General features: G+C 53.2%; 1 protein-coding gene across 1 annotated transcript; it reads right to left on the reverse strand.

Moving 5' to 3' along the window:
• Positions 1 to 594: 594 nt before the first annotated feature.
• On the reverse strand, positions 595 to 36,831 carry SMPD3 (sphingomyelin phosphodiesterase 3). The gene is given in 11 exon segments (XM_032325208.1): positions 595 to 1,051; positions 1,318 to 1,480; positions 3,376 to 3,439; positions 3,717 to 3,806; positions 5,383 to 5,538; positions 5,639 to 5,714; positions 10,398 to 10,970; positions 10,972 to 11,934; positions 20,466 to 20,639; positions 25,580 to 25,642; positions 36,502 to 36,831. Coding segments are annotated over 8 exon segments (1,977 nt in total). The 5' UTR covers positions 11,725 to 11,934; positions 20,466 to 20,639; positions 25,580 to 25,642; positions 36,502 to 36,831; the 3' UTR covers positions 595 to 949.
• Positions 36,832 to 70,498: the final 33,667 nt, after the last annotated feature.

A 70,498-nucleotide genomic window follows, 5' to 3' on the forward strand; every position in this document is an offset into this window, starting at 1 on the left:
CCAGAGAGGTGTCCAGAAGGGAAATGGGATCAGGCAGAAGAAGGTTGTGTTGGTTTTGACAGAAGAGAAGCCATAAATTGATCATTTGGAATACTTGAAGCCCCCACCCCCACCCTTTTATAGCATGAGTTCCCCTTTTCCCTGTGAAAAAGTGATACTGTCTCAGATTCCCTTTGCCCACTTTGAAGTCTCTTGGCGAGCCTCTGGGGCCCTGGCTGGCTGGGAGGGGGAGCCCAAGCAGGGTTCTCCCTCATGGTTTGCAGACCCTCTAAAGTGAAGGGTGGTTTTCTTTTTCTGTTTTTCTTTTTAAAATGTAATCGCCCTTGAATGCAAGACCCTGGGAAGAGCTGGGGCTTGCTGGTAACTGGACACATCCTCATGGTCCCGGCTTACTGGCCGTCCAAGCTGGAGGCGGGCGCTGGCGGCCCTGTGCCCAGGAATGCTTCTTTGGCTGGTTCTGATTGTGTTTGGAGTTCGGCCTTGGGTGAGGCCCGAGTTAGGGGTCTGTGTGGCTACGGTGTGGCACGTGACATGCGGGCAGTGTGCATGCGAGGGTGCAGGCATGCGAGACGATATGGCAGCGGACAAAAATAATGAACCCTGGACGAAGCTTGAGAAGAGATACAAAGAGTACAGAAACCCGGTTCTCATACTAACCCCCGGGTTACAAACTAGGTTGTGCTGTAGATTTGTAGAAAATCATGTTTTGAAAGAATGGCACTGTTGGGCAGCTGCGGCTCCCAAGGCCGGCCTGACTCTGTCCACAGTCAGTGCCCAGAGGTGCAGGGCGGCGCTGGTTCCAGCTCACCTGGGACAGACTGAGGCTACCCCCGGGTCCCTGCCCTCCTCCCCCAGCACCAGGGGTGCTGGCTGAAGGGGACACGGCCAGAGAGGTGCTGCGGCTCAAAGGGCTGGCAGAGGCCCTGCTGCTCGGAATGACGTGGCTGGTCTATGCCTCCTCCTCCCCTGCAGACACCATCAGCCGCATGGCCACTGGAAGGTGGTCAGTCAGGCCGGACAGCTGGGTGATAAAACTGAATTCTTCCACCTCCTGTTGGGGAAAAGCATTCCTTTTAGATCCAGAGGATAGTCTACAAAGGAGGGGCCCAGAGGGCAGGAGTGGGGCTGCGGGGTAGGGGCTGGAACTGGCCAGGATCTTCCTGGAGACTGAGGGGTGGGAGCCTTACATGGAGCCCCAGGGTCTTTGGGATTGACCAGTTTGGTTTTCAGAGGAGAGCTCTGTGCTGTTGAGGGGTGCAGGGCAAGGGTCCCCTATCTACAGGCGTGGCCTGGCTGCCCAGCCTGCCCCCGACTCACGGCCTTCCAGTCCGGGCACAGCCCCTCTTCCGCGTACAGCATGTAGTCGATGCGTCTGCCATTGCCCTTCAGCAGGTCCTTGCGTCCCTTCTGGCCTGCCCCAGGGCTCTTGCTGGTGGGGAAGGCCAGGTACTCCCTGCGGCCTTCCTCGCTCTCCAAGACCCTGCTCGACACACAAGAAGGCACAGGACGTGAGGTGAGCCCCTTTGCCCCCTTCCCCAGGCCCCAGATCCTGAGTATAGAGCCACATTCTCTCCCCCAAGTGAGAGAGAAGCAGGTCAGACCAAACCCTGTGTTTAAGATCTGTCTTCCCGTGGAGCCAGAAGGGGCCTGGGTGGAGGGACACTCAGTGTGAGCATATGAATTCCTGGCTGAGCCGTGCTGCTCCAGAGTCCGTCCGGGAACGTCCTGTGTCCACTTTGGGCATGGCTGTGGCTGAAGTTTGGACACAGCATCGCCCAGAACCTGGGGCCGAGACGGAAACAGGAGCAGAACAGGGCTTTGCTTGGAGCCAGTGGGGGGGCCTGTTTCAGCAAAGGGTCTTTGCAGGGAACCTAAGGGACTCGTCTCTCCTAGAATCCCCAGACTTCCTGGGACTGTTGTTTCAGATCAGCAGGGGGCTGGAGGAGCCAGGAGGTCACCCAGGCCCTATTCTGGGACTGGACTCCTGGGTCTGTCTATCTCTGAGCAGCCGTGCCATATGAGCTCTCTTCTGACACCGGGATGATCACTGTGGGCCCCAGGATGTTTTGGGGACCAGGCATGCTGAGAAAGGAACTGTGTAGGGGAGCATCTATAGAAGAGCTTGTGACTCTTGATACTGAGATGGTGAGTTTGGGCCCCACATTGGGTGTTGAGATGACTTAGATCAATAAAACTTGGGGGGAAAAAAAAACATGGGGTGTGTCTGCCATCCCATTTCTTGGAGGAAAGAAGCTGACACTGGTGCGTAAGTGTGGGTCTACAGAGTGTATGAAGTGCTCGGGTGGGGTGTAAACACCCTGAATCCAGGCCTTCTGACTTCCTGTCTACTGTTCCCTTCCAGCCAGGTTTTCTCTGGAGCCCGAGCCCCCGCTGTGGAGAGCCTTCACGAGAGACTGGCAGAGGGCAGGCACCTACAGACACCGCACAGGCCCTGTGGGCTGGCTGATGCCTGGACACATGGAAGGGGCGCCTGGACGTGCACAGCCAGCAAACATGGGTTTCTACAAGGTTTTTATCAGCCCTGAGTAAAATACACTAATGACATGCAGAACATCACTACATCTCAGAAATATAATCTATTACTGTCCTTTGCCTTTGATAATTAATTCTAGCATCAGTGATCTAAGAGTTACTGATAGTCATTTTTTAATCATCAGCTCATAAAAAGATAATTTTCTCAGCATAGGATGATGTTTCAAATTTAGTCTGTAATCTAATTAATTGGCTCAAATTAGCTGTGAGGAGCCACCGCCCTGACTGTGCAGTCTGAGGCTGTGAGTTATAAATTGGTTCTGCTGCTGGCCTCTCAAATGTCCCTTTATGGAAGCCTCATCAGGTTCAAGTATGAAGTTCGGCTGGGATGGAACTGTCTCTACTTTGAGAACACTGGTTTGTGTTAGCTCCCCTCATATTTTAATTTGCCTAATTGGTGGCTACCAGCTGCCAGGATCCTGCAACACAGGCCATCTCCCTAGGCCTTCCACAAGGGTTGCGGCAACCCTTGCCCTTGCCTGGAGAGATCCCTTCCCGGAAGGGCCTCAACAGGATGGCAGGCTGAGCTCTTCCAAAGTGAGCCTGGACTCTGGTGCTGATGCAGGAAATGCCACCTCGAGACCCTCATCCTGGTGGGAGGCTTCTTTGTGGGCACACAACTCCCCCCCCAACGCGAGTCTCCACCCACCTCACCTTCAGTCCCTGAGGCCCTCACAGGCTTCCTTCCCACGGAACTGTGTGCTCCACCTGCCCGGCACAACCGGCTCCCCACACCAGAGTCGGGGCTCAGTGCTTTTCCCGGCCCTGGGAACCACCCTCCCCTGCATGACCGTGGCAGTAAGGCTGCCGACTGCTGCTTACTTCTGCAGATTGTCAGGGGTGCACACTTCCTCGTCGTAGAGGTTGTCTGTGTCCAGCATGGTACCTGGGAACAAGGAGGCAAGAGTGGTCACTGCAGGCAGGGCCCAGCCAGCCTCTAGGAGGGCTGCCTCCCTGGGGCAGGAGGTCTGAGTGAGGGCTTTGCACCTGGGCAGTTGACTGGCCCTGCCCCTTGCAGTGGGGTTTTGGGGGCAGGGCCTGAAGTCTTCCTGAGAAGCCTGTGGAGAGCCCAATCTTGGTGTAGAGTCGGGCCTTGGCAGTACCCTCCCCCTGTCCTCCCTTGGTGCCCCCACCCTCAACCTTCTGGCCCAGCCCCAGCTCACCGATGGCCCAGGACTTCTCCTCTCCGGGCCCCAGGCGGCAGGGGTCCTTGTAGTGTGTAAACAGGGAGTGCTGCTGCTCCAGCTTGTCATCTGTGCGGGGAGAGAGGGAGGCAGTGCTGTGGGGCACAGGGTGTCTGTCCTCGAGGGCTGCCTGTCTCTGCTTCTAGTCACCCTGACCAGATAGCACCAAGTCCCTTGGCTAACTGCCACTGGGTGTGCTCTGTGGTCCGTTTGTCACTGGTTTTCTGTGTCCTTGAGAATGCCCCTCCACCCCCGACCCCCAGCGCTGGGTTGAGCTATCTTCTGAGAACAGTGGTCACTGTTCCTCCTGGCCTCCCTCCAGGTGGTGCCCAGATGTGGTGGCAAACCCTGTAGGGGGCCAGCTGATGCTGCCCTGGCCGGCGGTCCTGCCCTCATGGACCTGGGTGCCCAGGTTGAGTGAGGAGTAACCATACGAGGCGGAGAGAGAGACAGGTGACCTGCCCTGGATTCCAGTTTGTCCGGCCAACTCATGGAGCCAGAAAGTGCCTGGGAGGAAAGACAGGTACCATGTGGGGCCTGAGCAGGTGGAACCCTCCGGCAGCCTCTTCCTTTGTATGCTGCATTCCCTCCCTGATGCAGGAAGATCCCAGGAGCACCGGCTTTTGAAGCTGGACCCAGGCATGTGACCAGGCACGTGACTTAGAGGGAACCGTGGGCTAGGATCAGGGGCTGTGCCTTCCGTGGCAGACACTGTCCTCCCTACTCACCATTGTCAGAGGTCGATTTCTGGGTCATGTACCAACAGAAACAGCGGCCACCAGGTAAGGGCACCGCACTGTGCTCCAGGTGGGACCTTCAGGTCTCCTGCCTTCCCTGAGGGCTAAGCCTGAGCTCACAGACCCCATGTCCCTCATGGGGTGAAACTCTGTAGTTTCTCCTGGGCTGGGGCTGGTGTGGAAGGAGCCCAGGAGCCAGTGGGTGGGCGGGGGGTAGGGTGGGAGTTGGTGTTGCTCCCATCAGCTCCTCTGGCAGGGAGAAGCTCAGAGCTGCACAAACTCCCAGGAGGTCCCTGAGATCCACATGATCACCAGATTAGTTATTGAAGTCAATTTTTTAAAAGATTGCCCATGATTAGTTTTTAGTTTTTTAACCTAAGGTTAAAGGCATAATGACCAGGGTTCAAATCCCAGTTCAACCACTTCCTGCCTCTGTGACCTTGGACTAGTTACTGGGCCTGTCTGGGTCTCTGCTTCCTCTCCCACCCTTGTAGATCAACACCATGCTCACCGTCAGGGTAGTTCTGAGATTTAAATGAAACAGCCGTTAGAGGTTAGAATCGTGCCCGGTGCAAAGCAAGAGATGACTGAGGACCTGGTGGGTAGTGTTAGCTGACTCGCCCATAGTCTGAGTTTCAGAGGCCCCGAGGCTTTTTTGTCAGAGTTCATTTTTAGGGCATCTCTTTGTCTCCTGTAAGGAGGCCTCTGCGCTTTCTAGGCAGAGCGTGGGCTCTTCTCATTTTAGGATTTCTAGGGGGCAGAGAAATCACAGTCTTGCTAATATCTCACCCACATGCTCCCGAGGAGCAGGAAGTTCTTCAAGCTGAAAAACCCAAGCCTTTCCCGCTGTGCCTGGAGCCCGTGCCCTCCCCAGGAGCTGACCCAACTGGGGAGGACCACCACCTCACCTGAGGAGCAGTTGTCAAAATTAAAATCTCCACAGATGACATCAAACACCACCAGCTCCTCGGGGTTGGCTGTGCTGGACGAGGAGGTAGATTTTCGGAAATCAGCCAGCCAGTCCTGAAGCAGGTCCAGCTGCTCACACCGGATGGCACTGTCCTCTGTGGGGCAGAGCCGGAGAGATTAGATGGCGGAGCTGCAGTGAAACCCTCTCCAGGCTGATGCCCCACCCCCTGGAAAGCCCGGGCCGCCAGATCCTACCTGGCAGGGCATGCAGGTGTGTGCAGGAAATGTACCCGACAATTCTTTGGTCCTGAGGTGTGCTTCCCACCTGCACCTGTTGGGGAGGGAGGGAGGTGTTGACAATGAAGTCGACATTATCCTGAGTACAAGCCCATTTCTGTCAGCTCCTGGCTACACTAGGGCCCAGGTAGGAACAGCAAGGTCATGCTTCCAGGAGCTTTTGGTCTAGTATGGGAGGCAGACATATCAAGAAATACCAGCTTCTGGCATGCTAAGTGCCACTAGTAAATCATGCAAGCATTATAGGAGGAAAAATGCAGAAATCCCTGCTGATTTCCTCCTTATAACCTGGCCATCTCCTGGTGACGAGTGTCCATGTGGATGACCCTCACATGCCAGCCCCTCAGTTCCTTGCCCAGTCCTGTCTGATGGCTGTTCTCCCTTCCCTTAGCCACAGCCTAGGCCTCATCCCAACCTGGAGCCCATTCCTCCGAAGTCTAAGCCAGGCTCCCCTTTGGGAACAGCCCAGCCTCAGAGCCTGACACCCTTCCTGACACGGAGAGGGCCCTGCCCTCTGCTCTCTCCCCAGCCTCTGCCCCTGTGGCTCCACGAGAAGCCACTTCATCTGCTTCTGGGCAGTGGTTTCCTGTTGGTTTCCTGATCTGAGATGACAGCTATGGCCTCCATCTCCTTGGCACCTGTCATGCGGTGACCTCATGGGTGGGCAGTGTGTGTGTGTGGGGGGTTCTCTGAGACTCTGTGCCCAAGTGCTAATGATCCTGGTGGGGTGTCTCCACAGGCTGGTGTAATGACATCACAGACCACCCGAAACACCCCCCAGTGGTGACCCCCCTGCAAGCCTGAGCCAGTGGGGCTGTGGTTGTGGAGTTAAGTGATGCTGCCCAGCCCGCTGTTCTCCAGGCCTCTGATCCCGGCAGAGCTGCTAGAGGCTGCAATGGGAGATCCCCCCTGCTCCCTGCCAGGGGTGTCCCTTAGATCATCTGTGGCTGCCATTCCCCAGAGGTCTCTCTCTCTCTCTCTCTGGGCTTTCCTCCCACCTGAACCTCAGCAGTCTTCCCCAAACTTCTTTAATCCATTCCAGAATGGGTTTTCTATGATAATGAGATCCTGGACCCTGGGAACTGTCCAGGGAAGGGGACTGTAGAGGCCAGTTTATAGCTAAGGGATATCTATCTGCTGAACATGACTCTGCTCATCCCCCAGCTAAAAGTGGTCTGGACTCGCCAACCCTGCCACATCATGGGCCCTCCAATCTGAGAGCCTGGGGAGGCTTCCATCTTTCTTTGTGCTGCCGAAGTCAGGTAGGCATTATTCTCCTCCATATGGGTTTCCACATCATTAGGCATTCTTAGCTCTTCAGCTCCTCTCCCAGCCTGGATGGATGCATATCTCTCCTTCTCCAATGCCCAGCAGGATGAACATCTGGTTACTTGAAAATGGGCAGTACAGCCTGAATTGGGGGCTGTTTATATATAAAGTCCCATGTTTGCCAGTCATTTCTGGCCCACAATCTAGACCCAAACCTCAAACCTCGGCCTTTCAGTACCACCACCACCACCCCCCCGCCCCGCCCCACAGTGTCTTGCGAAATCACATACCATTCATGTGCACCGTTGCAAAAACACAACACGATCTTTTAAGAAAACCACTGTGCTCCCACTGGCCACACGATGGCACTCTTGCCCCTTGTATTCTTGGGGCAATGCATCTGTTCGCCCGAAATAATATGCTGTGAGCACTAGGGCTTGGAGCTTCATGGACCCTGCCTTGCTAGAGCCTTACAACAGGTCGGAGGGTTATGCTACAATTATACTAGAATTGGCTCGGGGTTATGAGGCTCTTTTGGCCGAGGCCGGCTCACATCAGATGTTTGCTGCCCCAAGCCCAGCTCTCACCCTACTCTGCTGCTTTCTCAACTCCTGGCGACTTGCCAGGCTTTTCACCCACTCTAGGGTCTTAGTGCGTCAGCCCCTCACTCACTCAGCACTTAGTGTCACCTGCCTGTGCTGAGACCTGCACAAGGACAGGTGAGGTGCACCACTCAACACCGCCCCCACCCCCGGCCCCACCGCCTTCAGGAGTACAGCAGGAGGGAGGGAAGACACAGCCACAAGGACCCAGCTACCAGCTGCCTGTCCCTCAGCCGCATCCAGCCCATGTCTCGGCCACTCTGGCGACTTCCCTGCTCTCCGTCATCCCCGTCAGCCTTGTGAGCTGCCAGGACCTACTTCCCTACGTGCTTGAACTGATTGATTCTGCTCTGGCTCGGGTCTTTGGGAGTTGCAGAGGTTTGTGTTTCTCTTGGAAAAACAATCACACTGAGAGGCTGTGCCTTGTAGTCATGGTGGGCAAAGACTGTCAACAGAGAAGGGGCCCAGAATCAGGCTTTCCCACACGTAAGGAGCACCCAGGGGTTCCAGTCCCTTCTCAGGGTGCCACGGTATTAGGAAAGCACGCTGTCCTCAGGCACAGACCTGCCGCAGAGTGGGGGGGGTGGAGAAGGGATGCAGATGAAGGAGCACTGGTCTCCACCTGCAGCCTTCCAGCCCCCAGCCCCCGGCCTGTCTCCTGAATTCTCATTTATTTCACTCCTCCAGGCAGGAGAAACGGGCACGCTTTCCCCAGCAGATGGGCTGGGTCTGCCGTGTACAGGGCTCAAATGGCGCATTCTCCTTTCTGTCTGATGGAGAAGCAGGCAGCGGGAGGGCTGGGGAGCAGGGCTGAGGGTCCCACAGAGGGAAAACTGGCTCTTGCTGGCCGTGCTGTGAAAGCTTCACAGAGGCGGCGTGGCCAAGCCAGGGTGGGACCGGGACACAGGGAGCCAGGCACGGAGGCTCCTGGGAGAATGGGACGCTGGAGCAGAGCCCCCCAGCACTGAAGGCTAGGCTTCTCCCTGAGGCAGCAGGAAGTGGGCAGCAGGAGTCAGACCCAGGAGAGCACTGGAGGGGAATGGAGTTGGGAGGGGAAGGACAGCCCCAAACAAAGGCAGATGCAGAGGAATGGTGGCCTGGGCCATGACAGTGCAGCTGGGGGTGAGGGGTGGACCTAGACGATTTGAAAAGTGAAATTAGGAGCCTGGATGGAGGAGAGGGGCTCAGGGCACAGGGAGGAGTCAAAGCGGGCATGGTGGAACCTGGCTGATGGAGATGGGTAGATAGTAAGTGAAAGAGGATGGTGTCCAGGAGGCACCCGGACATGGGGTTGGGGACTCAGGGGAGAGATGGGGGCTGGGACAAATGCAAGAGCCCTCAAGCAGGTGTGGAAATGGAGTCTGTGGAGTGACTTCCCCAGGCAGGTGCAGGGAGGGGGGTGCTGGCATGGTGACCACTTGGAAATGAAGAGGCCTACCCAAGTGAGGTCGGGTCGCCCTGCTGTGGGGGCTGCCGACCCTCAGCTTGGGCTGAGAGCCGGACAGGTGGGAGGAGGCCTGCCAGATGCTGTCAGATCTGCAAGGTCGGACAGAAATTGCAAACTAGATTTTAGGTGGAATATCTTGATTTTTAAATGTCGGCCAACTCAGGAAACTTGTTAATGCTGTGGACCGAATCAAACATAGCTGCAGACCAGTTTTAAGCGAAGGAGCAGAGGGAGCATCAGCGGTTCGAGGCTGGATAGGGGACCAGGAGCCTGGAAGGAATGGCCAGAGAGGTGAGAAGAATGTCAGCAGCAGAGAGGCCATCCCAGGAAGACTGTCATCACCCTGGTGGGCAAGGTGGTCGGGGGAGCCAGACCAAGGAGGGAGACGAGGGTGTGGGCTGGGGGCAGGGCCAAGGGGGTCCCCAGCTTCTGAACCATCTGTGGCAGAGCAGGTGGGAGGGAGAGGGTACGCTCTTCTCTTGAGCTTGACAACACGTCCCCTCCTTCCCCCAGAAAGTCACTCCAGCTGCTGAGACAAAAATATATCCGAGGAACAGAACATTGATGAACCATATGCCAAAATGGGGAGGTAAGAGGAGTTCATTCAATTTCAGCATCTCAGGCTATGAGAGAAGAGTCAAGGACCCTGAACTGTGGGCCTACAGAGCTGCGTAAGAACCACTGAGCACTCTGATGTGGGGTCTGGGTCCTGTAGCATCTGGCCAAATGGTGCTTCCCAAAACTCTGGAAACGCCGAGAATGGCTTTTGCGTAGGGAACAAAAAAGTCAACACTCGGAGCGTGTCAGGCTCAGTAGAAGATAACGGGTAATGACCAAATTACCATGGTCTAAAAACTCCTGCAATTGCATCCAAATTAGCAGAAATAATTATGATTCACTTTAATTAGTGACTATGGAAGCGAAGCCTTGGGCTGGTGGGCAGAGGGCCTGGCATGGCAGCTGCTCGAGAACCGGGAGGGAGGGGGCACCCAGCCAGTGAGGCTGTGGGCCTAAGTGAGCAGGCGTTTGCCCCTTTGTGGGCAGAGGCCCCCTGCCGCTGCCTCCTCCCTTGACCGCTGTCATCTTCACTGCTGGCACAAGGACCTCCCAGGCCTCAAGCTCACTCCCTGCCCCATGAATAGGCACTAGGTTTCTTACAAATGAGGAGATAATGGCTCAGAGACCTGAGGAACTTGCCCAAGAGCACCTGGCCAGGCCTGTCTGAGCCTGAACCCCAAGCTGGGCGCCCACTGGCTCAGCTCCAGGAGAGGCCTGGCCTGTCCCCAGCCCTCCCAGAGTGGAAGGACCCCCTGACTGCAGCCCACTGTCCTCCCCGCCCCCCGACCAAGGCTCTGCCACAGGCTGTTGTGTGCCCCGGGGCATGGCCACAGCTTCCTACCTTGAGAAACAGCGCCCCTTTCGAGGCCAGGCCATCGGAGCGCCGCCCATTGGGGTAACAGTGATAGGCCACGTCCATGATAGGGTAGCGGCTGGCAAAGAAGAGGCCGCTGTTGAGATACTTGAAGCTGCAGCAGCCTTGGCAGCCATAGACCCCGACATCGTACAGAATGTACTCGAAGTAGCCGTGCAGCTGGTCTTTCAACTTGGCGGCTGCCCGCTTGTCAAACACCTCCTGCAGACACAGGAAGTCCAGGTTGGCGGGGAAGAAAGCGGACACCTCGTGGTCAAAGGCCTCGTCCGGGTGCCGCCTCTTGCGCGCAGCCGCCTTCTTCACTCCAGAGGCCTTGTAGGGGAACTTGCTGTTGGTGGCGCCCGGCTCCCCACTGCCGCCGCCGTCTGCCGCGGCCCGCACCTTCACCAGGGACTCCCTAGAGGCCGATGGGCTGCCCAGGCTCCCCGAGTCCCCGTCCCGCTGACTGTGGTTGGGTGTCTGGCCCTGGGGGGCCCCACCAGCCCCATTCCTGGCTTGGCCCCCAGCAGCGCTGTCGTCGGCTTCAGGGGGCCGGCCCCCCCTCCTCGCCTCCGATGCGCACGATGCAGGCGTCCTCCAGGCTACCCTCCGCCGGCTCCCCGGAGGCCGGGCCATTGGCAGCCTCGTCACTGGGGTGACGCCCGCTGCCGTCACCCTTGTATTCCACAGAGGCCGTCCTCTTAATGCTCCCGGGGACAGCCTTGGCCACACCATCGCTGCCCTGCGGTGACACCAGGCTGCTGAAGCTGGCCGCACTGATGGAGGTGTTGGTGGGCGAATCAATGTAGATTTTAATCTGGGGCCGACTGGCCCCATTGCGGATTCTCTGCCCAATCTCTTTGGCCCGCGCTTGGGTGTTAAAAACATTGTTGAGCCTGGCCAGCGAGTCAGGGAGGAGGCAGACGTTGGCAGTGGCAAAGCAGAAGCTTTTGCCGGGACCTGTACCCTTCCATTCACTGAGCAGGGCCGCCCCACCAGCCAGGCCCTTGTCCTCTAGCCGGGAGTAGATGTAGGGTCGGCGGGCGGACTGCAGTGGGGACCAGAGGAGGAACCCGACAAAGGCGAAGGGCAGCGAGGCAACCAGGAGGGCCAGGTAGACGGGCGTGAAGAGCACAGTGCAGAGCAGCTGGAGGTAGCACGGGTCGTCCGCCCGCTGGCGCTTCTCGTAGGTGGTGGGGATGAAGGAGGCCACGAGCCGGTCTGCCAGCCAGTAGCATGGGAAGATGAGCGCCCAGGACACGGCATGCAGGGCGGACAGACAGCTGTTGGGAAAGGGGGCCGTGTACAAAACCATCGCAGCTCACTGGGCGCCGCGGCCGGCCCTACTACATGGTGTCCGTGGCAGCGCGGGCACTTTCTTGCGAGGGGTGGGGTGGGGGAGCAGGTGGAGGAGGGGTCACCTCCTGGTGAGATGCGTCTCTGGGTGGTCAGTGGTGAGTGCTGGCCAGCCGGGCATGATTCACCTCAGTGCGCCATACTGGGCCACCAAGGCCTGCCAGGGAGCCTGTAAGACAGAAAATAAGGGGCTTTACTCATCCTTAGGGGCGCAGGTCAGACGTTGGGGTCACTCGCTCCCTCACCCTGTTCCCGCTTCCTCCATCAGAAGCAGGAGTATTCTGTTTGTCTGAGTGTGTTTGGTTTCCTTGGAGTAAACAGCTTGGTGACGTGACCACATCTGTCTTGATCTTGTAGCCTAACGGCTCAGAAATGAACCCCAGATTTTGGAGGGGCCTAGCTCTGTGGGCATCTGGGAGGCAGCCTGGGGATCCTGGAGGGTGCCTGGGCCTGACGCTGGCCTGGAGCAGCCAGAAGACCACCAGGAGCCAGGGGTGTGCCTGATTCAGAGGAGCCTCAAATACACCTGCTTGTCACTGAGTGTCCTTCAGGTCAGAACAGAGGGGGAGCAAACAGCAGAGACATGGGGTCAGAGAGTCCTGGGGTGCAGGGCAGTGTCGCTGGCAGGAGGACCCCTGAGAGGAGGGCTCCACCCACAACCAGGCTCTCACAGTGCCCATCCTGCAGCATCAGCCCACTCTTGCCCTCCCACCCCTGCTGACCCCCCACCCCACCCCCGGAAATCTCTGACCAGCCAGGATCCTGGCACTGCCCGGGCCTTAACCCACATCCAGAATGATGTTCCCTCTGACTTTTGGAGAAGCATCCTGGAGCTGTGAGGATCTGGCCCAAGCTTCTCCCCTAAGCCTGAGATGCAGCCTGGGGCCCAGCTGAGGCCCGTGGCTGGAGGAATGAGTCCACCCTGGGTTCCTGTCCCAGCCAGGGCACAAGCCTCAGACCAGGACTTAGGGCCCTGCCTAGCAGAGGCTGCCAGCGAATTACTGTGCTGAACGTAGAATTAAGAAAGGCCAAGAGTCTGGAGTGTTGGCCCAGTCTCCAGGGACCATGGGAGATCATTGTGTGATGAAGCTGGTATAACCAACATCTTGAGTCTTCATTACCCAGTCTGTTGGGGGGTTCACTTCCTATTCACGGTCTCCCCGACCCAGTCCAGCCTCTGCCCTGGTGCCATGGAGGGTGGGGGTCTGTGCCCACGTTCCATCCATCCTGGCCCACCGCTTGTCTACCCCCTGCCTCCCTGGGCACTGCAGCTAGGACCTGGGTGCCATTTGGGTTTTGCCTCCCCCTCAGTCCCCACATCGCATCTGTCCCTCTCCTGGAACTCCTGTGCTGGTCCATGAATGCATGATGCTTCAAGTACTGTCTTGGCTGCGTCTCTTTCAGGCCAAGTTCCACACAGTGGCTAGGGGGATTCTGTCTAGTCTGACCATCCCTCAGATACCCCAAACCCACAGAACCCTCTGTGGGCCCTTTTTTGGCTGTCTTGTGTCCTAGCCAGGCCTGCCATGTCTGCAGCCCCGTCTCCCTTGTGCCCGGATCGCACTTGGTGCAATGTGGTTTCCTGTCCCTGCCCTGCCCCTCACCGAGCTCACCCCTTTTCTTCTGGACTCAGCTCAGAATTCACCTCCTCAGAGAGGCCCTTTTGCCCCCTTTGCCTCTCCTTGCCAGCTGGCTTAGGTAGCTCCCTGGGGGGCTCCTGTCTGCATTGTGCATGGCCTGTTCTCTGCAGTTCCAGGTCATAAAGCTCATGGGTCATAGCCACCTCCCAGCAGACTGGGAGCTTCCTGGAAGAAGGGGCTGCATTGAGGGGCCTGGCGGGTCCTGGGGCCACACCAGCAGGAGCTCAGGAAGTGGGTGGGTGACTGGAGGTCAATCTGCACTGCCTCCAGGCCTGAGGTGCAAGGAGGGGGTGGGGTGGGGTCTCCGAGATGCACCTGTCACTTCAGTGCACTCCTGTGGCCACATCTCCAGGGCTGATTTAGTGGGGACAGGGTACTTGCTAACATCTAAAGATGAACTTTAGCTGGTGTCTGTGTCTGATTCTGGAGAATACATTTCACAAGAATTTTACTTTCTTTAGGGGAAATTGCTTTGAAGGAAACCCTGTAAGTTTAGTTTGGGGAAGCAGGTGTGTCTATTCAGACCACAGCTCTCTGGCCAGGAGCCATGGGAAACTGTTCCTTTGTAGAGAGCTCACACTGCGCCTCGGTTGAATCTGGAAAAAGCGTGTCGTCCGCCTGTGGGCAGTGGGACCACGTTCATCTGGTGCTGTAGTCACAAGGCCTCTCACTCAGGTGTGGGCAATGAGGCTTGCGTTCAAGGATGGTGGTGAGGCCAGAGGGCCAGCCCTCCATTCCTCTCCCCGGCCCCCTGGGGCAGGAGTTGGGGAAGCTGTTTCAGAGGTTGGGAGGAGACCCCTGACATCCTGCCCTGGAGTCCCAGACCAGACAGTGGCCTTCACCACCCTCTCCAAACTGGACCCGAGTCCTGGTTTACAAAGGCCAGGCTCCATGAGGGGAGGCGGGTGCCCTAACCTTGACGGCCTTTACTGTGGGGTCTGCCGATTCAGAGGTCCTATGAACTGAGGCCCCGAGACCAACGTTATGATGACAGTGGCTGACACTGGAGGGTTTGTTCTAGGCCTGCTGACCCTCTGTGCGCATGACTTCTAACCCCCCAGAAGAGCTGCAGCAACTCTGTGGCCCAGAGCTTGTTTGTGGCTCAGTACTTAGAGGGGCTGTGGCTGTCCAGAGCTCTACCGTGCCTGCCACCTGACAGACTTACTTATTCTTTCTTTAAAATCCCAGCCATGTCATTTGAGTGTAACGCGAAGCTGGGGCAGCAGCCCGCTGGCTCCCTTGGAGCTGGTGGGTCTGGCTGCTGTCGGCCCAGCTTGCACGCACCATGTTTGTATTCAGAGCAGGCAGCTTCAGACTGGCCAGGCTGAGAGCCAGGGGAGAGGGCGCAGGTCCACCTCCACTAGCCGGACCTGGAGGAGGCGGCAGGTCCCGTCCCTGGGATGGCGTCTCCCAAGCCTCCAGCAGCCACTGCAGTGGGCACCAAGGTGCTAGGGGTAGGGGTCTAGGCCAGACTTCTGGGGACACCCAGATGCCACCCCCAAGTGCATGGAGGTGGTTCACTCCCAGCTCTTCTTAGCTCCTTCCTCCTCTTCTCTGTGGCTGGAGGTGGCCCAGCCCAGCCCACACCATCTTCACCTGAGTGCCCACCCCTGCCTTCTGTCTCAGGCTCCGGCCACAATGTGCACGGAGGTCAGAAAAGCTCCCTAAACAATCTGATTACATCCTCCCTCTGGAGGTCCCATGGTCTTGGAGGAGAAAGTCCATTCTTCCAGTCTCTGTGCTCCTGCCCCTCTTTCCTTCCCCAGCCCCACCCCGGAGGGCACCCCAGCAGCCTCGCTTCATCCAGGGGCTCCTGAGAGAAATTCTCAAACCCTCTGTTCCCCACTGTGGCTCATCCCTAATGCTGGCCACTGACCGGGCAGGGTGGAGACTTGCCACCAGGGGGGACCATGCTCTTAGTGAGGCCTGGCCCCGTCCTGAGCTGCCCTGTGTTGACCTCAATTCTCTTGTGGCCCCAGAAACCCTTCTGGGCAAGTTCTCCCCCAGCCCTGTCTGCAGCAGCAGTGAGCCGCCAGGCCTGTTCTTTGTGCCTCCCTGGGCTGGTCACAGGAATGCGTTTGGTCTCCGTTCAGGCATCAGTGGGTTTGAGGTGGCTGGCAGCCCAGGGGGCCACCACAAGCATTCTATCCCCGATGGGGCAGATCTGAGCCTCCCAGCTCTTCATGGCTACCTGGGTCCCTGCTCCAGCCTGCCCCCTGACCCCCAGCTCTCAGCGCCCTGGACAGGAGGAGCCTCCGGGTGCCGCCTGCCCCGCCCTGCTCAGCACGCAAGCCCTGCATCTGTGCCCGGGGGCTGCTGACGCAGTTGACACAAAAGGGATTGCTACCAATGGAGGCAGTTTCTAAAGCTCTGTGGTTAATTATTTTGTCTCAGGGAGATGAAAGGAGGATAAACAAACAACAACACATTAATTAGTCTGATCTACACTTTCCCCAGTAAAGAGGGGAGTGGGAGCTAAATACCAGAGGCTGGGAACTTCTCACTAAGCTTTAGAGTCCCCGGGGCTGGGGGGGGGGGCGGTTTGCACCCCTGGGCCTTTGTCTCGCCTGCACCCCCTCAGCAGGGCAGAACATTGTGGGTGGCCTGGCCCAGGCTTGGCCTCCAGGTGAGGAACGCCTGCCCCCGCCCCCCATGCCCCAGCTCTTCGCTCTCTGTCCCAGAGCCGCCATCTTTACGAAGCAAAGTCCACCACGGGCATCTCTGATGAGGGTGACAGGTCCGACAAAGGCCACATGTGCTGAGCGGTAGCCGCTCAAGCCCACATGCTGGATTATGCTTTCAGTTTCCTCTTTTTAAAATAGTAATTACTCCTGGGTTTTTCCCCATTATAAATCCTGGCGTGGGGCTTCCTGGTTGCTCAGAATGCCCGAGCCTCCTCCCTGCCCCATTGCCATGGTCTCCAGAGCTGAGCTTGGGTCCCAGACACCCTCAAGTCCTCATGGTCACTCCTGAACCCTAGGATCAGTATGGGGGGCTACCCAGTACCCCAAGGGAGGGCTCCTGGGAGGCAACCTCAGGCTTGCTCCTCACTCCCAACGGCACCGCTCCCTGCTCAGTTTGGGTTCGGATCTCCTTCTCTCTCACATGAGGGTAGCAATACCTGGGCTCATCCTGAGGCTTTGTCCTTCCCTATCTCCCCTCTGTTCCTCATAGGGCCTCCCTGACCACGCCTCAACTGAGGTTTCTGTGGATTCCGTGCATTGTGGAGAGGGGACAAGCTGGTTCTATGCACTGTGCTGGGGGCACCTGGAGCCCATTCCGCAAGCCTCTAGGTTCCTGACTGCTCTGCTATACCTTCAGATCGTCAGAGACCCATGCACGCCGTTCAGGCTGGAGCTGCCAGCCTTCATTAACATGTTCCTTCCCCTACAGCTAGGACTGGACTGGGCCCAACTGGGACAAGAAGCCTGGGCTGCAGAGCCATGACAGAGGGAGCAGATCAGTTCTCAGGCTGATCCAGCTGGGAGGGGAAATCGCCTGGCAAGGTCTGGGGGCCAGACAACCATAAATCCAGATGGGAGAGGAAGAGGTGGTCACACACTGGCCTGAGAGATCACAGGATGGTGACGCCTGGGCGGGTGTGGAGCACTGACAGAAACTCCACACCATAGTTGTTCCTGGTATCTGTGGGGACCTGACCTGCAGCCACCACAGCACCGGAAGGGGAGACATGGACTGCTCAGAGGCCTGAGCTAAGCCAGTGCTCCTCCCAATAAACACCTCCCTGAGGGCTGGGGGACCAGCTGATCTGCTATCCGTTGGGGAGGGCATTGCAGGAGTAGGGCCTCGCCAGGGCTGTCCTATTTGATGTTGAAGATGGTAGAGAGGTCCCTGACAGGCTCCTTGGGTAAGCTGCAATGGACAGGACCTCTGCTACTGTATACCAAGTGATACTGGCCCCAGGACGTCCATCCCATGTTCCACCTCCCTGTGAAATGGACCTGGCAGACACGCTGGTACACGAGACCTGCTACACAGAGGATCAAAGAAAGGGTCCTGGGTGAGTGCTGACTTTGCATGTGAATTTCTCCTGCAGTGTGAGAGTGAGCAGGCCAGCCCAGTTCTGCTGGCCAAGGCAAGTGCTGGCCCCTCTAAGAAGCCTGAACCATCTGGAGGGATCTCCGAGCTTTGGAGAACTTAGGGGAAGTTGAGGAGGGTTGGGAGTTGCCCCAGGTTGGGGGCAGGATGGGACCTGTTCCTCCTTCCTAGTCTTCCCTCTGGTTCTCATGCCTGCTGAGCCCTCTCTTCCCAGCAGCAGCAGCAGGGCTGGGAATCCTGGAGAGGAGGGACCTCTTCCCATCCTCTTTGCGTCCACAGGCTCATGTCTAAACAGGCACTGGTCCAAGCCCCAGGTTTCTGCAGGAAAGACTGAGAGGATCACTCCAATCCAATTACCGGAATGTGCTCGCATCCGCCGGCGGTGCCGAGATTGGGCCGGCCCATTTCTGCCTGGATGCCTGCCGCCTCAGGGGTTGGCATAGCAACGGGAGCTGCTGAAACTTGGAGTCAGCTCATCACCAGGAGGACAGAAAGAAAGACTGAAGAGGATGCCTTTCTAAGAGATGCGGGTCAGACAAACCCAGGCTAATCCCTGAAAGCCACAGAAATGGGGGCTAGGGGCTGGCGTGAACACATATGCCGCAGCAGCAGCTCCCAGTGACCTAGGCGTGCCAGGTAAATGCCCACTGACCCTTCCAGATCCAAAGCACCTGCCCCCTTCTCTCTGAAACCCTCCCCAACTTCCCTATCCTGCCCATATCCCCCAGCTGTCCCTCTAATCAGGCGCCTGTCTATCTGCATATCAGCAGCCTGGGAGCACCTGAGGGAGTCTCTGGCACCAGCCCAGGCCCAGGTCCCAGCCCGCTGCTGTCCTCTGGCTGTGGCAGACTCACTCTTGTCTCCCCACCCCAATCCAAGAGGAGGGCAGCAAGCCACACTAGGTCAGTTGACACCACAGCTCCCTGACCCCAAGGTGAATGGTCCTAAGACCCAAGCTAGCTCTCTCTCATGGGTGCCCTTACCGAACCCCTCAGGAAAGAGGCCTGCATTTTCCCTGAGCTGGAAGCGCTAAGAGTCTGAAGCTTCTGGAGCCTTCCTCAAGAGTGAATCTAATTCAGAGGAAAACAGACCTCAGGGCTGGAAGGAGCGAGTCCTTGCGGCACTTTGAGCTCCACTTTTCTCTGTGCCTGAAGACAACACAACCCCCGGACTTTGTAATTCGTGAGTTAGCAAATTACCCTTTCCTTTGCTCTAGTCTAAGTTGCATTTCTGTCACTTCCCACCAAAGGGATCCTATCTAATATGTATCAGTGACCCGATCTTTCTAAAACATCATTCTTCACAGTTTGTCTCCTGGGTGAACTTCCGCCCCTGGGCTGCCCACGGGGCAAAGGGGGCCTTTCTCCTGAGTCCTTGAAGGCCCTGTGAGAGCCGGTGGTGGTGGGAACTTTGCCCATGTGATTTGAGCATCCCTCAGGGGAAGGCCGTGCAGATGTTATAAGCACAGGCTCGGTGTCACACGTGCTCGGTCTGGGTCCTCGTGCTAGATATTGGATAAGCGGCTTCACTGATGCCCTGCGCGTCATCTGCTCATTTGTCAGGCAAACATACCTCGTCTCTCACACACACACACAGTCTCAGCGTATGCACCACAATTAGCGCAGCGCCTGCCACGTCTCTAATAATACCTTCGTTACTATTACGACTGTTCATTCCATTGCCGCAGAGGACCCTCAGGATGCAGCTGGAGCCCACAGAGTTTCCTCCTCGTGTGGCTGGTTGCTTGACAGGGAAGGTGCCCTGCTCCCCCGGACAGGAGCCAAGGCTGGGGCCTCTGTCTCTGGGCAGGACTGTGCTGGGGGCTGCTCATGCGAGCCCAAGTCACAGGCTTCTGCAGAAACCAGACGCAGGCAAAGGGGCCATAAAATTTTCAAAAAGACACTTTCCAGGGGAGCTATTAATGTGTCATGTGGTTTCTGAGAAGAGGAAGAGGCTGCAGGCAGCCCTGTGGCACTCCTTCAGCCCGCCAGCCCCGGCACTTCCGGGCCAGAACTCAGAAAGCCCAGCTGCAGCGGATTCCTGCCTGGGTGGAAAGCAAATCTCAAGCCACCTTGGAGGTGTATGTGCCAGGAGAGTGCGGATCAATTGAATAGTTAAAATGACTGTCCTCCTGGGTATAAGACCTTGTGCTACGGCGACATGGGGCGGTCACCCTGAGACCGTGGGTTCTCACAGGATGGGGCTGAATTCGAAGATCTGGCCACCCTCCTCTCCTGTCTGCCATTCCACCGGTGACCAGAAAGGGGGCCACTGAGGAGAAGGCTGGATGGTGGCTGGCACTCACATCCCCACCTGAGCCATCCCGAGCGGCATCATGTCTCATTCCCATGTACCCTCTGTATTACCACTCAAGAACCCGCCTGCAGCCTGGAAACTGAAGCCTGCAGGGCTCCTGCCCATCCTGTGCTCTCATGGAGGCTGAGCCCAGGATTTGGGTTGGGGGGAGGGAGGTCGGAGGAGCTTCCTCCATGATGCAAATCGGGTCTGAGATCACTCTATTCCCGAGTGTCCTCCTTTCGGGCACCAACTGGGCATCTCCAAGGCAGGACCGGAGGCAGTCGTCACTACCAAAGAGGAGCCTTCAACGTCCTTAATTAAGCCAGGTCCAGATCAGGAGGCTACGGGCACACCACTGAGCACCTAGACTGGCAAGGGCCTCCCTCCCCAAGTGGTCTGAGCCTGCTCACATCCTGAGTTCTCTCACACACGTGCGTGAGCAGGGGGTCCTGGCACTCCCCAGTGTCTGCCGCATGCCTGGCTGAGGGCCGGCATGTGACATGCCTTCCAGCTGGTCTGCGGGCCCTCCCTCGGAAGGAGAGGCCCTCCCCAGGCATGGAGACCAGGAGGGATCTCACTTTTCTCGGGCTCTGGTACAGAGGCTGCTGTCCCTGCAAAGTCCCTGCTTCCCTGCTGATGTTAATGGTTCATGAGCTGAACAAGGCTTGGAACATCCTTTGCTTAAGAAGAAATGACAACATACTTTCTGTGGGAGTAGAACTTTAAATACAAGTCCACACAAATGGCAGGATTTCTGCAGGCCCAGTGTTCAGCTGCATTTCAAGTACAGCATTTCCTCCTGGAATGGATTGGCCGGCTGAGCGGTGTGTAGGCATTTCAAGGCACCAGAGAACACAGATGAAGACAACAAACCTTCCTAAAACAGAACAGACTTGCTAAAATTCTTCTAAAGGGAATCATTTCACATTCAGCCTAAAGTTTTCTCTGCAAAGAACATTTAACAAACTGAGTCCTAGAGGAGAATTTATGCAGAGATTAAAAAGCAAATCGGTGTGAATGAGTAAATAAGATCAGGCATCAGCATCTCCCTAAGCCTCCAGGCAGCCCTTGGCAGCTGAGCCTGAGGCCGGGGCTTTCTGGACGTGGGCAGGGTCTCATTCACCAGGAGTGCTCAGCCCCTTGTTCGGGGCCTTCTCAGAGGCTGTCCTCGGGTCCTCCGTGCACACAGTATCACCGGAGCCCTGGGCGCTGAGAGAGCCAGCATGAACTCCCTCCCCGAGAGAGGAAACCCCACTTGGGCTAAACCTGGGGCTGCTTGCTCCCGAAGGTCTCTGACCTGCCTGTGGGATTTCAGAGCCTGCTCCAGAGCGTATAACTGGGAGGCCACTGGGGGCTGCTGGAGGGCTTCCCATGGGAGTGAGATGTGAAACCTCATTTGCATAAGACCGTGAATTAGTCATTTGTCCGCAGCAAAGGCCCGTGGGGAAGAGATCACGGGGATCTGTAGTTCTCCAAGTTGCCTCTCATTGCTGCCACCAAACTTGCCTTCCAAGGGTCTCCTGTGGCTCAGGGTTCCCACTCACCCCTGCCCCTCTGGTAGTGGTAGCTGTCTCTACGCGGTCTTGGCTGTTGAATCCTGCATTTCTGAAAAGGGAAACAAGAACCGCTGGCGCTGGGTCATGGTGGCTGTGTGTCCCCAGATTGCTGGTATAGATGTGTTGGTGCAGACAGGGACATGTCTCCATCCAGGAATAACTACTTAAAAGATAAGCACACTTTATCTTTGTGAACATCTGGGTAGACGTTTTCCTTTTCGTCTCTACCTCTGCCTCCAAGCTTAGTATAGGACTCTTGCCTCACTTCCTCTGCCCTCCCCTGCCCCCCCAGGGGCTGGAGCCTGCTCCCCGCCATGAGGCAGGACTGCACTTCTAGGTCCTCCTGTGGTTGGGTGGAATCATGTGACCAGCTCTACCCACTAGCTGTGAGTGCAAGTGGTCTGTGTCACTGCTGGGCTAGAGTACTTAGCACAGGTGTGAGACCTCCTAGAGTTCTCTCCCTTTGCCACATTTACCTGTAGTGTTCTTTTTTTTTTTTTTTTTTTTTAAAGATTATTTATTTATTTGACAAAGATCACAAGCAGGCAGAGAGGCAGGCAGAGAGAGGGGGGAAGCAGGCTCCCCGCTGAGCAGAGAGCCCGATTGGGGGCTCAATCCCAGGACCCTGGGACTATGACCTGAGCCAAAGGCAGAGGCTTTAACCCACTGGGCCACCCAGGCGCCCCTACCTGTAGTGTTCTTGACGGTGGCTGCTCTATCAGCCTGGGTCCCAGGGTGTGGAACCATGGAGCAGCGCCCCAGCTAACCCTGCTCCCCACATGTCATAAGAGCAACGACAGAAAACTGATTATAAGCCACAGCATAACCCCTCCCACCCTGACCAATAGAGGAAGGCTGCTCCCTCCCTCTTTCTTTCTTTCTTTCTTTCTTTCTTTCTTTCTTTCTTTCTTTCTTTCTTTCTTTCTTTCTCTTTCTTTCTTTCTTTCTTTCTTTCTTTCTTTCTTTCTTTCTTCCTTCCTTCCTTCCTTCCTTCCTTCCTTTCTTTCTTCTGTATTTATTTGAGAGAGAGAGAGAGTGGGAGGGGTAGAGGGAGAGAGAATCCCCAACCAACTCCAAGCTGAGCACAGAGCCCGACGTAGGGCTCATCTCACCGTGAGATGGAGACCTAGAGTAGGATGCTTAACCGACTCTGTCACCCAAGGACCCCAGGCTTCTGATTTCTTTAATCCATTTAACAAAAACAAGACTAACTGATCAACAGCCCTCAGTTTCCCCAGTATATAGCCAGATTGACACCCCAGACCCAACTCTCTTTAAGAAAGATTTTAATGGCAATAATGATGTTCCTCTGCCCTAAACCCGGACCAGATCAGGGGCTCACTGCTTTCCATCCCTCCGTGTATGTACTGAACAGCTGATTCCCTGCTCAGGACCATGAGGCATCCGGAGAGCTGAGCCTGAATCTTTTCATTTTTAGTGGAAATCACTCCTGCTCAGAGAAGGGGCCACTGCTAGTGATAGAAGTATTAAAGTAAATCCACACACACGGGTTCCAGGGACCCGTTGGTTGGTTCCAGGGACCCAGCCAGGCCCACAGGGGACCAGGCAGGAGGGAGTGTCGAAGAGTACACTGGGGGGGCGCAGATCGAGATGGTGCAACAGCCTGTGCTTAAGGGTTGGGGTCCGACACTGCCGGATTGTGCTGGCCAAGGGGTGCTAGCCTGGGCTGGAGAGGGCAGAGAGCTGGGAGGCGGGGGTTGGGGGGCACCTGGCATCCAGCTCTTCTGAGTGTGACGCAGCACTGTGACTGAGGGGTATTCTGCAGCAAGGCCCCAGGAATTTCTGGGGGCAGAGCCTGCTTTCTAGGTGTGTGTATTTTAGTGTGGGGTGTCCTCCTGGAGGGCATGGAGACAGGAAGGGGGTACGCGGTGGGTGGAACGAGCAGTGAGCAAGGGAGGGAGATACAGGAGAGTCTGGGAGAGCCGAGAGCAGGCATGTGGGAAGCCGAGGAACTCTGAAATCCTGCCCAGCGGGCCACGCTCTGACCACAATGACCCACCCGGCCCCAGGTGGCTGGCAAGGACACGCCAGGGAGGAGCAGCTGTGAAAAATGGGCCTGAAAGGAGGATCCAACACATTCACTGACAGTTTGTCTTAAGCCGGGCTTGTTTAAGTTAAATGCTTAGAATGTCTGAGTGAGTAGCTTCCCACCTACACCACACGATCAGCCTAGCCTCCAGTTCGGCTCCGAGGAGGGCCAGCAGAGCCTCACTGGCCCGGCCCGTGTCCTGCCCTCTGGGACGGATGAGTGACCCTCTGGCTGGCTAAGGGTCTGAGCAGCACTCCCGGCTTGAGGCTTCCTGCAGCCCCCTCACCACTAGAAAGACGGTAGATAGGGGGTTCCACCAGGCTCTGGTAAAGTTTTGGAGAGAAAATTGCCAGAACAGAGGTCAGCACCGAAAAGGAAACGGTCTATACAGTTTCAACCTGATTTTGCTTTTAAAAATAGGCCCCACATGAGACTTCAGCTGCGTGATCTCATCCATCCCGCGGCCCTCTGCCCTGGGTCCTGGGGCCACCATCCTTCTCGTGCCCTTTCTGCCCCTGGAGCTGTGGCTTCTCTGAGCCTTTGGTTGTCCCCTCTTCCCCTGCCCACCCTGAGGAGCTAGACCTGCCTCTTCTCCCCTCCCTTCATTGAATGTTCAGTATCACCTGTTCCCAGGTGTCTCTCGGGATAGCTGACTTCTTTGTCCACTGTATCCCCCTCCTTCCCCCCGCCCCCCTGCCCAGTTCTGTCTCCTGAATAGTCCCTGAGGCTCTGGACATCCTCCATACCCTGCCTCTTCCCACCAGCTTCTGTTCTGCCTCCCTAATGCCTCCTATCCACTCCCAGGGTCACAGCCAGCTCAGGCCCCGCTCTGTCCCAGCTAGACACTGCCCAACCACTACCTGTCTCCCCGAAGCTGGCCTCCCTTCCTCTGGAACCACATGGCAGCCATAGGGATCTTTTTAAACTACACAGTAGACCACACTGCTCCCCTGTTAAACTCTTCAGTGACCCCTCCTGTCCCCAGGAGGATGCCCAAGCACCTGGCAGGGAAGGGCACACTAGGCTCAGCATTCTGGTCTCCAGGATTGCTCTGCATTCCCTCCTACATGTGACGTTCCAAGGCCCCTGTGTGGTTCCCGACCACACCCTTCTAGGCCTCCCTGCCTTTGCTGGGGCCATTCCCTCATAGGCCTCATCTGTGGGCTGGGATGGGGCTCAGGCTCAGGAGGGGGCTCAGGGTTCAGAAGTCACCGTGACAGTTTCTCTGTCTCTTTACCAATCCCCAGCCAGTTCTCTGCTCTCTGGCCCCAGAGCTAACGAGAGGACCTTTAACCTGGCTGGTGGTTTCTGTGCATTTATTGCCCTTATTGGCAGTCTGCACACCAGAAAGGGGACCAGCCCCCCACATCTTCAGACTTACTAAGCTAGAAGCAGAACTAAGAGAGGAGGCTGAGCAATGGTGACAAATTCCATTTCTCAGAGCAAAGGCGGGAAGTGAGGAAGTGTCATAGATGGCCTTGTGGATTGTCTCTGCAGATCAGGGACTGTGTTCTTGTGGTTGACACCAGCAGCCTCTGAGCTGTTCAACAACGCCCAGCCCCCCACCGCCACCCCTGCCCCTAGTCCCAGGAATGCAGGTTTTTGTGTTCTAACTCCTAGGCCTGTGTCCCCCTGCAAGCACTTAGGTTTTATCACCTGACTCTAGCTGTGTCCGGCTCAGAGCAGGCAGATAATAGGAGCCCTGACGACCCATAAGCCTCAGCAACTCCCCTTCCGTCCCCTCCCCGGCCCAAATCGCTTTCCACCAGTTGTTTGACAGTGCTTGTTTCATAGCATCCTTACCAGCTCTGGGGTTTAAGCAATTAAAAGAAAAAATTTTTTTAATAGTTTAGTGGGTAATGCTATCTGGTTACATTTCCCGACATTTCAATTATATTGTATTCCTCCACTTCTGTGAAGTGCTGCCTCAAGTCTTCCCCGTGTATTGAAGCAGTTTGTATTTTCTCCAAAGATTTGGGTGGGTGAGACACACCCCCTCCCCTGGCCTTGCTCGCCTCAGAGGGAGGGAGAGGGGTCGGCCCAGAGTGCCAGCCCCCTGATGGCTTACCCAGAGCTCTGTTTCTAAACTTTTTAACCAAACAACAGAACCTTTTCTTAATTTCACACAGCACCTCTTTATATAAAACATGAATAATTCGCCTATGTGGGGAGACCTGTGCATCACTCCCCCTCCAGAAGCCCCTGTCTTACCTGAGGAGGGGCTGCTGGGACCCTCTTGATCGTCTGAAGAGGGGAAGCCACCGCAATCGGGACCTGAAAGCAGATGAGCGGTTCACAGGGGGTGTCGGGGACTCAACCTACAGCCACCCAGCAACCCAGAACAGGTGAGCCAGGTACAAAGACCAAGGGGCCCCACCTGCGCCAGAGGCAGCGCCACACCCTCCACTCGCCAAGGAGAGGGTGTGGACCCGGCTGTCCCCGCGGACGCGGACGGAGGAAGTGCAGCCGGAAGGGGTGGAGGGGCACGGAGGTTTGTGCCACAAACCTGCACAGGCGTGGGGGGAGGTAGGAGGGCTGACAGGTGGAGAGGGCTCTGCCTGACGGGTGAGAGGGATGAGAACTCTACCTGAACAGCTGGACCCGGGCCAGGCTGCGGATGTGTGAGGTGGGGAGCGGAGACAGGGGAATTCAGAGCTCCAGCCTCGGGGCCTGGGTTAGATCTGATAGACGAAGCTGGAACAATGGGAGCTTTCCCCCAGGACCTTTGTGTAATCTCAGCCTCGCCAAGATACGTGGGGATGGGAGAGAGCTGAACCCAGGCGGTAAAAGACAGACGGGGGCCACCCGGACCAGGGGTGGGGCAGGGAGGAGGAAGCCGCACGGACAGACAGAAACAGGGCGCGTTCACAGCAGATAAGGGTAAAGATAGTTGTCTAGGGGACGTTCAGCAGAGACACTTCTTGACCTCAGTGGGGTCTACTTAGGGGACGGTCGGGAGGACACTCTGTGAGCGGTGGCCTTTTACACGATGTCACCGGCTCTCTGCATCCCTCGCTGGCTCAGTCCGCAGCAGCTCAAGACACGCCCCCCAGTGGGATTGGTGGGCTGGGTCTCTCTCTGTGGCTCCGCCCTCCCCTTCTAACCTCGCCCCAGGCCTCGGGTATTGACCTCTCCCGGGACACTCTGGCTCCGCCCCCTGGCCCCAGGCCCGGGCCTCTCTCTGACCAAGTTCCCTGGCTTCAGGCGCTCCGGCTCTTTAGTCCAGCCCCTAGTCCCAAGTCCGGCTCTCAGCTTTCCAGCCTTACCCTTGACTTGAGGCCCTGGGAAGTTCAACTCCCACCCCGCGGGGCTTCGTGCGGCCCTCGTCGGCCCTCCATCTTTTCAGGCCAGGACCCTCTTCAGTACCGTCACATCGAGCAACCATTCCTCCCCAACGCTCTCCTCCGGACCAGCTCCCGTCATTTATAGACATTTACTTTGCAAATCACTCAAACTGTGTTTCCGAGAAATCCGGAATTTAAGTTCCGGTCCCTTGGCCCACAAGCAGAAGGAGTTGCAGAGGGCTGGCAGGAGTGTTTCTTTTCTCGGAAAACAACTGGCTCTCTTGCTTAGGAATCCCCATGGAGAAGCTCCAGGGAGACCCGGGTTCCAGGCCTGGGTCAGCTATCCATCTGAGCCTTAGGTGCCCCCTTCCCGGTCAGACATGGGGTCACTCCAGTGTCTTGGGCAGCCGCGACCAAAGGAGCATGGGTACTTGATGTTGCCACATTAGAGTGGGAAGAGGGAAGCCATGGCCCCTAGGACCTGTGTTCCCCCAGGAACCCTTTTTCCCATGTGGACACCCTAACTTGTTTCCCCCTGAGTTAACCACCTGGAGGCATCCCTCCCCACCTATAGTTTGGGGAGTCCAACCTCCAACCCATAGCCAGGAGGTCAGAGGGGGCCTTCTTCCGGCCTCCAGGGGAGGTCCTGTCCCCTGTACCTGGGATGCCTGCCTCTTTACCCTCCACAGGCTGATGACTTGTGTGCACCTCTGTCCTTCACCCTCTTCGTGGGCTGACCTGACCCTAGGCCATAGGCCGGCAAGCATCTAGAAGTGGATACGAAGGAGGCAGGCCTCTACTGAGCCATCCCAGCCCACCTGACTCTCAGGTCCCACCACCCTGGGGTGGGAGGAGCTCAGTCCACGTCTCTCAACAAGAAGTTTCTCAAGGAAGCCCTTTGTCCTCAGACCTTCGGTAAACTGTCCCCCTCCAGCTGCACAACCTCTCTCCCCCACCAAACTCTTCTAAAAAAAAAAATTCTCTGCACATTTTTTCAAAATAGAATTAAATGACAGGAACTATTTAGGGAGGGGCTCCCGAGAGGAAGTGGGATCACTACAACCTTGAAATTACAGGACTTTTTTTTTTTCCCCTCAAAAGAAAAACTCATCCAGTCATTGATATTCTCAGTCAGATCCTGTTTTGAAATATGCTCCCCTCTGTCCTTTCATAAACTATAGGCCTTCTCCCTCTTTGAAAATAAGAGCACATCAAATTAGGGATTAGAAATGGGGAAAATTCAATCAGAGCCGCCCTCAGGCCTGCTACACATCTCAGTTCACTCCTAGGCCAACAGTATCGGCTCCCTCTACAACCCAGCCCAGCATCATCATTCAACACGCACCAGTAGGAAATGGTGAAACAGAAGGACCTTTCATCCCCGAGTGAGTGAGGACTGCAGGGCTGCTCTCCTAGCTCCGGAAGCCGGCAGTGCCTGGGCAGAGTGGAGTCAGGGCCCCTTGCTTAAATAGGCAGTAGGGGAGGGCGGGCCTGGGGGGCGGGCATGGAAAGTGGGCTGTTTATCCAGCACAGCAAGGCAGTGTCTACGGATCCAGCAGTGGTCCGGAGCACGCGCCTGCCTGCTTGTCCACCAGGAGCCCGCAGGCCCCAAAACCGCAGACCAGCACCTGGGATGACCTCTGATGGACGTGCAGCTCCAAGTGAGCCCATGTCCCTGGATGTTTGGGCCAGGTTCCTGAATGCCTCTACGTCCCCTGAGACATAGCCCAGTCAGGAGAACCAGCAGTGGAGCTGGATGGATCTGCTCCCTAGAACAGTAAGTAGTGGCCTCAAGCACGGCGTCTCTCCAAGCCTTAGTTTCTACTTCCTTTCTATAGTTTCTACTTTCTTCCTAATTTCACAGGTCCAGAAATAATGTGTGCACAGGGCCTGGCACCTAGGAGGTTGATTTATTTATCCACATGGTAATGCTGGGGCCGGGTACCTTCATTAAGGTTCAAGCCCAGAGATGTAACGTATGTCAAGTCACACAGCCCTCTAGCTGAGTGTCAGGGTCAGATGTCTTGCAGACCTGAGACTAGGTTGGGTTGCTGGAAGCCCCTTGGGGTGAGGGTGAGAAGCAGTTGCTGGCCTTGAGGAAAAGTGTTGACTGAGTTCTGGTGAAGGGATTTACCCTTAAACATCCAATACCAAGGCAAGAGGAAAGGCATGGCTGGACAGGCATGCTCAGAGGCTGGTCTGTGCATTTGGTTGAGACCTTATTGGCGGCGTGCAGAAGTACCCCAGATTTACTGCTAGCCGTGGCTGGTGAGAGGACCTTCCCCCCACCAAATGCATATATTACAGCCCTAACCCCCAGTGTGGCTGTCTTTGAGATGGGGCCTCTAGGGAAGTAATTAAGGTTAAATGATGTCAGAAGGGTGAGACCCGATCAGATCAGTGTCCTTATAAAAAAAAAAAACAACATCTGAGGGGCAACTGGGTGGCTCAGTTATTAAGCATTTGCCTTTGGCTCAGGTAATGATCCCAGGGTCCTGGGATCAAGCCCCTCATTGGGCTCCCTGCTCAGTGGGAGCCCTGCTTCTCCCTCTCCCACTCCACCTGCTTGTGTTCCAGCTCTTGCTATCTCTCTCTGTCAAATAAATAAATAAAGTCTTAAAAAAATAAATAAAACAAAATGCAACACAGAAAACTACTTCATCTTAAAAAAAGGAAAAAGAGAAAAAAAGACATCTGAGCCTCCCACGGCCTTATACCTGCATGGAGGAAAGGCCAGGTGAGGACTGCAAAGCCAGGAAGAGCGCTCTCACCAGAGACCCGATCAGCCACAACCTTGATCTTGGGCTTTTAGCCTCCAGAATTGGGAGAAAATACATTTCTGTTGTTTAAGCCACCCTGTCTGATCTTTGGTTCTAGCAGGCCCAGCAGACTAACACAAGTGGATACGATTGAGCCTGGGGAGCATGGAAAAGGACCTCCAGTTTACACAGCTGAATGGAGGCTGAAGTCGCTCATTGGCCAGGGGTGCAGTCGGTCAAGGGAGGGCTGTGGTGTTGGGGGACATTTGCACGGATCTGTCCAGGTGGCAGTAGAATATTCAGACCCACAACTCCTCAGAGAAGTCTTGGCTAGAGCAGGATTTGGGAATTATTAGTGTACGTTAAATCTTAGGAGTGGCTGAATTTCATCAAATCACTTCCTCTTTCTTTTTCAGCTGGTCCGTTTTAATCCCAGTGTCTTGTTATATCAGGTTTTGTCTTTCATATTTTTGTAAAAAGCCAGAAATTCCCTCTCTCTTTTTAAGTATAATTGTGCACAAATTCCGCCTCCCCTACCCCCCACTTTTTAATGAGTCTGTTTTCTTCTACTTACACATAGCAAGTCTTAGGAGCATAATTGCCATGTGGTTAGGACACTCCTGTGTGGTTCGAATGCCACATTTCTATCCGAGATTCATCTTGTCTTCACTATTTGTGATGTCAGTCCTCTTGTCATTCTTATCCAAGTTCAAAAGAACGTATCTCCCTTCAGCTTGCCAGATCATTCCATACTGTAATGAGCAAATGCTGATTTCTTTCTCTTGGAGTTAAACTTGAAAGGCACAGTGTGCGTTCTTTATTTCTAGGCAGAGCTGTTTTTTTCATCTCCCTCGGAACTTTTCTTGTATTGTTTCTTATCTGACTGTTTCCCTCATCGTGTGCCTCGCCCTGTTTCTCTTTCTCTCACCAGCTGTAGGGCTGTGACACCATATCTCATTTCCAAGTGGGTTGTTTGTACCTCTCTGATTGTCTTCTTTGTTTGCATTTCTGGTTTGATGTCTTACTTTAGCCTCAACATCCCTGCTTTCTTTGCTCTATTGTTTCAGTCATCTCAACGTTCGGACGTGTTTCAGTTATTCTATCGTTTCCACGATGGAATTACAGCTTTTTTGGGGGGAGGGAGCTGGGTCGGGGAGTTCTGATCTGTTCTTGTTATTATTGTTTTTTGTCACATTTTTCTCACAGTAGTTATTACCCTGTTCATCTTATTTGTTTCTCGGGCATTTCAGATTCCATCATTTATTATTATTTTTAAATTTTTTTTATTTTTAAAGATTTTATTTATTATTTATTTGACAGACAGAGATCACAAGTAGGCAGAAAGGCAGGTAGAAAGGGAGAGAGGAGGAAGCAGGCTCTCCGCAGAGCGGACAGCCCTGATGCGGGGCTCGATCCCTGGACCCTGGGATCATGACCTGAGCCGAAGGCAGAGGCTTTAACCCACTGAGCCACCCAGGCGCCCCGAGATTCCATCATTTAAAAGACAAACGAACTGACACATAATTGAGGGCCCACTGTGTGCAACTGCTGTTCTGTATTTAGCACTTGTCGGAGCCCGCTGCTGCTGTAGGTTTGGTACAGCAGAATTCTGCAACTAGAGCTGGTTTGAGGGAGGTTCTGGTTAACTCAGATTTATTCCATCTTGTTCCAAAAAAGACTTAAACTGTGTTCTACGTACAATATAATAGATTTTTTTAAAGCAGTGAGGGAATTAGAGTTAAGGGAAAATAAAGGTAGGAAAAGCAAGTAGCAGCCATGCAGAGCTATCAAGAGAGTGTGCAGGGGGTGAGGGTCTCTATATTCTGTTAGTGGCCTCAGTAGGCACAGAGGGGTTGTGTCTTACGACTAAGGCTTCTCCTTTTTATTTCTGCTGGTGGTGTTGACATGACCCTTTGTTTCAATTTGTTACTTGAAAGTCTGTTGCGCAGAAGAGGTGCCTTTGGTGTGAACCACTCTGCAAGCCCCCTAGGTGGGGAACACTTAAAATTTTTTTCCCAATAGGGATGGAATTGGAAAGAGACAGAGGCAAGAGGCACACCTGATGGTGTGGGCGGGCTGCATGTAAACAGTGGGACAGACTCCTCCCGTTCGTCTTTCAAAAAGTTGGTATTGATTGAGCAACTAATCAGCTGTGTATTTCCTGAGATCGGAATCAGAGAGCTTCCCTGTTTTGGGGTAGCAAGTGTAATCTGGGAATGGAAAGCTTCTCGGGGTCTCTCTGTTCCCACAGAACTCCAGAGTGGCCTCATTTCACACCTCTCAGGAAACAGTTTTCCGAGTGACAGATTGATTGGTGTATGGGCGGTTACCAAAAAAGAATCTATTTTATTAGCTATTTGTCTTGCAAAGTGAAATCGTTTTTTAAAACTTTATCAAAATGTCATCGTCCTGGGGTTGTGCCCCTGGCTTGGAGAGACGATCCGCAGACCCCACAGGGGAAGGGCTACCATGTTTGGGTCTTCCACGAGCCCTCCTCAGATGAGGAGCCTGGGATGTGCTGCCCAGCCGGAGGCTCTCTCAGGGGGCAGGGGTTGTGGGGGTTGAGGGCATGAGGCGCAGCTGGGCACCAAAGGGGTGTTGCCAAATCTCATCCTGATGCCTGAAATGGCTCTCTCTCTCTCTCTTTTTTAATATACCACGGGAAAAATGAGAATTTAGACATTCATACACATGAGAGACCACGTACAGGTAACTTTGCTTTTCTATTTGAGAAAGCAATAAGAAACATTCCACTTATTCATTTTTTAAAAATGAAAACCAAGGATATAAAATCTTTAAAAAGTATTTGGTTTTCTATTGGTGGCAGTTAAAAGAGAAAGATAGAGGGGGACTGAAAGCAGTGGAGGGAAGCCCGAGGGTGGAGTTAAGTCCCCCAGAAGCCTCAGTGGGCGCAGCCCCCATCAGTCAGCCAGTGAGCAGAGGCTCTGTTCTTGGCCCTTCCCTCTGCCCTCAACGCGACCCATCCAGAGTCAAGGCCAGTCACTTTCAGCTCTGCAGTCCATTTCCGGTCCCTGCTCCTTCTTTTCTCTCCCTACTTGGGCCTCCTCAGTTTTTGCCTGCTGTGGGCCATCCACCATGCTCAAGTCCCAGCCCAGGTTCCCAGCCCAAGCCACTCTGAGTTCATGCTGCCCCTTCCTCTGTCCAGCACCTCCAGATCTCCCTCTGTACAAAGAACAAATCCTTCTACCCAGCCTGGTCTGGGGACCTTTGGTGATGGGGCGCAGCCTTCCTCTGCCTCATTTCTGCCTCTCCTTCCCTCCCACTGGTTGGTTCTGATGGCCCCGGCTCTAGCTTTTATCTTTCCTGGAACACTGCATACTCTTTCACGCCTGCGTGCCTTTGTACATGCTGTCCCCAGTGTCCGGGACACCCCCCGTTGGTCCACCTGGCACCCATCCTCTGTGGCTCGACTCTGCAGCTGCCATCCTTCAGTCTCACACCCACCGAGTATCAGACTGTAGCCGAGAGCCCCCTGAGCACTGAGCACAGAGTCCATTCCCTGAAAGGCACTCAGGGAGCCCAGATTGGATTATATAGTGGCTTCTAACCAGGCCAGAATGACGGTCACCAAAACGTTCAATTCCCTCTGTCTGTACCAAGTGGTACAGCAGGAGCTCTGAGAAAACTTCCTGGTCGCTTGAGCTAGTGCATCAGTTAGGCTGCCGTGTAGAAAGGGAGATTTGGGGATACGCAGCTAGAGTGGCAGAGCCTAGGCTTGAAGTAAGACTCATCCGTGGCCCCCTCCTGGCTTGAGTTTTGACCCCACAGGGCTCCCTAATGCTCAGAAGGACCCACAGGCAGGGGAGGAATCCCCCCAGAGGTCTGGGAAGGCTGGCAGCCACCGCCCTCCCCTCTGCTGCCACCCTCCTGTGTCCCAGAGGGATCTGAGGTGGATGGTGCCACTATTTGTCCTTAACACCCGAGTGTGAATCAGTGTGGGGGCTGTTCTCTTGGATGTCTGTCTGGGCAGAGAGCTGGGGGTGCTGGGAAGCGATAAGCCAGCAGGAGCCAGGCAGAGCTATTGTTGGGGGTCACCGGGTGTCCGGTCAGCCCCCTCATCTCTCATCGTGTCCTTCGGACTTTCCTCCACCATTCATTCTCCACACAGAAACCAGGGACCTCTTTCTACACGTAAACCCAAGCACCCTCCCAGCTGAAAACACCCCCAGGATAAAACCCGTGCCCTGAGGCCGCCATCCTCTCCGGCGTCCGTCCTCGCTGCTCGCGCCTCCAGAGCCCTCCTTGCTCCGTCTACAGTTCCTGGTCTCTTTCAATGCTGGCCTTTCCTCGCACTGTCCCCTCCCCCTGAAACCCCCTTGCCTGGCTTGCCCAGTCGGCTGCTCCTCCCCATCAGGCCTAAGGGAAGCCTTCCCAGTCTCCCTTCATGTTTACCATTAGGGAATCCCATAGGGAGCGCCCATCACTCCCCTTCCTGCCTCTGAAGAGGCTGGGACCAGGGTCACGTGTCAGACAGTCCTGGCTACCAGCATATAGACAAGATTATGGGGAATGACAACTGGGTGGTCGGGGGGGGGGAGGAATATGCCCCAAATGTGCCCCTCCAGATGTCAGATCTGGTTCTGGGAAGTTGGGGGCCTTATAGGAGGACGGGGATCATCCAAGAGACAGGCAGTTGCTTGGCACGTGCCTGAGCTTTGGCCACGTGGGCGCCACGCCGAAGCCCCAGCTGTGGATGAGGGCAGGTGAAGGACAAAAGGGGGTCAAGGACAGAACCACGGGACTCATCCCATTTTTGGCTCAGTGAGGAAAGAGGAGCCAAAATGAACACTTGGGAGAAGGCGGAAGAATGCAGAAAAGGTAGCTAAAATATAGCACTTTTTTTTTTATTTAGTTCTCAGATAATCTTACTTTTTTTCTTTTTCACTTAGAATAGCTGGAAAAGGAGGGCCCTCTGTGGCAGTCCCTGGATGAGAAAACCATGTGTCAAAGCTTGTGCCGGGTCCCTCACTCTATTTTTAACTTCCTGACACTACCTCTTTGAGCCCTGAGCAGGACTCCTGGCCTGAGGTGGCCCGAGCCGGCACCTCCGAGGCTGAGGTGGCCAGCCCTCCCTTCGTTCTTCAGAAACCACCAAAAAGCCAGCCATTCACTTCTCTTGACCAGAAATAAATGCATTAGATAAATGTTCTCAGGCAACCTTGAGGGATGTGGACACGAAATTATCCCATAAATTACTTTTGTTTCCTCTCCTCAGTTCAGAGTTGGGTTTTTGGTTGGTGGTGGTGTTCACATTAGTACATGAAAGTTGGACGGTAATTAATATTCTTAAAATAGAGTGCCCCTATTCCCAAGTTTAGAAAGAAAAACCACCCAGGAATGAAAGAATGTGGACGCATGTGAAATGCGACTTCTACTAGCCACAGCATCTTTTATGAGCCTCAGTGGGGAGCGCCTGGCCTGTGGGATTTGTGGCAGAACACGCCAGGGCCGACCGTGTCTGCGGTTGCTTTTCATTCTGTTCCCAGTTCCAGGTCAAGGAAGCCTTTGACATCGTGGCCAGGAGCTGTGGGGGGTTCACCAACCTCTAATTACAGTTCTTTTTTAAAATATTGATGAACAGTCCCTCTGTTGATTCACTTGTTTTTAAACAGGGTGGCTGTAGCGAGCAGACTCTCCAGGCCTCCTCAGGCCACAGAGCCTCTCCCTGCACTTCGAGGTGCTGGGATTCTCTTTCAAACACTGAAGGAAGAAAACTGCCCCTATGGGTGTGTGTTGGGGGGGTCACTTCAGGATTCAAACCCAGGCCTGGCTGGGCTGCAGGGGGAGGCCTTGCTTTCCCCAGACAGGGACTTTGGGCCTCTGCCGCTCCTACTTAGGCTTCAGGGTTGGGGTGCAGGCTTAGGCAGGAGGGGCTGCCATCCTTCTCCCACCACCCTCTGGCCTGAGACCCCACTGCACCTCTGGTCACCCTGTCCCTGACATGTCTGCTACCAGGGATGGAGACAAGTAGGACTGGAGGGGATCACTTCTAGTCCGAGGGGTCCAGAAGAACCATGTGCCACCCGTCCCATCCTGGGGACACCCACACAGAAGGACCTAGCAGGCCCAGGCTCCCCCAGAGGCACCTGACTACGATGTGGGTACGGGAGGTGATCCCTATTTTCCTGGAGGACTTGGTGCCTGGTCAGCTGCTTCTTGCCTGTACTACTAGCTTTTCATCGCCTGTCCCCACGGGCTGAGGACTTGGCTGGCAGCCAGGCATTGACATGGTTTCTGTAAGAACCTTGTCTAGAGAAAAGCACCTCATTACAAATGGGATATGTCAGCAGTGCCCATGATACTCCAGAGCTCCTGACTCTGTGGGGCTGAGGCCAGGCTCCTGACGCCATCACCTTCCCCACGCTACAGCTTAGCCGAGTAGCTACTGTTGTGACCATTTTACAGATGAGGTGCCCAAGGCTCAGAGCGGTGAAGCTTGCTCCCTAAGATCACCGTGGAGGGGGTAGCATTTGAACCCAGCTCCAGCTCCATCTGACTCTGAAACCACAGTTCTTCTCAGTCCGTCCTGCCACAGAACTCCTGGTCCCACTTCCGGCCCTTGGCAAGTGGCCTCTGTAAGAGGCACCCTCAGATACATGCGATGTGGCCTTGGGGGAGGGTGTCGTGAGCTCTGCTGTGGTGCTGCTTGTCAGATCCTGCCCCGCTCGGCTGGGGTGCCCCCTTAGTTGGGGGAACTTGTTGACATGACCCATTTAGACTACAATTTTAAGAGGTAATTATTGGATCAGCTTGGTGACCATCAGGCCCTTCTGCTACATGCTAGGAAATGGACATAACCCTGTTACAGGGTAAATCAGATATAATCAGCGCCTAATTCAATATGGTGGCTCTAAAGTAACATTTATCAAGTACAGAAGCAGGTCCAGTGAGTAAGACAACAGTAGTGGTTGGATTAGACTCAGACAAGAGGAACCCATTTGCTGATAGTTTTAAAAAGATTAAGTGGGAGAGACAAACTTTTCCAGCATTGTCCATTATTAGGTACATACACTCACATGTTCTAGACACACACGAAGGCATCTTCCAGATGTGCACACCTCAGCCTCACCTGGCCACACTTCATCCTTCAAGTTCTGACAAAAGTGCCTAGACACCTAGAACACCTTCCTGTCCAAAACTGAGCCTGGGTGATGAGCCAGTGGGCAGGGCTGGCTATTCCTGCCCATTCTGTGCCTGAGAATCGGAAAATGCTCAGCTACAGAGCTTGAGTACATGGCCAGCTTCTGGCCAGCTCTGAGTAAGATAGAATCTCTCTTCTGACTGGTGGTTTGGGAGTTACATAGGCTAAAATAATAGTCAGATTTCTGGGTGATTGTGATGGCATCTGTTACTTTTGCATTCGATGGAATGTTCCGTCTCCGCCTCCTTCCCAAATGCCGGCCAAATTGACTGACAGCAATTCCGGGCCCACACCAGACCCTTCTCCGCAAACTTACAGAAGCAATGGTCACTAAGAGCCAACGATGTTCCACTGACTGCTCCCCCAGCCTCCCTTAGCTATATGGGCCTGCCTTCCAGACCTCTGTGGAATCCTCCAAACCCCTTCACCCACACTGGGGCTGGCTAGTGACCTTCCTCTGAGCCCCCACATCTCCTCTTGGGCTCTTGGTCCCCCAGCTCATCTCACAACCGTTAAGAACTCTTATAATAAGTTCCTTATTCCATCACACTTACAATGATTCTGCCTCCCTGATGGAACCCTGAGGGATAAGGCACCCCACCTCTTCAGGTAGACCTCATTTCTCTCTTCTGGAAAATGGAGACGGTGTGAGACATACCAGTTCCAGGAAGGGGGCTGAATCCAGATGCTAGGCCTGAGCTCAGGATTGACTCTGGCTCGTACACAGGTCATAATCTGCGGATAAGCTTTAGGTCAGAATCCTGACCTAGTTGGGCTTTTTGGCTTGGCACCAGCTGTAGCAGCCCCGCAGAGCAGGGCCCTCGTGAGGTCAGTGGAGGGGTTCCTGCTCGTGGCAGAAGATTGGTGCCACGATGGAGGGTTTAAGGCAATGGCTGCTAGTTAGAGCCTTTCCTGATGGGATGCTGGTGTCTCAGTCGGGAATGCAAGCCTAATTTGGAACATCATTCTCCCGGGAAGCCAGTGAGTGCTGAGTTAGGAGGCTTCCAAGAAGCTGCTGAGAAGGGCGAGAAAGGCTCCTTGGGCAGAGATGCGCTCTGCTGACTTGCTCCTGCGGAGGCTGGTTCCCGAGATGCCGACGGGCTGGGGAGTAGATGTGTGGATGCTGGGTCTGGGCACTGCACACACAGTGCCTGCTTACCTCTGGCCCCAGGTCAGGGCTCCCACTGTCATACCCTGCCTGCAGATGTCCCCCTTCTTCCCTGATTTCAGGTCCCTGCTCAGATGCCACCCCCTCGGAAGAGCCTGTGCCACCCCGTGTGAACTAATGTCCCCTTCCATCACCCTCTATGGCCCTACACTGCTCCACGTTTTTTTCCAAAGTATCACCACCCAACCCATGATGCATTTCCATGTTGTCTTTCTTCCTCCACTAGCAGGTAAAGCTCCTTGAAGGCAGTGCTCAGGAGTGTTTTGTTCACTAGTGGATCTGCAACACCCAGAATGGCACGTGGCTCACGATAGACACCACTGCAAATCCACTGCAGCAAGAGAAGTGTCCTGACCTCACCTCTACCTCTGTCTTCATTTGTGCTTGAGAACACCGAAGACAGCAACCCCAGCCTGGAGGAAGGCTCCTTCTTGGGGTCAGGAAGGCTGGTTTGATCAGTTAAGTACCAAACATGAGTTCTCAACACCAGGGGTCCAGTCTTTTCCTCTGATCATTACGCTTGATCTTAGGATCTGTAACCATTTTGAAAGTGGATTTGGGGTGATTAAGTTCTTTTCTAACCTAATCCTGTATGGAAAACAAGAGTTTTAAATGGAGTGAATTAGAATGGATTTGCTGATGTCTGATCACTTGTGCGATCATTCACCCCAGCACATTTCAAAGCGGGGACTGGGCATCCCGCCATGAAGAACATTCCCCTGGCTCTTCCTGTAAGGGAGGAGAGGAGACTTCTGTCCTTAGACTGGAAGAGTTGCATGGGGAGTCAGAGGGGCCATGGCCTTTGAGGAGCAGAGCTTTTGGAAAGCCCATGCCCTTGATTTTGTAGGGAGCACCAGTCCTGGCTGGTGGGTCTGTAGCCTGACGGGGATGGCTGGCAGTGCTCCAAGCCCTCACCGGGGTTCTCTGTTTTCTGTTGGAATCCTCCTGACCACAGCTTGGGAAATACAAGGACAGGTGTACAGGGAGTGGTGCATGAGGAGGGTCTGGCAAAGGACTTTTGATAACAGGACTGCAGGGTCGAGTTGGGGGTCCCTCAAGGAGGAGGAGGAGGGGAGCCCCCTGTGTCCCTGGCCCACCCACCACTGAGGCCCAAGGTCCTGGGAGCTGGTGTGTTCACAGCTCAGCCCAGTACAGAATCTGGGGGTATCATGGCAGCAAGAAACAATGTTTCCAAGAAGATAAGGTAGAAAAGAAAGCTGTCCACCCAAACTGGAAACAAAAAGGCTCTGATACTTGATGGGACCACTCTTGTGACCCGGAGCCTTATGGGAGACCCTGTTCTTGGCAACACTGGAAGCGGGGAAGCTGTGAGTTTCCAGTCACACCTGTGCAGACTTGCTGGGCCCAGGGCCACGCTGGGGTAGAACCTGGCTTTTAGCCAATATTTGGTAACTTTCAGAAAATGGGATTTTCCTCTTCTGCTGATTTGATTTTTAACTTTGGGGATTTATCATTTGTTTAATCTCTAGCTTTTGGGTGCAGATAGCAGGGTTTCTTTCCCTAAGACAGATAGATGCTTTGATGGGGACTTAGGGTTATAGCCTCAGGACTCACAGCTGCCCTGCGTCTTCTGTCCTGTGGGCCTGGCTGGCACGGGCTGCCTGGCCAGTCTTCATTAAAGGAGACGCGCAGGATCATTCTGTCTGGGAGGTTGTATGGTCTGTTCCCATCATGAACCCAGCTACATTCAGATGAAATGGCAGCTTGGGGTACAGCGGCTTGGGGCAGTGTCACAAGGCTTATGTCACTCAATCCTCAACCCAGTCATAGTCTGAGAAGTCCTCAGAGGTCACAGCTTTTTGCCCTCAGTCTGCTAGTGGCAAGGCTGGGATCTGCAGCCCCAAGGTTGTGTCACGAGAGCCTATGCTCTTAGCTACCCTGTCATTCTTCCCATGGTGCTTGTTTGATGATTCATTTCTTATTCTATATCCAGAGACAATGAGGTGGAAACCAGAAGAAAAGGGGGCTATTATGATAGCACTATTTGCCGTTTACCTAAATTGGATAATAAATCTCAGAGCTGCTTAACATACACATGTCGACCTCCTAAACATCTAGTTATCACTTAAAGCTATTTGATGGTAACTATGGTATAATGAATACTTTCGTATAGAAAATAAGATATTTTCTGTGAAATGGAAAAGTGAATGAGAAAGTGCATTTAGCCTGGCCCTCATCTTTCTTGGGGACAGGGCAACAAACCCGAGGTGGTGGGGGAGCTGCGCGCGGCCACCGATGGCTGCACAAAGCACTCCCAGCCCCCTCCAGACTGGTGTGGTGCGCAGGGAGGGGAAGCCTGTCGCCTAAGCAGCAGCAGGCCCAGCTGAGTGAGGCTGCCGAGCCCCAAATAACTCCGTGCCCATTCATCAGCCTCAGCATAATTGGGCATCTGCCACTGGCATCTCCAGATGTTTGCCTTGATCAGACGTCGATGCGGTTCAGTGTTTTCATTGAGAGCCTCATAAAAAGCTCTAGCTGGTTGGGGACGCTTATTGTTCATTTTATTTGAGTTCCTTATCATGTGCAAAATGTTCCAGGCACCATTAGGAGACACAAAAGACTCAGAAAACACAGTTTCGGAGGGGGGTGCAAGCTCACCCTAGCGTAGAGGAGACGCGGCCACTGAAATTTACAAACATTTGCTGAACACAATCAGCTGGTGGGAGTGAAAGTCTCTCGCAGCAGCACGTTGGGGCAGGGAGATGGGGTGGAGGAGACTGAGGGTTTAAAGCCCGCCTGAGGGAATCTTCTAAAATCAGATGGGTGTTCCAGACTGTTTGCTCATGAATGTGGTCTTCAAATGACTTCGCAGCAAAATTGGAGTGTGGGGGACCCCCTGACCTGGGGCAGAAGCTCGGACAGGAGATCAAAAGGGACACATATCCTGTTTGAGGGGAAAGGTTTGAGGCGCTGGTCCAGGCATATGGCAATTATTGCTTAACCTAAACGTATCTTGGCAAGATACATTGATTTGCACATAGGTTGCTAAGGGCATTTAAGGGAAAATAGACCAGTGGTGATGAGAACTGCCCCCATCAATTTACCAAATTCATGTCTGAGCATCATGGAAGTGTGGAGAACCTTGCTTATAGGTGCAAATTAAGGCTCTCTTCCTTGGGAAAGGATAATTTAAATGATCAATAACCTCTCCTGCAGGAATACTTTGAGAGTATTCCTTTTTAAAAATTGACTTCATTTTTTCTTTCCTCTTATCAAAAAAGGATTCGTAGAGGTATATCACAAAAGATACGGCAGTGGGGTTATTAAAATTGAAATGGAAAATCAGAACCCAGTCAGAAAAGAGAATACAAGTTTTCTAACTGTAGTGGCTAACCTTGCTTCTGTGACCAAGGTCTGCATTTAGCTCTGAGCTTCCTGGAGTCCAAGGTGAGAAGGGCAACATAATCAATGACATAGGTTCGACTACTGAAATGGATTGACTGTTAATCATTTTTTTTTTAAGATGTTTATTTATTTACTTGACAGACAGAGATCACAAGTAGGCAGAGAGGCAGGCAGAGAGAGAGGAAGGGAAGCAGGCTCCCCGCTGAGCAGAGAGCCCGATGCGGGGCTTGATTCCAGGACCCTGGGATCATGATTTGAGCAGAAGGCAGAGGCTTTAACCCACTGAGCCACCTAGGCACCCCCCAACTGTCAATTCTTGACTGATTGTTCGTGAATTTATAAAAAAGCCAGAGAAACAGAGGAAACTTTGGGGGAAATGGGGGATATTTTTAAGATATTTACAAGGGAAAAGATGGATTTTGACATTTTTCTTGTGAGGCAAAGCTTGGCAATAATGACAGACGTGCCCACTAAGGTCTGGGTGAACCTGGAGTAAGCTGTGATTCAATCAGTTCATTGCTGAACGAATCACTTCGGACCAGGATGCAGGCATTTAGCATGTCTGACCTGTCCTCAGGAAGAGGCTACGTTTGATTTCTCCCATCTCCCTAGACAGCACCTGGGACATTTTTTACATCAAGAGCTCGAACGTTGCTTCGTCTCCCCTAGGTTGAGAACACCGGGCGGGCAAGGACCCATTGCCAGCAGCCCCCTGGGTATCTGCCGGCTACTAGTAGGCCACTCAGCGTTAGATTGTAACAGCTCACAAACTAAAAATGGGAAACATATTCGTAAAATGACAAACACCTTTTGCAACCTAGTGGGAGCATTTTTGCCACTCTCAGAGACAACAATCGAATCTTTCTGTTTTCTGCCTTTGCAGTGGAGAACTTCCATTGGACCCGCCCAGAGGCAGGGGACATTTATGAAGCACCAGAGGAGTTGGTACAGTTGTGTTACTGGACTTCATTTTAGAAGGATCTGCTGTGGCCCCTGGGAAGGGGTGCTCACCAAAGGGCTCTGCCTTGGCAGACTTGTGGGGTCTCATAAGGCTCCCCCCACAGTAGGTAGGTGGTGGGACAGGGCCGGGGGGTGTGGAGGGCCGCAGTAACAAAGCTGACCGTCTCCAGCGGTCCTCCTCCTGGTCCTCCCCCTGGCAGGCTTTAGGGTGGGATTCCTGCAGGCCCTGCATTTTCCAGTGGGTTTGCAGTCACCTTTCATCCGCAATTACTCAGTACCGATTCCTGTGCTGCTCTAAAGATCCTTTGTGTTTCATCATTTTGTTTGAAAAAGTCCCTGGAGGGCTCATTCTGGTCCCAGCAGGGAATGCCTTTCCTGAGAAATGAAGTCTGGGCTCAGGCAGGCAGGGTCTCTGGAGGCTCCTGAGGTCTGAGATGCGGGCAGAGGGGAAGGGCGCAGTGCAGGGAGGGCTGAGGCCCTGGCCTGCACGTCAAGGCCTCAGGAGGAGGAGCATTCCTCCTGCATGTCTGCAAGCAAGACAGGGCTCGTGGCAAAGGCAGGGTGTTTCGGTCCCTCCTGTCCCACCCACGCTGGGTCTGTGCTGGGGCCCGAGCATCTGAAGTGCGGAGCTCTGAGCAGCGGTGCCGCCTCCGGGCACAGCAGCAGACTCCTGCCTGGGAGGCTTCGGGGAAGGCAGCTTTCTCCTCTGGGCCTTGCTTTTCTTCCTCTCTGAAGTGGGGATTTGAATAGTCTGTCAGTCACCCCAGATCAGGGTGTCCTGATAAAATGCAACAGAATGCTGTCAACCAGGTCTGGGGCAGAGCCTGTGCTGGTGGTGGCTGTGGTTCTGTGCTGCTTATCCTGTCCTGGCCCCCGAAGGACCCACCAACTCTCTCCCCCAAGTCTCGTGTCCTTGACATAGGTTTTACAGCCACGGGAGAGGGGGGCTGAGCTCAGTCCCTACTCAGGCGCGCCTCATGGCCTTCCCGACCCCGTGTGCACAGTGAGGCATCTGGATGAGTCCTGCCTGTTCCCTGAGCACGTGGGAATCAAGCACCGTGAAGACCCTGGAGAGGCAGCCCCTCGCCCCCCCAGCTCCAGCTCATGAGGACCGACAACCGACCGCAGCCGGAAGATCTCCAGCTCGGCGCCTGGCACACGCAGATGTCCGGGAGTGCTGGTGGGGGTCTTACAAACCGCTGAAAGCAAAGGGCTCAGGGGAGAGGGGGACGGGGAGAGCTGGGGGGTGGGCCCTGTTATCGGTAGATCTGGGACCACCCCACCAACCTGAACACGGCTGGCATTGTCACTCCAGATGCCACTCTGAGGTTCAGGCACAAAGGACGCGAGAATTCCCCTCCCCGCCTCACCCCTGCCACCCCCAGCCTCAGGGGTAAGATTGTCCCATATTTTCATATACTAAATCTGGCACTCTAAGTGAAGGGGTTAAGAGTAAACAGCGGAGAAGCTCCTGGATGTGAATCAGCCTGGCCTTGGACACCTGAGACACACAGAAAGCTGTGAGGGCCCGAGCGTTCCTTGCGACAGAGCCTCACTTCGCCGCAGTGTTCCACAGAGTCATTTTACCGGTTTCTCTACCACCATCTATGCCTATACTGGAGTAGTTGCTGGGGTTTTTTGCTTTTTTGTTTTTTAAGATTTTATTTATTTATTTGACAGAGAGCAAGTAAGAAGAAGCAAGAGGAGTAGCAGAGGGAGAGGAAGAAGCAGGCTCCCCACGGAGCAGGGAGCCCAACGTGGGGCTCAATCCCAGGACCCCGGGATCATGACATGAGCCGAAGGCAGATGCTTAACTGACTGAGCCACTACCCAGGTGCCCGTTTTTTGTTTTTTAATTCAGAAGTTTGGCAGGCATGGAGAAGGACTTACAATGTAAGTCAGGAGAAGGCACCAACAGTCCTGTGACAAGCAGGCTAGGTAACAGAGAGCCACAGGGGTGCGGCAGCATGATGGGCCTGGCCCTGTTGTCTCTGCAGAATCGAGGCAGAGGGAAGACCGCTGAGGGCAGGAGCGCGGCTCCCGAAATGTCCTGTCAGGAGCCGCTAGGGGCTCTGCAGCAAAGGCCAGCCCACTCTGCACAGTGGGACATCAGCTGTCATCCCTGACTGCCCCTTTGCCGGAATGGGAGGGGGCTGCTGTTGGGCCCAAAGGTGTGACGTTTGAGAAGCCAGCAGGACTGGGCCATGTGGCTGGACCACTTAGAGGCCAGAAGGCCCCTGTGGCCATGGAGGAGGGCAGCATCCAGACAGAGTGGGCCTGCGTGTGGCTCCTCGGGTGGTCAGACCCACAGGGAAGGTCAGTCTGGTCCCCCTATTCCCAGGCCCAGGACTGTCTTCCTGCCAGCACCACCTCAGTCCAGTGATCAGGGCCAGGTACAAAGTCCTTGGGTGCCTGGTATTCAGGCCCTGCTGCAGGGCTGGAGTGGGGAGCTCCAGTTATGGGGATCACACTGCCTGGCCAGACAGGGCCTCCGAGCTGGGACTGACACCCTCCACCATCCCCTGCCAAACTGACCACTATAGCTCAGGCTGGAAGCCTGGGTTTGTGGGGCCCAGACCAACACTTGTCTTGATTTTCTGCTTGGGGTCCCTCCTCACTCGCCAGCAGGCATGAGCAGAAGGGTGAGGAATAAGGGGTGGAAATGGGGGGAATGGGGAGTAGGGAAGGGATGGGGGCTGCACCGAGGCTGGGCTGCCCCCAGAACTGAGGTTAGGCAGGTGGAAATGACGATGTGTAATGAGTAAAGAAAATGGGGCCCGTGGCCAGCAATGGAGGAACACACAGCAAACACATGCCACATCTTCCAAAAACTGGGCCACTAAAGCAAGCCCCATGCTTTATCGGGGTTTTTGACTCTGTGAAATGGAATTTCTTTTCTTTTCTTTTTTTTTGAGGTTTTATTTATTTTTTTAGAGAGAGAGAGAGCACAAGTAGGCAGAGCAGCAGGCAGAGGGAAAGGGAGAAGCAGGCTCTCTGCTGAGCAGGGAGCCCAATGTGGGACCGATCCCAGGACCCTGAGATCATGACCTGAGCCGAAGGCAGCCGCTTAACCTACGGAGCCACCCAGGTGCCCCCATGAAATGGAATTTCTATCGCTCTCCCAGGGGAAGTGGCTGTGAGCCCCGGGGATCCCAGGCTGTGGGGCAGCCATCAGGAAGTGCTGAGGGTGGGAGCTGGGGCCAGGGAATGGAAATTCATGTTTGGAGATGGGTGGCTGCGGGGCCAGGGTGCCTTGCATGGAAATGAGGGTCTTTGGGGGACATGATGAGTTTGAGAAGGTGACAGGCAGCTGGGAACGGGGGCCTGGATCAGGGGGAGCCGCAGAAGCAGAAGGTGGGTAAGGGCACAAGAAGTTTGTGAGCAGCCAAGGGGCATTTGCTGAGAAGAGAAGCCAAAGATAGGCTTGGGGGAGGGCTGGCCCCTAGAACCAGCAAGGAGACAAGGCGGCAGAAAGGAGGTAGGAGGATGCTGGGGAAATGCAGTGCGCGGAGGCTCAGGAGGCAGAGGCAGTTGCCACTGGGCAGAGTTGTGCCCCGAAGCGAGACTCTGGGGAGAGCTGCACGCCTTCCTGGGAAAGCAGTAGGAAGGGAAGACACAAAGTACAGATTATGAGCAATTAGGGGACGGGGAGGATGTGGCAGATTTTACTGACTGTCGGGTTACCTCCCAGCAGCCTGCTAAGAACCATGAGCACCTGCTGGCCCAATGCCCGGTGCCAAGATGGGCGGCCACACAGAGAGCCGGAGCAGGGGTGAGAGAGGGGAGCCCACAGCTAGCATGACAGCCCCCTTGTCCCACAAGAGATCAAACCACTTAACACCATATATATATATATAAGGTCAAGATGAAGAAATTCAACAGATTTCCAGCTACATCTACCTCCCAAAACATAGCTGTGAATCCAGAAGTAAACAGAAAACATTTCTGCCCAGTCAAAACAGCCGCCACAGCGCCTCCGATAACCGGTGAGTTCTGCTTTGTAAGGAGACACCCTGAAGCCCTACCTCAGAGCCAGCCTGCTTTTATTTGACACACAGTTCTGATAAACACTGTTACCTAGTTTCAACTGAAGAACAGAAAAATCAAAATCAAGAGAAAAGGTACAACGTAAGTGTCTCAGAAAATCTCAACCGTGTGAGACATCACCGTGAGGATCAGCCTGGAGGGGCTCCCAGTTCCCACTCACGGCTGATATTCTGTGATTCTCCTATTTTTGTGAAGAGGATCCCCAAGTTATGAAGACACTGTGAAATCACATTCCATCTCCATTGCTTGAGAAGGCAGGGTGGCCACATTTATTGAGCATCTACTGTGTACTTGCAGGCTTAACTTTGTTAACTTCCTAACAATCCTACAATCCTACAAGTAACTATGACTTTTACCATTTTATGGAAAAGAAAGTAGACTTAGAAGGCTGAAGCGATTTGTCCCAGCTCATGCTGTGAATGTTTTTCTTTTTAAGTTATTTATTTATTTATTTATTAGATATTTAAAAATTTATTTGACAAAGACACAGAGAGAGGGGGAACGCAAGCAGGGGGAGTGGGAGAGGGAGAAGCAGTCTTCCCGCTGAGCAGGGAGCCTCATGCAGGGCTCCAACCCAGGACGCTGGGATCATGACTTGAACCGAAGGCAGACACTTCATGACTGAGCCACCCAGGTGCCTTTTTATTTTTTTTTTTTTTAAATCAGAGAGAGTGGCAGGCAGATGGAGAAGGAGGCAGCAGGCAGAAGAATTAGCAAGCTCCCCTCTGAGCAGGAAGCCCAATGTGGGACTTGATCCCAGGACCCTAGGATCATGACCTGAGATGAAGGCAGCCACTTAACGGGCTGAACCACCCAGGCGTCCCTTTGAATGCTTTTCTCACCACCGTCTAGTTCGGGCAGAATGCCTGTGGGGACCACCTGCTCTCTGGCAATAGGTGGCCTATTGGGCCTGAGCTCAGGCAAAGCCCTCTGGGGAGCTGGTGATGCTCTCTGGTTAGCCCAGCTTGGGGCCCAGTGTTCCTGCACAGGCCTCCATTCTTTTGACTGCTCTCGGGGCTGCAGATGGGGACCCAGCTCTGCTCCTGCCCCTGAATCCAGGACAAAGCCCCCCTCTCCTTGAGCATAGACCATGAGTGGTGAGGTCCTTGCAGCTGGAAGGTAAACAGGAGTCCTGTCCTCTATGGGAAATGACTCCTGAAGGACTTGGATGGTGACAGGCCCTGTTTTTCATTCTGTAATCATTCAGAAAAACACATCCATTTCAGTTTATTCAAAACAGTGGAAAATCATTGAGGTTTTTCCTGTGTAAAGGTCAAACTATAAAAAGATAAGAGGACTCAGAGAAATCCAGGCTAGTCATGAAAACATGGCAGTGTATTAAAATGGATCCAGAAAAGGATTTAATCCTCCTTTGGAAACAGCTCATAATAATCTCTCCTGACTCTTCCCTATGTGTGTTAAAAATTCCCATTTTCATGTTCAAGGATGTGAAGTAAGTGACTTTTAATGGGTAGAATGTGGACAGTGCACAATGGGGTCTGCTATGTGGCAAGTGTGAAAGCTAGACCTCTGTTCCCTCACCTGCAAAATTGGGAAGATCCCCCATTTCCATGCTCCCCTAGAAGTCTAGTGTGCTGCCTGGGAAGGGCCAGGATGATAGACATTGAGAACCTTCTGCTATCCTGTCCATGACTTTCACCTGAGCAAACAGATGAGGCCTGGTGTGGCCTGCTGGCAATGGGGACCTTGAAGAAGGTGCTGCTGGACCATGGCCTGGGGCCAGAACCCCTGAGCTGGCCTCCTTTCCACTCCCCTGGCCACTGGACAGTCCCCAGACTCTGATGGGGCTCTGTGGCATCTGGACTTGGGTGACCCAGGAAGTCTTTACAGCTGGAAGGTAAACAAGTATCTGCGAGATCCCCAACATGAAGACATTTTTAAAGGAGTGCTTGGTAATTCAACTGCTTTTGTGAAGCTAAGCAAGCAACAGAGAATGATGGAGAATGGTCGTTGAAAACACAACGTGGACAGTAAAATCCTCACTTTCCTCTTTGCTAATTCAGAACTTTGAGACGAGTGCCTCTGGGAAGATAAGGAGCAGCTCTGTCTCCTCTTTATCAAAACCACGCTCCGTCCACTCCACTCCATCGACTCCATCTACGCTTAATTGTGTGCCACCTTGCCTGGGGGGTGGCCCAGCCTGGTCTCTCCCGCAGCGGCCCACCCACCGCAGAGCGGACAGGATTTGGGAGATGGAGTCAGGTTTCCTGGTGGCAGTCCCTGGGCCCGGGAGGACTCCAAGCCTCACAAATGGGAGCTGGCTTTTATTTCTTGATTTGTGTCCAAGTAGAACAGAAGGCATGACACGGGCAAAGACCCGTGGGGGGAGGCACCCGCTCTTGGGTCTGGCCGGCAGGGGCGTGGCGGGAGTGGAAGGAGGCTGGCAGCGGCCGGATCCTGCAGACCTCGGGTCCAGTGAGTGACCAGTCTCATTTCTGTTCTACGAAGGTCACCCCGGCTGTGGGCGCAGAAGGGCTCAGAGGCAGCACGACCGGGCAGGGGGGGGCCTTGGCCGCCCAGGGACATGGTGGTGGGATATAGGACATGCTGTATCTGGGGGATGGACTGCTGTGCCACCAAGGGCTGGGGCAGAGGGGATCCTGGGAGGAGGTCTCTCCAGGGTGTGGCCCGGGCACTTGGGTGGACGGTGATGCCTCAGGAAGAGAGATGGGGCGGGGGTGGCATGGATTTGGGCATCTGAGGAGTCGGAGTTGGCCAAAGTTGTCACTAGGCTGATGGAGGGATGTCCAGGTGGTCCTGTCCACTGGAGCATGGGACACAAAAGTGCAGGCTGGGAGCCAGAGATGAGGCCAGCACGCTGGTAGCTGAAGCCGAAGAGTGGATGAGAGCCAATGGGGCAAGCATAGGGTGAGACCCAAAAAGGGCTAGGAAGAGAAGTTCTAAGAATCACTGGCATTTGAGTCCAAGAAAAGAGACTCCATGGAGAAGCGTTGGGAGTGGTCAGAGAGGTGTGTGTGGGAGCATGGACTCAGGGGGACTCCTCCCTGGAGTCTGTAGTTGGGGGTGGGGGCGGCAGGGAGGGTTGCTTTCCAGCCTGGGCTCGAGGTCGTGTTAACCTGAGCAGGCCAGAGAGGGAGCCAGCCTGATGGGCAACGCCGAGGTTCGGCTGGGATTCCCGCCAGCTCGGCAGGCTTGCAGACGGTTTGTTTTCCTGGATAGAAGGTTCAGAGCGGGCTTCCTGGGGGTTTCCAAGAGATCCGTCAGTGGAAACTTCATCCCACATCTTAATTTTTCTCCCTGCTAGGACCTTTTAACTAGGTAATCTGAAAAGTGTGACCATGGCTACTGTGTATCTATTATTTCAGTCCTGACTTGAAGAAATATTTATAGCTGACACTTGTTTTAAAGGGCCCGAAGAGGTTCTATTTTATGATCCTTTATACCCTTCAAATGAAGAGCCTCCTTGGAAGAGAACTACAAATTACCTATACAAATCTTGGAGAGCCTCCCTCTTCAGCTTTTTTCTTTTTTAGGTCACAAGAGACCTGTCTTAGACCATTAGGGATTTAACGTGACATGTTCTGCTTTGCAAAGTGAAAGAGAAAGGGCAGTTTTTGGCTCAGATACAGCAGGTGTGCCCCCAAATGTGTCCAATGGCCTGATTTAGTATGAAAGCTCGAAATAATTGATTATCCATTAGGGTAGCTATTTAAAGAGTTCATCCCATCAGATTCAAACCGACAACATCTGCGCTGCCAGGGCGCTGGGCAAGGCCAGGCAGAATCAAACGGAGTCTGAATGGAGCCCAGGATCCTGCCTTCCATGAGGCTCTGAGACCAGGTCTCCGTTAAGAATAGTGATAGGTTGCTGCTGGCCCCTGCCAGCTGCTTCCTGCTGGGCCCAAGTCAGGGAATGAAAATTCTCATGGGGCTGCTGCATCCTTCCTGATTCTCCCTGCCATCCCCTGCCAGCTTCTCCCCATCTTGTGCTTCCTGGGCCTCAGAGCCCCAGCTGTCCTGGGCCTACACTCCTGGTCCCACACTTCCTTCCGTGAGGCCTTGCAGCCTCCCCTGGTGTGCTCCCGGTACCCCCCGACCCTCTCCTGCAGCATGTCGCTGGCAAACCGCAAAGTCTGGGTCTAAGGCCACGGCCATTTTCTCCTATAACCCTGGCAGGTTTCCTCTTACAAGGCGCCACCCAACTTGTCCCCTCATTCTGCCCCCTCCTTGTATGCTTAGCAAACAGTTTACCTTGGCAGGTTCACCAGGAAGCAATAATACTGCTAAGGCCAGGCGCCTGATGGACCTTGTGTTTCTGAAGCTGTGTGTGTGTGTATGTGTGTGTGTGTGTGCGTAGGTAGGTGCGCCTTAGACTGGTTGTTGAAGTTTCCAGGCCCAGGTTACTGCTGCCCATGCTAAGTTACGGCAGCCTCCAAGGCTCCAGCCTGTGTCACAGCCAACGCTCTATTCCAAGGCCATCTTGGCAGGTCCTAGTGCCTGCCTGCCTTGTCCAAACCCAGGTGGGAAGCCTGTATCCTTGGAGGAGGCCTCAGCCCCCACAAGAGCTCAGGGCTGGAGGGGCACCTGTGTGGCTCAGTTACTTGAGCATCTCACTCGAGGTTTTTGGCTCAGGTCACAATCTCATGGGTTGTGAAATCGAGCCCAGGGTTGGGCTCCATGCCCAGTGGGGAGTGTGCCTGAGAGTCTCTCCTTCTTTCCTTCCCCCACTTGCTTGTGTGTGCACACACTTTTTCACTCTCCAAAAAAAGAAAAAAAAGAAAAAAAGCTCTGTGGCTGGAAGGCTCCCCACGGACTACTAGGGCTCTCGGTCACAAACATTGCACCCAAGGCTTTTTGTAGTGGCTGCTGTGGTTTCTGACTAGACCCCACCTTCAGGACTGGCGTGTCCATCCCCCAGATTCTCTCACAGATTTGACCCTCCCTGGGAATCGCCCTCTGCTGCACTCAGGTTTAAGGTCCCTCCTGGAGGCTGGCCTGTGGTCAGTGATTGGTTGATGGAGAGGAGGCACTGAGGCTGGGCCCCCGGGCCTCCATCTGGAACATCCTTAAGGAGGCATCTCAGCTCCTGAGTTCCTTGCAGAAATGCCACGGCCCCATACACTCAGTCTGGCTCACTTTATCTCTCTGCTAGATCCTTCCTTCTTCCTTTCATTTGAACTATCAAATCTGCACAGAACTTGGGTTCCTCAGTCTAAGAGAGCTGCCATGACCTAGCAGAGAGGGAGGCTGGGCTGGCCCATGACTCCTCCCTCCCCCGCCCCTCCCCATGCCGCTGGCACCACCCTGGGCACTTGGGCTGTTGAGAGGACTTGTTTGTTCTATGTTACACTCCTTTGGTACACTCAAACCTCCCTAAGAGGTCACTTGGGAGGCATTTGTTTGTTTTTGGATCTGAACTTAGGAGAAGTTGTGTTTGATTTGTGTTTGTAGCAACACCGGTAACTTGGGAAGAGAGTGGCCCTTCTTTGCTTTGGCTGCTAGGAAGCTCAGAGCCTGGTGTAAGGTTCATGTGCTACATGACACCCTGTTGCCTTCTGAGTCCCCTCAGAGTACCTTTCTCACCATTGTGATTTGTGTTGCTTCACGCAGCTCCCTCTGAGCTGCCTCAGTGTTTGGGCTGAGGTGGGCTACAAATGAGTAAACACAGGCAGCCAGCCGTAGGGGTGTGTTGTCAGAGAGACCCGGCTGCCAGTTACCAGCTCTGGGACATTTGCCAAGTCACAACTTCTCTAAACCGTAGTTTTTTCAGCCAGGGAGTAGGACTGATGCCTGCGTCACAGAGTTATTTTGAAGATACACACAGTAAGCACATGGCTGGGGCGTAGCAGGTGCTCAATAAATGGTAGACGTTAATCACAGTGTTTTTATAAAACCCCGGCGCTCTCATGAATCTGTCCTACCATGCGGTGGGGCGGAACTTAGTCCTTCCCGGCACGTGCTGGCTGGCAGCCGACGTGCATTTCTGGCCTGTCGGGTTTTACTTTCTTATGGGAGAAAGGGTCCCACTCCGGGCCCCTGCACCTCGCAGCCACTCGGAGGGGCCAGTGGAAACGCTTGTGGGTGGTTCACCCAGGCAGGTGGAGACACAATTAAGATGCCCGTGACATAACTGAGCACATACTTGGCTGGAGGAAAACGAAAACTCAAGCTCTTTATGCAAACCGAGCCTTCTGAAAATGAAAAAAAGGTTGTAGACGAGAGATCAGTGATGAGTAATTTAACCAAGACGATGTAAATCTAGGCCTTTGGCTACGTTAAATATAACCATCTGATATAAAAAGAATTGCACTAAATTTTTAAAAGCTGAGATCTAGCCTAGGGTGAGAGACTCACTTTCCCGATGGGGCCACGTCCCCCAAAGGCAGGCGGGGAAGGCGTGGACTAGCATCCCTGTTAGCTTCGCAGCACCCCCACCCCAGGCAGCTTAGGAGGTTTCCGGGCGCTTCACTGTACGCTGTGGCCTCATCTACCACCCGCTACCTTGCAAACCAGTTTAGAACCCATATTGGGACAGAAAAGCACATTTCAAAGGACAGGTGGTTTAGGAAAGCCTTCCGTTTGTCCGTTTCTATAGTCAACCCACCCCTGGCTCTGTCCCCTCAGAAATGCCACCTGGGCTTGAACTTCAGGTTGAGCTCATCCAAAGATGGGTGTACAACTGCAATTCCTTGTCTTCCTTGGGGAAGAAGAGAGTCTGGAGCAGGGAGCCGTCCCTGGGCCCACTCTAGAACTGGCCTCCAGAGGGCATCCTTTCTGGGGGGGTTGCGGGGTGGCATGGAGGCAGGGTGGAGGGAGGGCGGCATGAGGGCGAAGCTGGGCACAGAGCAGGCCCTGGTGGGGTCCGTAGGGGTGGGCCTCAGCAAAGGGGGAGAGAAGCAAAGAAGTGAAGGGAGGTTTGGGATCAGAGCAAGTGTCTGGCTGGGCTGTCCCGTCCTGGAGGCTGAGGGACCCTTGGCTGCACCCCTGGGGAAGAGCTCCCTCAGAGCTGCTGCGGCCACCAGTGAGACAGGGAGAGGCTCACAGGTGGTGGCTCTGACGCCCCTCGCAGGGATTTCCTGAGCCCATTAGTTAGTCTCAAGAGCCTTCCTCTGGGGGATCAGCCAGTGTAAGAGGAACAGTCAGTGCCGGGGGTACCAGAGACCACCTGCTCTCTCACCCACGGGCACCCCACTGTCTGTCACATGTGGGGACAATGGCTCCCTCAGTGCATAACCTAAGGCAGTGGGTGCGAGCCTGCCTTTTTCACTCTTCCTCAGCATCTATCGACCATTCTCCCTACAAACCTGTGGCCTACATACTTCCTTGCATCTCCAGAGTTTTTTTGAGCGAGAAAACCCACATACTTCACCTCTATCTCCAGAACATTTTCTTCCCTTCCTATGGAAGACAGAGGATCAAAGAACACCAGAGACTCGCACACCCCTTGCCCAACAGAGCCCAGAAGCCTCAGGGCCCAGTTTCCAAGCACAGGCTGGTCCATGTACTCCAATGATGATGATGGAGATCATAATGAAGCACAGAGTCTTGTTCCTAAAACGAGCATAACGGCTATCCTGACAAAGACAGCATCTGAGAGGGGAGAACAGAACAGACTTTGGAGCCAGACTGCCGTAGGCCCATATCCTGGCTCCATTTTCACTAGCTCGGGAAACTGGAGGTCACTGGACTCGTCTGTGCTGCTGCTTCTCCCTTGTCCACAATATGGGGCTCCGAGTAGCTAATTAGGAGAATGCCGCCATGTGGTAGCGTCCTTACCAGCTACTGCTACTATTATTACTCTTCTTCCTCCTGATCTCATTACTGTAGCAGAAGGCCTTTTCACGGGCTACAGAGTTATTTGAATCTGACAATCCTGTCAGGCAGAGGGTGTGATGATGATTATCCCGCTGTGCAGATGGGGAAACTGAGGCTCAGAGGGTTGAGGGACTTGCCCAAAAACACTCTGCATGATTGAGAGCCCGCTCGCTCCTCCCCCGGCTCACCCTGGCCAGGCCGAACAGCCCCGGTGCGCAGGATTCAAAAACACCCTGCCGCCTTACCTGACAGTTCTCCCATTCCCCCTGCTCGGCGGGGTGGGAGTTTCACTGCCTCTCCTTAATGCACGGAGATAACAGCCAGGCGGGTTAAGTGGCTCCTGCAAAGGCCTGCCTCCTCCAGCTGAGCTGCTTTGGAGCCCGCCGATTAGGACCGCTCTTCAAAATCACAATTTAACTGCTCGGCTGCGTCCATTGTTCTATGCGTGGAGGCAGCTGCCCACAGGCCACCCCACTTGGCGCGGTGGCCTTGATGAATCGGGGTAGTCTGCATTCTTGTGAGGCCTCTCAGCTGAGGCCTCAGAGCACTTTGCAAGCATTAATGAAGCTTCGTGGCGGTGGCTCAGGTGGGTGAGGGGGGCCTGAATCCATTTTCCATGTCTTTAGCTGATGCAGACAGAGACCAGATCACTCCCCCAGCAAGCCGTGGCCCCTGGCTCTGCCAGGCCCCCGTGGGCATTCCTCATCCTGAGAGTTTGGCCAAAATCATTTGCAGAGGGAAGATTTCCTCACTTGTCTTTCCAGACCTTAAAATAATAACTGGCCCTCAGAAGCCATTTCCCATTCAAGGTAGGACCAGGCCAACAGCTCTGTGGGTGGGCCCTGCCCAATGGCCAAGCTAGGAGCTAATGCAACTCAGGCCTGCACCCGTCAGCATATCGGAGCCTACTGCACCTGTACACGGGGCCTTTGGGATCAGGCCTGTTCCTCCCACCCCATCTGCACAGTACCCCCGGCCCCTATCACTTTGCCTCCCTCCCATCCCAGCTCCGCCTGCACACACCTGCCGCCCGCTTCCTGCAGCTCCGAGGGTCTGCAGCTCATCCGGAGTTAGGAAGAGACCTCCTAACTGGGGGTAAAGAGCTTGGCCTTCCCTCCCCAGGGATGAGGGCAAGCCACACAAGGAAAGACATGGTTAGATCCGTGTTCTGTGATGAGGTGAGGGATGGGGAGGCAGGAGGCTATAGGGCCATTGACTATGGCAATGAGCCAGGGAAGTATGGCTGGAGCTCCATCTGGCCAAGGCAGTGGGGTGGAGAGAAGGGGCTTGAGGAGCATTTCGAAAGGAGATCGACAAGGCTGGGTGACTACCTGGAGGTAAGGGTGAGGGAGAAGGAGGAGACCTAGATGAAGCTCCTGACCATCAGATCCACTCCACGGGGCATTTGTGCCCTCTGTGTCTGGCACTGGGCTTAGTAAACTTGTGACCTACTTGGCAATGTTAGTGCAAACCAGCTGCCCCAGAGACACCACGTCAGGTAGAACAGCTGAGCCCCAACCCTACCTCCCTCACTATCATTTCCCAGCACCATCCTTTAGAGCTTGGCCAGGCGGTGAAGCCTCACACTCAGAGCTCAGCCTCCATTCCTGGGCCATGGACATTCCAAGGTGTCACTGGATTGGACCCACACAAGAGTCTGGCGGGTGGGCATTTATTCCCTACTTGGCTGATGACACCAAGGCGTTGGGGTTAAGTGACCTGCCAGTGAAAGGCTGAAGAGTGGCCCCTGACCAAAGGTCCGTACCCCAATCCCTAGAACCTGGGGGGAAAAGGAACTCTGCAGATGTGATTAAGTTAAGGGTTCTGAACTGGGGAGATTATCTTGGTTATGCAGGTGGGCCCCGTGTAATCCCGGCAGTCCTTATAAGAGGGAGGCAACACGCCAAGGGTGGACGAAGGGGACAGCAGTCAAAGCAGAAGTCATATACTCTGAAGATAGAGGAAGGCCCCACAAGCCAAGGAATTCAGGCAACCCTTGGAAGTTAGAAAAAGCAAGGGAATGGATTCTCCCCTGGAGCTTCTAGAGGAATACCAACCTGGCGACACTTCGTTTTTAGCTAAGTGAAATTGATCTTGGATTTCTGACATCCAAAACTGTAAGGTACTAGAGATAAGTAACTATAGGGTAATCCGAGGCATCTTCCAACCACAACAGAAATCCTCAGTAGGAGGTATAGTTTACTCTGGGCAGAAGTAAATGTTTATTTTGATTCTACAAAGACCCTCAGGGTTTCAGCATCAACCTCTTTCCTTGCCCCAGACTGGGGAAGCCATAGACTCTGGGCCTGGTGGTCATCGGAGCTATGCCCAGGGTTAGTTGCTTGGGTCCCACTGAGGGAGAGCTCCCCTGAAAGGGGCTGGAAGGGGGGGGAGGCAGAGGACAGGCAAGTGCTCTGAGGAGGAAAAGCAGCATTTTGCTGTTGTCACTCAAGTGTGAGCCCCGGCTGCTAGGGTCTGTGGTGAGGGGCCAACAAGAGGCTAGGCTTTCTACCTCCTACTGAGGGTTTCCGTTGTAGTTTAGCTGTTGCTGGGAGATAGGGGAGGGGACTTTCTCCTTAGCCACAGAGCTGAGGTGACTGCAAATTACTCCTGTGTGGTCTCAGTTTAACCTCCAGGGAACAGAGAGGGGAAGTTCTGCCACCTCTGGGCAGATCTTCCCTAGAAAGGGGGGCGGGGAGCCAAGAGGGGCAGGGCTGTATGGGCCCCTCATGAGACCATTTTTAGGTTAAAATGTCGAATTCTCCTTGAAAAGGAAACGTTTCTTTAACCATTGTCCATATACACAGTCCTGCCCTGGTTTATAGGATTTTAGTTAAGATTGTTAACAGTCACACAGTCCTCGGGGGCTCAAGGTCATTTTCACCCTGATTCGTAGATCTTCACAACAACCTCAGTGGATACTGGTAGCACCCCATTTTGCATTTGAAGAAACTGAGGCTCAGAGAAATGATATGTCGAGTTAGTTGTTAGTCAGGATTTGACCCAGCTACTCCTGCCTCCTCCTGGCCTTCGTTACAACCCAGAAGAGAGCTCAAAGATTACCCTTTCACTCCTGTTCTGTGACCTTGCTCTGTGAGGCCGAGGACTTTTCCTAGCATATCACAGGGAGTCCACCAGCAAACTCGGTTGGGTCTTTCTTTTCAGGGGTCTTTTTCCTGGACCCCAGACCTCTGTGTCAGGCCTGGACATGGGGCCTTGGCCCACCCCATTGTTCTCCCACTAGCTAGTATTTCCTAAGCTTGGTGTACTTCCAGGCTCTGTGGGCAGCTCTGAGTACTCAAAAACGGATGACATAGGAAGAGCACATCATGGGGGCTGATGTGGGTGGCTCTGGGGCCCAGCAGTGCCTCTGGGGGGGCTGTGGGAGCCACTGGGGTAATGCCATCCAGCAGAGCTGTACTGGGAGAGGGAGCATCTAGAAGCCTCTGTAGGGAGTGGGAAGCCCACACTGAGGATGGACATGGCCCAAAATGAGCCAGTCAGAGGTCAAGGTATCCAAGGACCAAGGCTGGAAATCACGAGAGAGGACCTCTCCTATTCAAAGAAGCAGGTTGCTTGGGGGTAGAGGTAGAGCCCTGTATGTCAAGGAGGTCTCCTCCAGCCAGAAGGTTAGAAGATTCCATATGAAGAGTCAGTGGCTGGGTTTACCCCAGGGGAAAGGGAAGGGGCCTCAGCTTTCTCATCTCCAAGAGTGACTTTGGCACCTGAAGTATATAGCATGAATCAGGGGCAAACTCCACCAGATGCCATGGGGAGCAGGAGGCCCTCAGGGAGGAGCCAGAGTGGCTCTGCTGGCCGCTGGAACAGATCTGGGATGGGAAGAAAGGAGGACAGAGGCAGAAAGGTGGAGGCCCCATGGGAAGCATCCAATTCTAAGCTCTTCGGATTGTCCTAGGAGCCGCAAGAAGAGCAGACCTAGCCGCAAGGATGGGTGAACCTAGAGACTGGGAGGCTGATGGATACTCAGTGTCTGGCCAAGGCCCAGCCCAGGCTCCTGCTGAGCCATAGGGACCTGCAGAACAAGCAACCACGCCAAGAGAGGGAGCTCTACACCGCCCAGGAGGGAGACACGGATGCCAGCCACACACGTCTCCCTGAGGACGATGGCATACGCTTAGCACAGAGCCCATCAGGTAAAGGGTGCTCAGAGGGGTGCTGAGTGAGTGAGTTGTAGCAAAAAGAGAACAGGGACCCCTGGTCTTGACCGTGGGGCAGGTTTTCCTTGAGAAAAATAAACTTCAGAGAGTAGAACAAAGGTGAAAATAGAGTAGAGGTTCTATTCTAGATGGTCTTATCGCTTGCACTATTAATAATCCTGCCCCAGTTTTGCAAACTGCGTAGCATAGTTCTCAATAGGATCTTTATATGATCAGCCATCCAGTCAACATGTTTGCTAAGCGTCTACTAAGGTTTCATGCAGAACCAGGCCCCGGAGTGCCAGACACAGGTGCACCCACAAGGAAATAAATGTTGATTCAATAACCTCATTTGATCTTTGACAACCCTATTCATTACATCATCATGGGGATGGGGCCCTGGAAGAAGAGGAAACAAAGCGTGGTAAGCCGGCTGGCCAAGTTCATGCTAATAACCAGTTCGTGACCATACAAAGCACTTCCTCAGGGTCTCCTGGTGATCAAGCTGAACCCAGCTGGCCTACCAGCTCCCCACTACTGTGTTTGGCTCTTAGAGAAGTGACTCATGGACAGGGGTTTCCAGTGGTAGTTACTAAATATCTGAGCGAGAGACATGTTTTATAAAACTGTGAAGCAATGAAAAGCCCTTAACAATTGATTTAAAATCCATTTGGCAAGGCCCTAGCACCAAAAATAGAAATATCCCCAAGAGGCCAAGGGGCCGATCTCCACTCCTCACTGCTATTTCTGTCACTGTACTCATTTTCCAGTCCTGACCATGTGTGTGCATTTAATCTCTCACACAGACCCAGGCCTCAAGCCTGTGCTGTTTGACAATTTATCAATAACGAGACCAATAACTACATTTATGGGCTGCTGCTCTGCCAGACACTTCCCATTCGCCCACTGAATCCTGCCGTCCATCTACGTAGGTTGCTCAGATTATTCCCATTTCACAGATGAGGAAGCCGAAGCATCCTAGGGACACTCAGCTCCTATGTTTTCAGATATTTAAGCTCGGGTCTGTTGGATCTAAACAAAGATGGTCTTCCTACTTCTCTGTGGTCATCCAACTTGTAGGTGACAGAGAAGAGCCTGGAAAAACAGTAAATGCATTCAGTGAAGGAATCAGGACTCTGAAATACCTTGAGGCCCTGGGCAGCACTGTTCCCTAGAAGTCTCTGCAGTGATGGACATGTTCTGTATCTGTTGTCCAGTATGGTAGCCGCTGCCACTGCCACACATGCCTATAGAGAACTTGAAATGTGGCTACTATGATTGAGAAACTAGATTTTGAATTTTATTGAACTTAAATTACTTAGCCACATGTGGCTAGTGGCTACTATACTGGGCCATATCAGACCTAGTGCTGTGGGTAGAAACCAACAAGATGACTCTGGGTCAGGATATGTGCAACTCTTGCTTTGAGTCATAGGAACAGGCCAAGGAGCCCAAGATTACTGGGGGACCCTGACACACTGTGCACTTAGGCCTCAGGGCATGAACTCTCTGCAGCCCCCTCTAAATGTGGAAGATGAGACATGAAATCAGACAAAGGAAGGAGAGAAGGAGTCGGTAGGGCAGAGGGGAGAGACAGAGCTTGGAGAGTTGGGGCAGGTATAGGAGGGGTTCACCTGAGGACCCATCCCTAGTTCCCTGTGCTACAGCCCCAGAAATGCAAAGGAAAGAGGTCTTCAGAGAAAGACCTCAATGCCAGTTAATGGGTCTGCCCCAAAGGGAAGCACCTTCCTGTCCCTCTGCTGGATGTCCTCGACTTTCTGTGACCTTGTGACCGCTTTCGTCTGCTTCTAACTTCTTGTTTGCCTTGGAGCATCCAAGCAGCCTATGCCTCATCCTGGGAGCAGGGAAACAAACATCACCGTGGAGACGAAATCACTTGACTCCACTTACAGTGGTGAATGGCCCATGATTTTCCAGCCTGAAGGCCCTTTTGCTTCTGTGAGCATTTCCTGAGAAGATCTGGCCATGGAAAAAGACATTCGGAAGCTGAAGGTGATAAACTATGATCAGAAAGACTAGGACAGGTCCCTGACGGGGGCATTGGAGGCCATAGTTCAAATAGGACAGTCACAGATGCGCCTCAAACAGCTACTCTCCCTCTGTTTGCAACTTGTGAGCACCCTTCAGCCCATTCCTGCCCCGGCCTGCAGATTTGGGGGGCAGATGCAGCAGCAGAAGGGCCTGACAACTTGGTCCAGAGGAGCCTTCTTGCCTTGGGCTTTCAAAGGAGATGGTGGTTTTACCCTCTTGTCCTCATACTGTCTTGAGTCTAGACTTCTAAGGGCAGGAGGAAGATAACAGAACTGGTCACAGGGAGAAAAGGGCCTTCCCAGGAAGTCATGCTGCGAAGTGGGGTATCTATTCCCTTCTTTTCCATCCTGATTATGGAAGGAGGAGAAAGCATAAGCTTGGGAGGTTTGCAAGAGGCTGTTCCTGTGGTCCCCACATCACAGAGCCCTCCATCTGCACCTGAGCCTGGACTTGGGAAAAGAAGGGGTCAGACTTTGTCCCGGCCTGGAAGAGAAAGGCATATATGGCCACGGATGCCCACGACGTGGTATGTGCAGAGAGCCCAGAAGAGGCCACAATCCATCCGGTTCTTGATTCTGGGAACTATTGTCTGTAACAAGTGCCGGCACACGACGGTGGCTGGGGCTGGAGCAGGCCAACCTGGCTGAGCTAGGGAGGAGTCTCAGGGGTCCAACCAAACCTGGATGTCCTGTGGGAGAGGACCCCTCTCTGAAGGCTGCACATTAGGTGAGACAGACATGGGTGAAGGTCTAGGTCACTGCTGTGTCATGAATCTGGGAGGTCCTAGCCTACCAGGTGCTCTGAGGTAGGGTGCCTGGAAACCCTGAGTCTGGATTACTGATGACCTAGATTCAGATGTGGACAAAGTCAAGGCCTGTCTGCTTTCCTGCCAGACACAGTGGGCTCAGCCCACACAATCTGCCTGCCAGCTCCTGTACTCAAAGTAAGTCTCAGTGTAACCAGGGCTTCCAACGCCAGTCAGAGCTGTGTGAGGGCTGGTTAGTGCACTGTGCTCGAGCAGTGTTGCCCTGAAAACAAGGAGGCCTCTCTGGTGGTGACCAGGGAGCTTTGACTGCCCCAGCAACATGGGTGTAGGGCTGGATTTCCTGAGAAGGACCTGGGTAGGTTGCAGGACACTGGGCCTCAAGGCTACTACATTGGTTCTAGAACAGAGGTTTCCGCTCTCCACAAGAGCTTGGGGCAGGAAAAACGAGCTGGGGGTACATGTGATAGGCACCACAGGCCCTTCTTCCCTGGCCTGCAGTATAGCACAATCAGGTTAGCCCATCTGGGGAGGAGCCCAGGACTGACACTGGCCTGGCCTTGTTACTGCTGGCAGTGAGTCTCTTTGAGCCTTCTGGAATATGCTGTTCCCTGTTCTTTTCCAAACGAAGGACTTGAGGACCAACATAGGGAAACTGTTCTCTCGACCAAGCAGTGGGCCGTGTCTTAGGAGAGGGGAGCGATGTCCTGGTCTGCAATGAGGAAAGGAACCTAAAGTGGGGCCATGCTTCCAGTTTGAGTGTAGAGGAGGTGACCCTCAAGGTCAACTTTGACTTGAGAGCAGCAGAAGGTGCCTAGCTCCTCCTCTTCCACCTGCCCCTCTCCCTTTCCCCTTCCTCATTCTTCCCAGAGATGCCTGAGAACATTTTTCAGAGAGAACACCTAAGTCTCAACAGAGCCCACCACGGGGCCCTCTGTGAATATTTGGTACAGATGCTTTCTACTGACTCCCAGTCATGCTTTTTATCAACTGCAATGCCAGGGTCACGGGTTGTGATTCTGTGGTGAGAATCAATTTCATAGATGTCAGTAAACTAAGAAGAGGATTAATTCAGGCTGGGAGGCTGAGCACGACAGCTATTTTGGGTCAAGTCCACATTTTATTCCTGAATGGACTCTGGCTTCCGCATCCTTTCCCCAGTTCAGCTCGTCAGCCTTCGTTTTGAGTTCAGTGCACTGAGTTTGGCCATGTGCCTGTAAGGAAGTCCTGGACTGATTTCCAATTGTGGGGGCCTTTCCCCGCCATCTCCTGCTGTTCATTGTAAACACCAAGCCACACAGAAGAGAATTTAGAAACCCATCAGGCAGAATCCCGCCTCTCTTAGCAATAAATTCTCTTCAGCCTTCCCCTTCGATCTGGGTCCATGTGTGTGATGGCTGGACAAGGACACTTGCTTTATGGTCTATTTATTCAGTTAATGTTAGCTGTGTCTCTGTGTGGCCTTTGAGTCTTTGAGCGCATCATTTACAGTGGCTGCAAAATGTCGTGTCAAGTGGATAGACATGCATTATTTAATCATTTGCCTTCTGTGCACATTATTGCTGGAAGCCAGGTCACCTGACCTGATTTTGGCTCATCATGCACATTTGCTAGTCCCACTGCGGGGAGGCACAAAAGTAGGGCCAGAATTCAGGCAAATTTATTCACGAAACATTTATTCACTGTCCGCTTAAGACAAGGAACTGTACCAGAGAGAGGGTGAGATTTGGTGGGGGAAGTAGGAAAATGTGGCCCTTATGATACCCAACTGCTTGAGAATCTGACTGGGGCTGGGAGATGGGCCTCCAGGTCTCACAGGTTAAAGGGTTTGTGAGTCTCAGGAAAGGTACAATATGTCTGGTTCTGAGAAACTAGGTTCTCAAATGATTGGGACTTGTCTTTTAGACATTGGTACATTCCCACTTATTTGTCACTGATGATAAAGTAGTCAAGCTTGGGACTAATTTACCTTAAACAAATAAGCAAAGATTCTAGGGGCTTTTCCTATTATCACTTAAATTTTAGCCACATGCCTTCTTCGGATGATTCTTGAGTGGGAGGAGAAAGGATACGCAAGTAGAGCTGTATGGCTGGGAACTGTGGGAAACGCAGGAGTTTTCCCCAAATGACTTGTGTCCATCAGGCACAACAGCGGGTTCACAGAGGCTGAAAACCACTACTTGTTACTAGAGTAACTGATAGGTTTACTGAGCTCCTGCCTCAAGACACACTATATTAGGCACTTTGCATAGGGAAGCGTGATTTTCTTTTTCTTTCTTTCTTTTTTTTTTTTAAGGTTTTATTTATTTATTTATTTGACACAGAGAGACACAGCGAGAGAGGAAACAGAAGCAGGGAAAGTGGGAGAGGGAGAAGCAGGCTTCCATCCCAGGACCCTGGGATCATGACCTGAGCCAAAGGCAGACGTTTAACGACTGAGCCACCCAGGTGCCCCTGGAAGCGTGATTTTCTTTACAGCAGTATTTTAAGGTAGGAATGATTCTCTTCACTTTATTTATGGAGTTTGCAAATTAGAAGTTAAGTGACCTGCTAGAGGGGACTTAGCCCTATCTCTTTCTAGAGCCAGGTGGCTGCATAGTATCTCATGGAACCCTGTCTCCAAAGAGCGGTCTCTTGGGTGTTTGCCCTGCAAAACAAAATGGTAACTGGAGAGTAACCCAGACCTAGGAATGCAAGAGAAATTATATGTACTAATTTTAGAAAGCTCTCTTAAAGTAATTTACTTCCCATCGAGAGTATGTACTTAGAGCTGAGATTGATAAGAATATATGTTTACGGTTAGTAGTTAAGTTTATTTTGGTCATTTTCAAAAGAAATTGTACCTTACAATTAACCTACCACATCAGTGGGCTAAGAAACTGATCTCATCCTCACCCTTTCTGCCGGTAGATTAAAGACTTTAGGGTATTTACAGACTCTCTGTTCTGCCCTGAAAAGTCAGGAGGCCAGACCAGAAGCTACTGCCCAGCGAATTTCAGTGGCGGGGCCGGGTCTATCCGCAGAGCCAGTAGCTGGATGTGTACTGTGGGCAGAAGAGAATTCAAGGGATCCTGCATGAATGTTCCCAGGGCCAAGGCAGTCTGGGCCTGATTTTTAAATTTCACTTTGTTGTTTTTCTTGATTACTGCCACAATCCTAATTCATTGTCCCATACATCAGAGCTGTGGGCTCTGCTTTCTAATGGTATATGGAGAACTGTGTTCAAGGTGCTGATGAACCTTCTTTCATGGAAACCATGAAAGAGTGTGGATGCCCTCCATGCTCTCATCACTGACTTCCCCTTGGGGAATGCTTCCTTCCATTCAATCCCTGTGCCCTATGCTCAGAGGGATTTCACTGACCATTTCCTCTAGAGGCAGGTCCACCATGCCCGTCCTGCATCTGGGTTGACATCCAGTCTACAGGCTGACATACACCCTTGAAACTCTGTGGTGAATTTGGGGCTAGAGATGCATTCATGAGTCCTTGGCGTACAGAGGGGAGCTGCATCCCTCTCCCACAGTAGGCGAGGTCAGCAGGGGTATGGGTGGAGGGGAAAAGAAAGGAGACCAGGATATGTCTGGGGGAAATCACAGTCAAGCTGTCAGTGGAAGTTGGAAGGGTCATAAGAGATGGGTAGAAGAGATGGGAGCAGAATTGGGAAAACACAGGTGCCCCAGGGTTTTGAGGAGGGAGTGACTGGGTGGGTCTAGAAAGGCCAAGAGCGCCGGGCTGTGTGGGGCCTGCCCGGATTCCTGTCTGCTGTTCTTGTTAATTTTATCCAAATCTTAACAATCATAAATCCTGTGTGATGGGAATGAGTCTAACACTGTTTTTCTCAGTTGACTTTTTTTAAACTCTTAAACTATTATATGATCATTAAAAAACATCTGGAAGAAAAAGTGGAAAGAAATTTTAAATACCTAAATTCGAACCTTTCTAAACACACCAAATGTCAACCTTTCTGTATATTTTCTTTCAGTGGCTTTTTCAGTGGCTTAGGGTTTTTAAAGTTGTGATTGTAATTATACTGTATATATAAATCTGTGCTTAATTTACATTTATATCCCAAGTATCAGTCTATGATGGTCTTTTAAAACACAGCAAACCTCATTCACCCTGGTACAAAGCTTAGCACTTGCCTTCTGTCTTCTTCAGCATATTACTCCGATCTGCTGTTATATGTGTTCCGGCTACTAGATGTCAGGTACGAGAATAGTATGTAAATTTATGCCCCAGTGTCTTCATCTTATATCTCTAACAGCAGTGGGTTTTGCCTCAAGTGTCCTGATGCTAAAATCCCAAGTGTACAAATGTTCAGAACAGTTATGCTTCCACAATTGCTCCTTTGAATATAAAATTGCCCTTTTTATCCTGGTTGACGCTACTTGCTGCCTTAGAATTGTGCTTCGTCTGATACAGCCGCTCACACTTTTGCTTTTGTTTGCATTTACCTGGTATAGCTTTGCCTACCCTGGCGCTGTTTTATTTGACATGAGTCTCTTGTATTTATTTAATCTGGAGGTTTTGTCTCATAACAAGGGAATGTTAAATACTTATATTTATTATCAGAACCATTTTGGGTACCTCCTGTCATCTCCTTTTATGTTTTCTGCATTTCTTTTCTTTTCTGACTTTTGCGCCATGGCAGAGAATTTCTTTTATCTTCTGCGGTGATTTGGATGGGAGACATCTTGTTTCTCACTCCACTGATCTGCATTCTATTGCCTCCAATGAATGTTTTGATTTGTCTCTGTGTTCGGTTTCTAAGCAGCTCTGCTTATCTCAGCCTGGCCCCTTCTCTCCTTTGGTGGAGGCGACATCCTCCGCAGAATGGTTTTAAAGGCCCTCTGTAGTTTTTTCTTTTTTTGCTCACTCTGGAAAGGGGTTCCTGCCTGGGTGCCCAGTCCTGCCTGGGAGACCATCCTGCAAGATGAAGAGACCATCCAAGCCCCAGCCAGGGGACAGGTGTGTTTGGGGATGGTGAGGGGGCAAGGCCAGGACTGTCCTCACTGCCGCCTGCGGAAGCCCCAGGTAGAGGTGCCTGTTGGCCTTTAGTTGCGAAAAGCAGCCTGAGCAGATGTCCTGGCTGGCAGGCATGAGCTCTCTGCAGAGAGAGGGTCCCAGGGCTGAAGGACCAGAGTGAGAGTGGATGGGGGACCGGAGCTGCCTGGGTTTTGCCTCTGCCCTACAGGGGTGGTTCAGAGCCTACCAGTCTTAAGCATGAGATTTCCTGGGCACATGAAGTATTTGGAAATAGGCTTTTTAAGACTTGTAAAAGGGATTTCAGTGAGGGCTTTTTCAGTGTTGTCTACTCACTTAACCAGGTATTGCTCTAAGGTATTGATATTAATACTCTCTCTATGGGGCAATTAAAATCTTTTAACAACTTGCTTAAATTAAACACTCTGGCATTTTTTTCATTTATGCAAGATAGTTGCTCCTTTGTATCCCCAACACAGAGGGGCCAGTTCTGGGGCGGACGTTTTCACAGCCACAGCCCCTGACAGGGGAGGGGTGGGGCCTGGGAAGGGCAGGGCAGGGCTGGCTGGGGAGAACTGCCTGCCCCTGGCTGGGCCCCGGGGTTTTGAAGAAGGTCTCCAGAGGGAGACACAGGCCAAGCAAAGCTTTTCTTTTCTTTATTTCTTTTTTCCAGCTTGATTTAGATATTACTGACAAATAACATGCAAGTATAGGTGTACAGCATGGTGATTTGACATGGGAGTATATTGTGAAACAACTACTGCAGGGCTTTATCTTTTGAAGGGCCTGGAGATGGGAGTCATTCTGGCCAGCCAGCTCCCATCTTGCATGGAACCAGGCCAAAGCTTTCCCAACAGCGGCCTCAGACCTGCTGGTGAGAAGGGGGCAGGGCAGCGCATACAGGGGTAGAGTGAGGGGACCTGCCTGGCTCCTGGGGATGGAGGAGAAGCCAAATTGTGACTTAGGAGAGCTAGACCATTTCTGCCTGACACTAAAGGCTGACCCCTCATTAATGGCAAGTTCCCGCATCTTAGCTGATCCTCTGGAATTCCTTGGAGCATTTCGGGGCCAGAATCAAGAGGGTCCAGACAAGGAGGTTCCCAGGAGGCCTTGGGGGCTAGGACAAGTCCAGGCCTTGGCCACTGAGATTAAGGTCATCCCTCTAATTTCTACACCACTCCAGGCCTACTTGGTCAGAATGGCCACTACCAAGCCCTTGGAGGACGAGATGGGTAAACTGAGCTCAGAGGTTGTAGATGACATATCCAAGGTCACTCTACAGGTCAATCCCAATTCTCTTCAGTGTCCCCAAATATCCACACTCCCATGTGTGTTGGTGTAAACCCTTTGGCTCAGGTGTTAACATCTGGGTCAGACATGTGGGTGTGTGCATGCATGTCAGTGTGTGTCACCACCCCCACTTCCCTGTCAGTTCGTCCCTCTTCCTCTGCGCCGCTAGCACTCTCTGTTCATCCCATGATACCACTTCCTTCGCTGCACTGCAGTTACCTGTCTGTGTTCGCCCTCCTTGCAGGAGGCAGGACATAAGGGCGGGAACGTCCTGCTGCTCTTTGTCTACAGTGGAAACACATGAATTTTGTTAAATGAATACTGATGAATTCCTAATTCCACTCACTATACGTAGGTTACAGTGGTTTGGTCCAATTAAATGTGCAATCCTTTTATGAGCCACTAATGTAAAATTACGTTCTTCTGAAGGTTAGCAACTGAAAAACTATTTTGCTCAGCATTCCATGCCCATGGGGAGCCTGGCTGCTTGGACCACACAGCTTCACGGAAGCCCCTTGTGGCCACATGCTCTAATTGCAGGCAAAGGTCTCAAGAGTGGGTCTCGCAAATGAAGCGTATAAAAGAGAAATATTTTCACTTTGTGTATATTCAACACGTTTCTGCAATATACCAGCCCCTGCCTCCTTCACCTTCATGCTGCTGCCTTAGATGCTACAGGGGGACCTTCTCAGACTTGATGGGAGATAAGGTTGGCAATACAGGATCTCAATTTGGCTCACCTACTGGGGTACCTTATTCCAGAGGTTTGAGGGAGCATCTAGAAGGGAACATCATGAAGTGATCACGTTCATTTCCACATTTCCTACAGTGCACAACCTGTTCTGTTCTGGAATTGACTAACCCGCTAAGGATAGGCACCGTGTGTCATTCACTTCCATTTCTCCAGTGTCTGGCACAAGGCTTAGCACACAGTACTGTTAAATGTGGGAGTGAGCAAGCTGTGAACCCTTGCTGAGCACCTACTGTGTGCTAGGCCCCGAACTGGGGGCTGATCACAGAACATCTAAAAATTGACCCCTGGGGTCAGAATGATCAGGTAAAAGGGACCTGGCTGGTAAAGGTGTACTTTCTGATGCCCAACCACTGGAATCATCCATATCTTTGTTATTGTCATTTTGATTTCCCAATTTGATTTTATCCTTCAGAAGTCACCATTCTACCCTATTGTGTTTGGTGTTTGACACACATTAATCGTAACTTGGGTTGGTGGTCACAGGAGCCTTTAACATTCTATTACCAAGTGTTTGTCATTTCCCATTAGTGATATGTTTAAGATCCCTAGGCACTTGTTCCTGGATAACTTGTCAAAATCTCTGTGGCCTTGCCGACCTCTTTATTTATCCTCCCAGAACTGTGGAGGGCATCGGAACCCTAACATGACTTCCTAGAGAAAGCATAGTGCGGCATCATGGTCTCTTTCATTTTCTATCATCTTGCCCATCAAAACTCCTTTACTCATCAAGGGGCTCTCTCATAGCTGTGAAAGCTCCCTCCCCATTGCCTCACACCCTTCACAGAACTGCAGGGGCCTCTCCCTTCCTGCCTTTGTTTTCCATTGTTATCAGAAGCATAGCCAGGGAGAGAAATCTGGTGGTCATCAGTGACTACAGCTATTAGAAAAGATAGCTTTTTCTTCTAACACTCCAGCCCCCCGGGGAGAATGGGGTCTGGTTTCTAGTCCCTGCAGTTCACAGAGAAACAAGCACCATGAATTCACGATGGCAAATTCAGAAAAATTTCCTTTTGTGAAATGAGCTCTCTGCTAGGGAGGGGGCCACTGGCTGGCAGGTGCTGCATCTGAAAAGGACTGCAGGATTTGCAATGACCCTGACTTGGGCCCTCAGAGCAGTCACCCTGGGAGGCAGCTACCCACTCAGGGGTGTCCCTGAGAAACCATGGCCCAAAGGATAACACTGCCTGCTTCCCAGAGCACAGAGAAAAGGACTCAGTCCAGTGGGCAAGGCTTCTGCCTCCTCCCCCACAGAAAAAGTCCTCTTAAGCTTTGTGTCTGAGTTTGAGCACTGCAGCTGTGCTTGGCCTGCCACTTGACACCGGCAGCGATGCTGGTAGCAGACCTCCCACCCTTCTACTGCCTAGGGCTTTCGTGAAGACCAAATGAAGGAAGAGGCTGTGCACCTTGTTGGAAAGCAGAGAGCAACGCTAGGTATGCGGGACTGTGGTGCTGTCTGGCCACTCTCTCCACAAACTGGCTTTGGGCGTGCTTGGTCCCCTGCTCTACAGGGCAACCATATGCCCACATTCCGTGAGGGGCCTCAAATCGGTGCTTTCAGATTTCACATCCCCTCTTTTGCTTATGAACTTTTTTGGCTTTCTAGCTCTTGTTAGCCTGATACCCAAGGCTTTCCAAACCCTTCTTTCTAAACATCTATTTCCTACTGAAAACCTCTTCTCCATTTCAGGGCCCCCTGAACACATCATTGGCATTCCCAGCCCTGTTCATGGCCTTATAGTTTTCCTTGCCTTCCTCTTCACTATACTCACCCCTCAGAGCCTCTCCATATTGTATCCACTCTGGAAGACCAAGCAGAAGACCTCTACACAATTTAATCAATGAATCAACTTGTCCTCTTTCAAAATAATAGTCACTGGGTTCCTGCCGACCTTGAACCAGGGAGGCAGTGTTAAGAGAAAGTTTTGCAGTCAAAACCCCTGGGTTGGGGTCCTGGTCCCACTTCTTACTGCTTGTATGACCTTGGGCAAGTTAAAGTACCTGAGCATTGCTTTCCTCAGCTATAAAATAGGGATAATCATAGTATCTCTCTTGTGCATATAAAGTGCTGAGCACAATGCCTGATGCACTGTAAGCATTCAGTAAAGGACGGCTAGTATTACTCAAAGAACTTTCGTATAAGTTGTCATGTAATGGCCATAACAGCCCGAGGAAAGTAGGTTTTATTGCCCCAGATGAAAAAAAAAATGAGGCTCAGAAAGGTTAAAGCACTTCCCTGAGGCCACACACTGGTGGTGAAGCTGAAATTCAGATTCAGGTCTGTCTGGCTGGGATCCATAGCTTTAACCAACTGCCATAGCCAATATGCCTTAATCAGACCTCTTGTGCTTCCTTCAGCCCTTCTTCCTTGGTTTCCTCTGCACACTGGCCTCTCTCTTCTCCTCAGCCAGACCCTGGGCTCTTGCAGAGCAAGGTTTATCGAAATGCATCATTCTGTGTTTGTTGAGTGAATGAGAGGGAATGGATGGGAAAAATGCATTTGAAGATCAGAACTTATCCCAAGAGAACATAGTATGGGGACTTAGGTCCCTGAAAGTCATGGGTCTCTCAACAGAACCATGAGTGAGCCTG

This window comes from Mustela erminea, chromosome 19, assembly GCF_009829155.1.
Source record: "Mustela erminea isolate mMusErm1 chromosome 19, mMusErm1.Pri, whole genome shotgun sequence".
Classification (NCBI taxonomy): Eukaryota; Metazoa; Chordata; class Mammalia; order Carnivora; family Mustelidae; genus Mustela; species Mustela erminea.